The sequence below is a fragment of the Podarcis melisellensis genome, assembly GCF_964234715.1.
Source record: "Podarcis melisellensis genome assembly, chromosome: 3".
NCBI lineage: Eukaryota > Metazoa > Chordata > Lepidosauria > Squamata > Lacertidae > Podarcis > Podarcis melisellensis.
This window is the reverse complement of record NC_138530.1, coordinates 28,620,399-28,681,346: the sequence shown is the minus strand read 5'-3', so window position 1 is coordinate 28,681,346 and position 60,948 is coordinate 28,620,399. Positions and strand designations below refer to the sequence as shown.

General features: G+C 43.9%; 1 protein-coding gene and 1 long non-coding RNA gene across 2 annotated transcripts in view; both read right to left on the bottom strand.

Annotated features, from left to right (window-relative positions):
• Positions 1-1,884: 1,884 nt before the first annotated feature.
• Positions 1,885-34,272, bottom strand: RRP15 (ribosomal RNA processing 15 homolog). Its single transcript, XM_081904406.1, has 5 exons — positions 34,122-34,272; positions 28,008-28,282; positions 24,475-24,572; positions 22,325-22,526; positions 1,885-2,418 (listed from the first exon to the last, which is right to left on the bottom strand). The coding sequence occupies exons 1-5, from the start codon at positions 34,192-34,194 to the stop codon at positions 2,257-2,259; spliced, it is 810 nt and encodes a 269-aa protein (XP_081760532.1). The 5' UTR covers positions 34,195-34,272; the 3' UTR covers positions 1,885-2,256.
• An 8,568-nt stretch (positions 34,273-42,840) lies between these two features.
• Positions 42,841-60,948, bottom strand: part of LOC309366091 — a 42,508-nt gene continuing 24,400 nt past the window's right edge. The window contains exons 3-4 of the long non-coding RNA XR_014166493.1: positions 51,724-51,919; positions 42,841-43,010 (exon numbers count right to left, since the gene is read on the bottom strand). This is a non-coding gene — a long non-coding RNA (uncharacterized lncRNA). The remainder of the gene's footprint in view (positions 43,011-51,723; positions 51,920-60,948) is intronic.

Sequence of the window (60,948 nt, the reverse complement as noted above, 5' to 3'; positions counted from 1 at the left end):
TGAAGCCTGTGCACATGGGGGTCACAGGCTCTAGATTTAAATCCAAAATAACTGTTGCTTTTAATCCTTAACTGGTATAATAGATGTGCCCTGGTACATCTGCAGCAGCACAACTGGACACCTTCACCTGCCCCAATAGCAACAAAGCAGTCTCTACAGCAGGAGCTGCCACCGCCCAATGGCTTGACCTCACCCCCAAAGGCACACTCCTTCATTGTATCCAGAGACAGACGGGTGCCAAGAAAGAACCTATTGCAATCTTTAACTGTATTGGTCTATCATAAAGCTGCGTTGACGCAGGTAGCCAAACTCAGGAGACACACGAGTCTTATTTTACATTTTAACAACTGGTAACTGCTCTCTGGTTGTAGAGTTGTTTTGAGTGGCTGTTGCAGCTTACCTCTGAGGTGAACCGCTATCGTCACTCAGAATAACTCCCTGTACAAGCACCTTGAGGTAAAGTGTCACCAGTGCTTTTCTTCTAGAAAAATAGGTACTGGCGCTCACCATGAAGCTGTTACAGTAAGCGCCACACATTTTAACAATGACGAAAAAGAGTACCCCCAGAAAAGAAAAAAGCCCTGAGTGTCATCACATCTGGCACCAGTGGAGGGGGGGAGGGGGGAATCACTGAATCGTTTGGGATGGACACCTGAAGGGCTGAAAGTGGCCAGCTGCTTCCTCTACTAAAGGAATGTCGAAAACACTGGCAGTGATCTACCCATTGTATGGAACAGAATTGTTGAGCTTCTTTTTGGGGGGTCCAAAGATCGACCAGGGGCACCCCTCGATCAACCAGTAGATCACGACTGACCTGTTGCGACAGCCCTGCTCTACTTGAACCAAGACACAAGACTCTGCAGTGAAGGGAGGTTAATCTTGCTCATCCTACTGCCCTTCAACTCTTAGAGAGATCCTTGAATTAGAGGGATCTTTCCACTCAGCGGATAGACCCATCAAGCAGTGGTCAGGCACCAAGACCAAGACACACCCAGTCAATTTCTGGCCAGAAAAGGGAGCGGGAGCAATTCACTCCAATTCCATGGCCCTGCAGAAGAGGACTGGGGAAGCCTCAGCGAAGAGTGTGTTCTCCAGGCGTCATGTTGCTATTGGGTTAGGATCTCAGACGGGAGATGGGACAGGCACAAGAATGCCAAGTTCTGTCACCTTCCTCCCTTCAGTTTTTCTGTTGTTATCATTGCCCCAATCCATTGGGATCATTTTCATTCCAGAAATGAGAAAAATCTGAGGACTCAAAAGATTTAGCTAGGCCCAACAGCCTAGATGGCTTTTATTTGTATTTTAAAAAACCCAACCACTACAGATTATGGCGGCTTTTATTTCTTGCTGTATCTGCTGAAGGATCTGCCTAATTTTATTTGCAGTTTAACACACTGTTGTTGCTCTTGTTTTATTTTGTTTGCTATTTACCCAACAAAGCTTTTGAAAAGAAACACAAAAACAGTCGTTTCGCAACAAATTGTTTTTGAAACTCCGCTCGGCTTCTAAAGGGATGCATCACGTAGCATAGAAATCCCAAAGTCTCCCTGGGTGTGTGGAATTAGTTACACAGTCCTTTGGATCCCAGCCCTGGTATCTCAAATTTCAATTAACTTTCAGAGTGCAAACTTAATATATTAAAGAGGATTCAAAGCCATTGCCCCCTCCACACACAAACACACATATGGAAAAAGGAGGACACAGTATGGCTACATTTCCTGGCTTTTCCTCCTCCTTTTAAAATTAAGTTTTCATGGTCGTCTCCAGTTATATCAACGCTCAGAGACCAAAATCACACATTAATGGTTGCTTTATTACCTACAAAGCCTTTCGAAGCCAAGAAAAGTTAAGTCTCTATAGAAGCAAATAATTTTACATGGTAAGGATATTTCACTGTTTTATTTTATGAACTGATAAACACCTAGCCAAGTTACAAACAGAGAGGTGGAAATGCAAGCATCATGTTAATATTTAAACTCATAGAGACCTTGGCAAAAAACCCTCCCTTTTTCCGACTGGGCAGGTGCTGCTGTTTTGACTGTACAGCTTTGTTTTGGAAATATGTATAAATTAGACATCTTTAGAGAGGAAATACTGCAGATTTCAGGATTGTTGGACGATGCTTTGTTAAAACGAGTTTCCCCTCAACCTTCAAAGAGACTGTCTGTAAGAAAAAGGCATCCTTGCTTGAACCAAGAATCTTTATATTAACCACCCCCCAAAAAACCCCCACTAGTTTTTGAATCACTTTGGATTTCATCGGTCTGAGTCACTTTCACTCTCCTCCTTGATTCCACTGTCTTCTCCAGCAGCGTTTTCCCCATCACTCTGTTTATCCCAGTCTTTCATGGAAGCTCCCATCATGAAGTCGTCTCGCAATATACTCCAGGCCGGTCCATCTTCCGATCTAGATTCATCCTGAGGGTTGGGAAAGGAGACGAGTGTGAATGGTAATATCAAGCAGAAGCAAATTAAGTTTCCTTAACTGGAAGCATCCAAGACAAGACTATATTTAGAATTATAGATATGCTACCTGATCCCTACAGGGATCTTGCTTTAAAAAGTAATGGAAACCTTTAAAAAGTAATGAAAGTACCCCCACGCAGAGGGCCTTCTTAGTATCACAGTAGTCTCTCACCTACGGCTGTGGAACGCCCTCCTCTCAGATGTCATGGAACTAAACAACTATCTGACTTTAGAAGACATCTGAAGCCAGCCCTGTATAGGGAAGTTTTTAATGTTTGATGTTTTACTGTGGTTTTCTAATCTGTTGCAAGCTGTCCAGTGGCTGGGACAACTCAATCAGATGGGTGGCAAATAAATTGCTATTATTAATATCTTCACTCAAACCCCACCTTGCATAGCTCACATCTGACACCTACTCACACGGCTAGAGCTTACAAAAGAAAGGCCCAAGATCCAATTTAAAAAAGAAATAAATGTACGTAAGACAAGGCATCATAAAAGCAAGAAAATCAGTAAGTCAAAGAAGCATCAAAAGGGTTTTTTTCCAGTAGCTACCCATGACACCCCATAGAGTGGAGGTACTCAAGAGAAGACTTGCCTCTACTGAAGATCTTAGCAGGGAGTCCTTCACAGTCCTGAAGTCAACTAAACCCAGCTTGCAGAGCTGACAAAGCACTGCTACAAACCGATCATGTTGCCTGGCCAGGCAGCCCCGTGTATGGTATTACAGTAGCCCAACCATCAGGTCACTGAAACATAGGTTATCAGAAGAACATAGAACACTGACGTTGGGCTATATCTACCCAAAGCAGACCTATACCTGGCATGCCTGCCAACCTAAGCTGGTGAAAAGCAACCTGGCCTACAGAGGCAACATGTGGCCTCACTGACAATGCTGGAACATCCCCCAGGCAGCCTGCCCCTTTTGGGGGGAGCACAACCCTGTTAAGAACAGGGTGAACCACCACCAGGAAGACACCAAAACATGAATGCAACCGAGTAGAAGAACAGTCTGCCAGCACATCTTTTGGAAGAGGCCACCGAACAAAAGCACTTGAAAATGGTGCCTCAAATTCCGAGCCATGGGATACCATGGTCAATTGCATTTAAAGCGACCGAGGAGAATTGCACGCAAACTCCTGGTGGTTTTGGTCCCGCGAGGTGACCAAAAGCAGGCCTAAAGTCTACATGAAATACCTCTAGAAACTCAGCCCTCATCCACGAGTGCTTGGCACTGTATGGCAATCACATAAGCTCCATGAATCCCCAAAGAAGGGTGATTCCCACCTCTAAACTGAAGATGTTTAACCGGAGACTTCTTCAGTAAATAGTTTACAGCATACTCCATTATCAAACATGTTAGAGAGCTTATTTTGACATCTGTAAGAAATGCAGCATTTTAGTAGTAATCCGAGGGCTGGCTCATGCATGACATACATCACTTAATCTCTCAGCACTCAAGGACTAGCAGATGAACGCAAAAACTACATCTGGGATCTACAGGAAAGCAGAGAGCACTGCAGAGTGTACAGGAATGCACAACGACATCTCCCCCATACTCCCAAATCTCTCTTGGTGGATCAAGTTAAAAAGCTTTTGGATCATGCGTGCAACTCCCAACTCCGTGTCATTCCAAGAGATTTCAAAATACATGTGAACTGAGGACCGGCTTCATTTTATTTCTGCAAACAAGGTGCATGCAAGGACACAGCGTTGGGTGCTTAAGTAGCAAGAGTGCTGGCTATTTTCAGACAGGCTACAAGCATGGCATGGTGCCCTTTGACCTCCCCCGTCCCCATATGGATTAATCTATAGTTAACCCAGGAAACAGTGTCTTTTAAAAAAAGCTTCTATGTGGCAATCTAAGCTCCCTCTCTTTAATTACTCTCAAGATACAACTTCATTAAGACATTACCTGGCACATTGCACCAACACAAAACATGGGTTTCATAAAGCCCTCCAACAAACAACTCACCCCAAAGTTAACATTTAGCGTATCTGGTTAGTTACCCAAAAGCCTCCTTGGTGTCAGTCAGTCATATGGTGCAATATCTGATGATAGTCACACTAAAAGGAGACCCACTGATTTCAGTGGGTCTATTCAGAGTATGACTTAATTGTCTATCATCATAGCAGAAAGCTGCCATGTTGTTGTTGTTCAACAAGTTCATATCTGGATAGCAATACACTGGTAATTTTACTCTGAATTTGTTTTTTTGCTTGGAAGCAGGTGGTATAAGGCTACTTTGAGAAGGTATAAAAAAGACAGAAGTTTGGTTTTTACTAAGGATTTAGCACTTCACTAGTTGTCCGTTATTTGAGAATGAAGAAGCAAAAAAGACATTTTCTACAGTGCAACAGCACCACTTTGTGGTGGCTACAATTCAAGCAGTAGCATACCAAAACATAGCCTTTGCAGCAAAAGCTAAACATGTCCTGTGGCTTAACAAATTTAGTTTGCATTCCTATATACAATTATGTGGGGGGATAAATCCCACTGAACTCAATGGAGCTTACTTCTAGATAGAAACATATAGGACTGCAGTGCTATTGCATCAACAAGGCATTTAGCGCTTTCTTTTTAATAAACATTTACCAAAGAAAATTTACAGAGAGATCCACGGTTATGATTCGTTTTCAGTCCCATTAAATACAGCTCAGCCGTGTTCAACATCAAACTAGCAGCATAATTCTAACCACATCTAATCAGAAATTCCCAGGTCCTGTTGAGTTCCCTGGTATGCAGGTATAGTGGGACTGCAGCCTAAATATTTTTTTTAACTTAAAGGTAAGTATTAATGAAATACCTCATATACATAACTGCTCCAGAAGGATGTAATCTTGCAAAAAACCAGACCCATCTGCATTCTTCCTTCCCCCTGCCCCTCACATCCCACTATTAAATAGCATTGGAAGGGGACGACCAAGGGGGGGCCTAGTAACTCTGGTTTCCACTCAATTGACGTCACAAGTTATTGAGTGCTCAGTTTTCGAGCAGCTGGCACTGGGGATCACCTTGCATATGGAATCCAAGAGTATTATTTTTGTTTCAGTGTATATTCCACCATATACAGTGCAAACACAGATAGAGAGCACGTGGCGTAAAATCCATAGTTTCCTTTATTCCCTACAAATTAGGTACCCTGGCTCGCCATTTTACCTAATGGGAGATATGAATGCCAGAATAGGCTCAAATGATGATAGCCTGGAAATAAAATTCCCAATATTAAGAGATCTAAAGGAAAATAGCGCCCTCTTGCTAAACCCACCCCCACGTAGACATTCGAAAGATTGCCAAATCAACTATGCTGGATTCTGCCTGGCTTTTTTACAAATAAGTCTGGATCTGATCATTGCTAATGGGGCATTCCCCGGGGACAGAGAAGGCGAGTACACATTCATAAATTCAAATGGGGCCAGCACAGTAGACTACTGTCTCACTAACAGACAGGCCTTCGAATCAATTAAAAAATTCACAATAGATAATAGGACTGAAAGTGACCACTTACCTCTTATCATCTCCATTACCGGCCAAAATTCAATTCAGCACTCTCACATAGAACATGAGGACATAGACAAAGCAAATGATCCAGCATTGCGTAGGAAAAAATGGACACCTGAGATAGCAATTGCAGTTGAGAATAGATTGAATTCACAAACTGCAATTAAGTTAAGATCAATTATAATAAACAATTTATCAATAGACTCCTCCCTGACAGCTTATGAAAATCTCATTGAGTCCTTGCAGGATGTGGTCTCGGTTAACATAAACTCAGCCGGCAAGCCACGCACTGCGAAAGGGCGCAGTTGGTTTGACCAAGAGTGCCACACAAAGAAGGAAGCCCTAAGGAACGCCTATTTGGCCTATAGAAACGCTGGATTAAGCTACTTACCTCAATCTTATTTCAAAATCAAAAAAGAGTACAAAGCCCTTTTGGCCTCAAAAAAAAGGCAGTCCGAACAAAATTCCTGGTCCCTACTATTGAATGCCTCACTAAACAATGAAACTAAACTCTTTTGGCAACTGGTCTCCGACTCAATGAGAAATAGCTCCTCAGCCCCCAGCTGTGTCATTCCAGCTCAGGTTTGGGAGAACCACTTCAGAAATATATTTATGGAAAATCCAAACCTCCCTTCCAGTTTACAGGAGGATGACAGGGTACAATTGTCACTGCTCCCTAATTGGAGGCCAGTAACTGTGGAGGAAGTCCATACATTAATTGGGAAGCTGAAGAGCGGAAAGGCTCCGGGGAAAGACTTTATCCCAGCTGAGGTGATTACATCAAACCAGCACTGGTGGGCCCCGCTTCTGGCAGCACTCTTTACGGTAGTAAATAACTCTGGTAAGGTACCATATAGCTGGAAACATGCTATAGTAGTCCCAATCTTTAAGAGAGGCCACCCAAATGTACCTTCCAATTATAGGCCTATTAGCCTGCTCTCAATAATTGGGAAACTATATGCCCATTTCCTCAGTAGCAAATTGACAACTTTTCTAAATGAACATAATATACTATCTGAAGCCCAGGCAGCTTTCCGTGAGAATCATTCAACAACAGACCACTGTCTAATGCTGTCCTTCCTAGCTGAGAAGTATACCAGACACCTACAGGGTAAACTCTTCGTGGCCTTTATGGACCTGAAATCAGCATTTGACTCCATCCCCAGATCCCAGCTATGGTCCAAATTGAGTCTGATCTTGCAGGACAAACGACTTCTCTTTCTTATAAAAGCCCTGTACAATGGAACCAAACTGCAGGTCCGATGCGGTCGACAGGGACAGCTATCGAACAGCATCGAGATGACTAGGGGGGTGAGACAGGGTTGTATTTTGGCCCCCACATTGTTCTGCCTATTCCTAAATGACCTAGAAGAGAACTTAATGGACCCAGATGGACACATTCCAAAAATAGGAATGAGAAGGACCCCTTTGTTGTTGTATGCTGATGACGCAGCCATCATCTCGCGTTCCAGGCCGGGCTTGAATTATCTGCTGAGGAAATTTTCTGATTACTGTTCTGGAAATGGTTTATCCATTAATTATGAAAAATCTAAAATCTTAGTCTTCGAAAGAAGATTCTCCCAGTCTAAATGGGTGCTGGATGGCCATAACCTCGAACAGGTAAAATACTTCAGTTACCTAGGGCTCACATTCCATCATACAAGATCTTGGAAGCACCATTGGCAAACCTCCCTTCAAAAGGCGGAGATTACAAAGCTAGCCATACATAAATTCTTCTTCACAAAGGGCGGCAAATATGTTCCAGCAGCCTTAAGGGTTTTCAACGCAAAGCCCGTTTCCCAACTCCTGTATGCAGCAAATGTCTGGCATAATGGGGACCTGCCAAAGCTAGATGGCTTTCAGGCAAAATTTATACGATCTCTGCTGCAGGTACCTAACTGCGTCCCCAACTCCGTACTTCTGTTGGAAGCTGGTGAATGCCCAATTTCAGCTAGAGCATGGTGGGCTGCCCTAAGACATTGGCTCAGGATTTCAGTGTTTAATCTAGGGAAGGGTCTGTACCAACATATCACCAATGAGGAATTTGTCAGCAAATGGCAGAAAACCATGGCTAAAAAAGCCACCTCTATTGGTCTGTCTCCCCCCCAACTGTATTACCTGGGCTATGAAGGCGCCCAAAAGGCTTTAAAGCAAAGATTATGGGACAATGCACACAGTGACTTGCGATCTCGGTCACACGCAGTCTGTAGTCCACTGGCAGCAGGAGTTCAATATGGGTATGTCTTTGAGTTAACACCTTACATCAAAAACCTGACAGTACCTAACTATCGAAGCCTTTTCACCAAGGCCAGACTGAATGTCTTCCCCTCTGCAGTGCTGGATGGTAGGTTGAGAGGAGTTCCCTACCAGGACAGACTTTGCTCGTGTGCTCAAGACATCGAGTCCATAAATCATATTTTGTTACATTGTGCGAAGTATGAGCAGGCCAGGGCTGAACTGATACTACCCTTGCTGGTGCCTTTCCCGGGAAAGTCAGAGGCTCACTATGTCAGGTTCCTACTGGAAGACCGGACAAAAGCTAGAACTTTGGCAGTGGCAAAGTTTTTATCGGTGGTTGAAAGAACAAATGAGCCCTATATTCCAAACAAAGTGCTTGATTAACCTGGAGGTAGGCTGTATGAACTCTGTATTGATTTGTAATGTTTTGTTGGTCTCTGGACCGTAATAAAGATTGTTGTTGTTGTAAATAGCATTTTTTTACAATTATTGTTAGGTTCCATTGTAATTAATTCTATGGATTGGTTTGGTAAGCTTTGAGGCTTACACAAACCCACCAAGAGAGTTCTTGCTATTACCAAGAACCATTGTCAAGCTGTAACGCTCCCTCCTAACCAAGCCCCATCACCATTAAGATCACTTCCTTTCTTTCCTGCAGGGTAGAAACCAGCACAGATCTCATGTGTCTAGTGTTTGATGGGTGCACACATGAATTCATGAAATCAGCCAGGCACTAGGTGCAATTCTTCACCTGGCTCTTGGCCACTTGCAACCAAGTCAAGATGCCTGGGCATCTCCACCATCGGGAGGTGCCTGCCTGGGGATCAATGGATCTGGACTGTTTTCACACACTAATACCACATCCTGTAGAATTCTACTAGTTACAGTGGTACCTCGGGTTACATACACTTCAGGTTACATACGCTTCAAGTTACAGACTCTGCTAACCCAGAAATAGTGCTTCAGATTAAGAACTTTGCTTCAGGATAAGAACAGAAATCATGCTCCGACGGCGCGGTGGCAGCAGGAGGTCCCATTAGCTAAAGTGGTACCTCAGGTTAAGAACAGTTTCAGGTTAAGAACAGACCTCCGCAACGAATTAAGTACGTAACCCAAGGTACCACTGTATATTTTTATCTGAACAATCAGAATGAATTTCAGAAACCAAAATGCTTTTTTCTGTGCAGCCTGAGCAGGAGCAGTGAACAACATTATAGTTAATTGTTGTATCTTGTCTTTACTTACCCCAGCCCCTGCTCACAGTTGTGAAGAATATCCTTATACTATGAATTGTCTGTGTCACCATTAAGAAGAAGGGGGTAGGAATAGGCCAATAGGTATGTGGACTGTCCCTGGATAAAGTGACTTTTCTTCTTTTAGTTCTCAAGGGTTGTCATCTGAAGTAGCCAGATGTTTAACTGATAATCAATCACAGTCAGTAAAACATTTGAAAAACAAGGCTTTAGAGCTGTCTTGCCCCCAAATGGCAACATTCTATTTTGGTGACTGTAACCTTGGTTTAAGGAGCTATTTGGCATCTAGCTGATATATCTGAATTTCTAACACCGATCTGCTATATGTACAGTGAAAAGTCCTGAGTTTCTGCACCAAATCTACATAGCAAAATAGACATATACACTTTTCATACATCACTGTGTATATGAAGAGTATATGTGATTTTCTACATGGAAGTGACAGCCATATGGAAAACTTGTCTTGTGGGAGGACACCCACTGACAGAGAAGCACCTTGGGCCACCTAACATATTTTTAAAACTCAAAGCCCACAAACACAAATCAGCACGTCTGATGTGCTCATTGACTTCACCCCATGGGCCAACATGTGAATCGATTCTGACCCATTCTCCTAAAAGAGAAGAGAAAGAGTCCAAAGAACACAATAAGGTCCTTGTCTACATGATTAGCAATTAGCTCACATCGACTCTCCCTCTGCAAAAACGTATTATCTAATGCCAGAATCCAACTTCCTCTAACAAACTTATTCCTGGCACCTGCAACATGACGCAACTTTAATTCTACCTTATTAAGCCAAGGCCTACATTCCTTGCCTTCCAAAATGGCACATTCCTGAGAAGCCAAAACAATCTGTATCTTGGCACAGGAGTGCAGAGAGGTGTATATTCACAAAACCCCACACCTACATAGGCACTTCTTTTTGCATTTTTGTAATAAGAATGATACCATCATACGGCTGAAGGAATAGTGTGCAAAATTCCTTACCCAACCACCCAGAAAAGAAGATGACTGGTCTTCTACGTTTGCTTCATTGGTGCAAAGCGAAAAAATTGTAAATTTCATTTGGTGCTTAGGTGCAGTGTCTCATCTCTGTTCATGTTTTCAACAAGTTGTCATTTACTAGGCATCAAAGCATGCAAAATTTCAATGGGGACTGGATAGTCTTGTCTTATTTCCTAACATTATCCTTGCAGCAAAGGTCTGCTTCTGGTGGAACAAACTGCAGTTTCTTCTACACCAGAAGCAGAAGCTCTCCCTCTCCTCTCCTCTTACACACAGAGCACAATGGAGGGCTGAAATCCCAAGACTGGCGCTCATAACAAACCATTGTTTATTGTTGCTTCCCAACCAGTCCAACGTGTATGTGAGAAATACTTCTTAGAAACGGCAAACTTAAGCTCTTGTACTGAAATCAAAAGGACTTACAAGTAAACATGTTTTGCAGCAGCTTTTTGCTCATTACTCTGAGGACTCATTTACCAGGGCAAACCAATTTCCATTTAGTAGAAACATATTGGCAGTCCAAGCTCAATTAGTAAAATAAAAATAGAGACAAGACAACCCTTTGGAGGCAATAAAACCAGCCCCAGTTGGGGCACTGCAATTTTTACAGGGGGGCTGAATGCCAATCATTGGAAAGCATTCAAACCTTCATCCAAAAAAAATTCTTTGGGGGGTGGGCTTGTGACTTTTCTAGTTAAGTATGTACCGTAGTTTTTACTCTATAAGACTCACTTTTTCTCTCCTAAAAAGTAAGGGGAAATGTGTGTGCGTCTTATGGAGCGAATGCAGGCTGCGCAGCTCTCCCAGAAGCCAGAACAGCAAGAGGGATTGCTGCTTTCGCTGTGCAATGATCCCTCTTGCTGTTCTGGCTTCTGAGATTCAGAATATTTTTTTTTCTTGTTTTCCTCCTCCAAAAACTAGGTGCGTCTTATGGTCTGGTGCGTCTTATAGAGCGAAAAATACAGTAAAATCTTCATTTGGCCTTGCACAGCATTGTGGCCAAACTTTGAAGATGGGAATTTACCTAGGAATTCTCTTGTCACTGAGTTTGCCAAACCACAGCACAAGTGAGCTTCTACCCATTTCCCCCGCTTTAATTCTTGATTGCATGAGCAGTCTTTGGATGTAAAAACAAATCAAGTTTTTGATAGGCAAAGACATCAGCTGGGACATTGAGAGAATGCTATATACTAAGAATGGCTAAATACAACCGCTGCAAGCTTGAACATTTAAGCTCCCTGTGAATCAGTGGGACTGAGACTGAAAAGGGCATTGCTTTCCCAGCTGTATCGACTTAGCAGCTCTCCATAGCAAAAAGAGATTTAAAGGAAATCTTACGATGGCTTTTCCTTCCCATCTGCATTTGTAGCTACCATGTACATTGCACATCAGGAACAAACTTGACCTCCCTCACCCACCCCCTCCTCAGTAAAAATAGGTAACTGAAGCAAACAGCAGGCAGTGGGAATCAATGGCAATACAGCATTTAAGTGTTCCCTAATGCTGGCTGAAAGGCCTTGAACTTGCTTCATTCTTAAGCCATTTTGGCTTTGGTGCATTACTATAATAATTACTGTATATCCCAGGTCCCCAAAATGAGGAGGAATATTAAAGACAACTATTTCTTTCATGTGGCAACTTTGGTTTATCAGGTCATTTAGAATTTCTACGAGGAAGAAACAAAAATCCCTCTAGGGCCTCAAAGGGGCATTACAGCTTTAGAAATAGGCAAAATGCATTTAGATTTAAGCAAAGGCAAGTGATAAATCATTTTTTAAAAAGGCTTCAGTCAGTTGGGAGCCATACTGAAAATAAACTCCAGTCCTCTCTGCAGAATGCAATTTCAATTGGTGGGTGGGTGATGGAATTGGCCACTGCTGTCTTGGAACAAAACCAAGCAGCAAGTTATACTGGCTTCAAGACACAAATGTGAAAAATGATGTACACAATTGAACACCCACAGTCCCATCAGCAGCTCTTAATCAGGAGGCTCTGCTACAGCTGCTGGAAAGCATTCCCAGTAAGCAAACATTGCAGAGAATTGTTTACAGCACCTGGTCTCCATTCTATTCTGGATAACTTCATCTCCAGAACACAGAAGTGTTGTGTTTGTCCTGCTTTAATTAGCCACAGAGCTGTGGAATTACAGGTTCGCCTTCTGAGTCTTTGCTGGGGGACCACCCAAGGAAGGCAACCTGTCTCCATGTACACCCAATATTTAACAGCCTCACTTGGGTTCTGTTTCAAACCAGGCGAATAAACGCATGCTTCAGGTTGACACTGACCAAGGATGAAGCTCCTGCAAGCTTAAGCCCAGCACTTAATCAGAAACATGCACGGAGGGCATCAATGGGCCATACAGCACTTCTAGGATCAGAGGAAGCCTGCCTCTGAATGCCAGTCGCTAGGGGATTGTAGCAAGTCAGGGATATCACGCTCATCGCCCGCCTGGGGTGCTTTCCCAAAATATCTAGTCTCCCACTGTAGGAAACAGGATGCTTTGATGGACAGGTCTTTTGTCTGATCTGGCAGGGCAAGCTAAAGCATGATACAGGTGGTGGACGCCAAAATTAACATCAGGCCTTTGGATGCAACCTTACTTACTCCCAGTTTCATCCCACCTACCTTGCTTATGACAGAGTTCTTCCCTGGCCACATTCACTCCTTATCAGCTGGAATGTGCACAGTTTCTATAGCAGTTCTTTGACTTGGAGGCAATGGCCACTTTCACACCATGCTGCTTTAAATGTATGTGGACAGAAACTGCACAATCCAACTGACAGATGAGTATTCCCAATTAAGATTCAGTTGCTTCCAATACTATTCCTCTCCAGCTGCTGAATCTTCCATTTTTGGTGTTCAGGATTCAGCAGCAACCCAAGACCATCACCCTTGGTTTATGCACTGGTACATGTCAGTGGTGGCTCATTTAATCAGGTCAGATATTCAGCACATACATAAAAAATGGGCAAATAACTCATGTTTTCCAACCTCCAGTCCACTAGTGTTTCATGCCCTGGTTTTCCCTGCTTCCTCCTCTACAAAATTAATACTAAGCCCAAGGAGCAGGATGCTGATGGGCAGTGCCAACCCCTTGACCTGGTTGCAAGGAGGCAGGCAGGTAGAAATTGAGGGCAGAATGTGTTTGGTGGGGCAGTGCCCCACTGGCCCTACAGAATCAGCCTCCACTGCCCCAGTACAAACTGCTGAATTCCAGGGCACTAACAGATTGACGGGATTTGCTTCTGAGTAAACAGGGACAAAAGTAGACTGCTTTCCAGCCTACAGAACTTTACTTTGAACAACAAAATGCCAGTAGAATTATAGAAATGAGCATGCATAAAGTCACGTCAAAGAAAATACAGTTAAGCAGCAGCAGCAGCAGCTACAATGGCTTTCAAACTACAACTCAATGAGCAGACAAGTGGCAAACTGCATCTGCAAATTAACCTGGCCCCATGGCTCTATGAGATTTGCAACATTGCCAGATAATTTCCATGTGACCCACCCGTGTTCAGCGCTGTTCCACCCCTGGGATTCCATGTTCGAAAATATATACAATTAGTACTGGGGCAGAAAAGCTTCATTGTTCCATAAAGGAAAAAAAATACTTATTAACTTAAATCTGCATCACTAAACTTGAGATGTTTTCAATAGACCAAGATTCTCTGTAGATTTCCCCCTACTTTTAAGAATGCACTCCTTATTAGGGGAATATGTGCAGAGCCAGTTGAGAGACTGGCAGTACTAGGGTCTAAATTCTCTGTTCATGAGCCAGGTAGGGTTAACGAAGGCGTAATGCTTTGTTGAACATCTTAATCCCGACCTGGAAAGATCAGACCGTCTATCGGAAAGAATCCATTTTTATGCTAGCTTAGCCCTTGGCCTCCCTGGAGAAGAGCCTGCCAATCCTGGCCATTCTGTACCAATTCCTAAAGTGTGGTATGGACCATATAAAAGGGCTTGGACTGCGCTTGGCCAGTTAATTCCAAAGCCTCTATGATCCTTCCAGGTTGTTACTAAGATGCAAGCTCAATAAGGCACACACACACACACACACACACACACACACAATAAAATCAAAACTGCTTCCCAAGGTGCATTGCTTACTGATGGCTAAACGTGAGGCTCTGATAGCAGCAGGCTGGCTACTGAAAAGCAAGAGGATGGTGGGTGCAAAGTCTCATAAATGAGGACACACACAGCTCGATGCACTACAAGCTAAGGAGCAGGGGAAGAGAAAGACATCTTCCTTCCTTCCCATCTTCTTCTGACTGGTTTGCCAGAAAAGGCCTTTTCTTGACCACCTTCTTAAGAAGTAGGGGGGTAAAGTCACACCTTCACTACCAAGGCCTTTCACTCCACATTGCTGAACACATTTCCATGACCCTGAAGAAATTTGGAGGCAACTTTCTGCAAGAAAAAGGCATGTTGTCTATCTATACAACGGAGCCCAAAGCTAGAAGTCAATTTGGAATTAAAATGATACCTAACAAAAGCTTGGGAAGTTTATATTTCAGAATTTACTATTGTTACAGATGTCCACAACAACATGACTCAACAAAGATCTGAATGGTGCCATTTTCAGCTTCAATGTAAAAGACAGCTTATGGTTAAAGGTAAAGGTAAAGGGACCCCTGACCATTAGGTCCAGTCGTGGCCGACTCTGGGGTTGCGGCGCTCATCTCGCTTTACTGGCTGAGGAAGCCGGCGTACAGCTTCCGGGTCATGTGGCCAGCATGACTAAGCCGCTTCCGGCAAACCAGAACAGCGCACGGAAACGTTGTTTACCTTTCCGCTGGAGCGGTATCTATTTATCTACTTGCACTTTGATGTGCTTTTGAACTGCTAGGTTGGCAGGAGCAGGGACCGAGCAGCAGGAGCTCACCCCGTCGCAGGGATTCGAACCGCCGACCTTCTGATTGGCAAGTCCTAGGCTCTGTGGTTTAACCCACAGTGCCACCCGTGTCCCAGCTTAGGGTTAGGGGAGCCTAAATGAGAGATAGCGCAGGTGAAATAGCATTCAAGACAATCATGACCACAGGAATAACGGAAGCTGTTAGTATAATACTGTCCTGTTAAAACTCAAATAAAATATATGTGACTATCATGCTTCTAAAGTTCAATAAAGCAGTCCTAATTGAATTAGAGATTTTGGATGTCTGTGCATAATGCATGTACTAGATCAAAAGGTGTGTATCGCAGGTTGTTCCACGTTGTTTTATATACCATTGCTATATTTAAACAAAAAAAACCATTCTGGCAGTAATACCGGGGGAAATAAGGTAACAACCTGAGTTCCCCTTGCAAGATATTTCGACACAATGGATAGTACTGGTTGTTAATTTAAGGTCATGCATTACATATGAACACATGCACAAAACAGATCATGTAATTGTTGATTTATCACCACTATGATTTAATACGCTTTTTTCTCTTGCAAGTTTCTACAATGCAGTCCTGTTCTTCAGGCTACTTAACAAGTTCCAAACATCTCCCTAGCTCATATATTATAATAGCAGAGGGAGATTCTGGTATGCAGACAAGCAGCTACAGTGCTTCTAGCAGAGACACCCAGCAGAGGCACCTCCACTTTTGCACAATTGTTAGGATATATGAGGTTCAGCTACACTTCGCAAAACAAACTTTTAAAAGCACAGAGGAGCTTTGTAACTGCTCCTCTCCCCAATTGTCTCCTTAGCGCGGACTTGGACGCAGCCTGACTACAGAGTGCAGATATGCAGATACTGACGTACAACACAACTGCAGGAGCAAAGGGAGCAAAAACACAAACTTTTCCAAATTGCAGAGGGGATGAATTATGATGAACAAGGGAGGAAGATCCTGACGAGTAGGGAGGGAGACGCTCTCTGAATCTTGCATCTAGCCTCAGTAGAAGAGGGGAAATGTAGAAATCAATGCTACGGCACAGCCTGCCCCTCTTCTTTCTCCACTGCCAAGTTCTTGCATTATCTCCCTCCAAAACCACGCTGTGCTCATCCTCTATCTCCCAGAAGATTGTATCTTAGTACTCCCTGTGCAAAGGGGTCTAAGGCAGGGTTGGTATTCCTGGCTGGCCCTACAGTGGGCACTGGAGTGGTGGAGATAAAACTCTTCAAGTACTGGGGGATATCCAATAAAGATAGAGTAGACTCAATGGACTTAAGTCCCCATTATGTCTCCGTGAGAGGCCATGCTCAGAATAACTCAACTCAACGCTGGGAATACAAATGTTCCAAGCCTGCCACCCCTCACTGCTACCACACTCTAAATAGCACGGCACAAACAAACCCCGCTGCCTTCCCCAAGCAGGCTTTCCAGATAAGGAAGATGGGAAGGGGGCAGAGACCACAAGATCCTGCCCAGAAACAAGCATTATGTACCTTGGAGAGAGAAAAAAATATATTACAAAAGTCAGCAGGTTCAGCGAGGATTAAGAAATACTTTGATAAACCGTTAATGATATGAAAGGCAAAGTCCTTGGATCCCGTTCAAAAAAATAATTACTCCCATCTGAGCACAGAAAATCTGCAGAGAGGGCTACAGTTTTTAAAGAAGCATGAACAAGTTTTCAAACACCAGACCGTGAAACCTCACTGGAGCTGTAGAGGAGACAGGCGATAGGAAAACCCTTCTCTGCTGGTGAACGTGAACGAGCATGCACAGGATCTGCACAGGCAGCAAAATTAGGTGGCACGATAAAGATGGTATCAGATTGTAAGCAGGGATGGGGAAGGAAATCAAACTGTGGTCTCTCCGCCCCCCCCCAACACAAAACGCTGGCTTTCTAGCTGCATACAATTTTAGGCAGGGAAACTTCCCACACTTCCCAAACTTTGGGACTTTACCACCTTATTCCGCTTCATGTAACAATCTGCCTTCCATCTTTCCTTTTTCCTTTCTCCTTCTGTGATGGAACTCCTATTTGGGGACTTCCCTGGCTTTTTTCTGGCCCACATAGAACCAGTCTGGATAGTTGGCCTTGCTGAAGATTTGACATTTTCATCCCCAAAAAGTTTTGGATTTGAGTTTCTACTGAAATGAGGCTGCATTTTAATGTTGCATTTTAATCTTGTTTTTAAGTTATATTTTAATCAATTGTTTGTATACCTGGTGTTAGCCGCCCTGAGCTCGGTCTTGGCTGGGAAGGGCAGGGTATAAATAAAATTTATTATTTTAAAAAATTGTTGTTGTTGTTTTACAGTTGTAGAACTCCAAAAGCTTCAAAAAGATCAAAAAAATCCAGCTCACAATGTAGTGAGGAAGATGTACCACAAACCCTTCCTAGGAATGTACCCTCCATGGCATTAAATTCCTCTATTAAAGAAAAAACAAGGCACTTAGGTGGCAAGGCTGGTGTTCAACTAATTCAGACCCTGCTTGTGCCGCTCTCTTCAACCTCGGGTCCCCAGATGGTGTGGGACAACTCCCATCATCCTTGAAAGCTGGGCAAAGCTAGTTGTGGATCATAGGAGTTCGAAGCCAACAACGTCTAGGGCCCAAGGTTGAAGAATTCTGTGTTACAGCATGCTCTATTCACTAAGGATCACATGTGCTACTTTGAGAACATGGTGAGATATGGTGTATGCTTGAGCACAAGCAAAGCAGTTCTAACCTGCAGCATGCAGTTACTTAGGAGAGCTATATGGAATCGCAGGCACTGGAGAGGTCTTGCTCTCTGTTTCAAGGTTTGTTCAGCAGCACATCTGCTGCCCACACGACTGTTCAGGCTACGGTGTGTGCTGCTGAGTAGGCAGTGTCATAGCGGAGAGGCAAAATAAATACTTTCTTCATGACGAGGGCTTCTGAATGATCTGTGGCTGACCTTAAGCTACCATAGTGTAGGAACTGATAAGATTCCTTCCCTGTGGCCTTGAATATCGACACAATTTGGCCTACCAGAGCATTCATTCTTCAAGTTCAATCAAAACATTTCAAGTTCAATTAAGACTTGTTTTCCAAAGCTGGACTTGTCAGGTTAAAAGAGAGAGAGAGAGAGAGAGAGAGAGAGAGAGATGCTCAAAGCAGTTTAGAAACCTAATAACCATGCATTTGCAGGCATTCCCACACCAACAAAAGGACACAAAGTGGTGGTGCACACTTTTGGCAATGCACGGCACAAAAATGTGCACAGTTCTGACATCTACTCATTGCACGGAGCTGGAGGAAACTTGGTGTTCCCCACCTCTCTCTGATCTATGGCCACAATCGAGCTTCATAACCCACCTCCCCCCCCCCAAAAAAAATTAATACATTGAAACAGTACTTCTCCATTGCAGACTGATTACCCTGGAGATATTCATGCAAATTCCATCTTTCGCAGTTCCACTCAAGAGTTCAGATGCATTAACAACCTACCTGTCACATAAAGGCTGCAGAAATCCGTAAGGAAGGAACGCTTAATATGCATGTCCCCAAAATACCTCCATCCACAAATATTTGTGTTCTGAGGTCAAGTTCCTACCTGATGCTGAACATGTCAATTCCCATTTATTTCTTTAAAAGGTGAAGGGGGGGGGGGGGAACAAAAGCAAAACCAAAGCCAGCCTTGACTTAGAGCCACATGGCAACCCCTCCCCCCCCAAGAGTTGGTTTAGTTGAATAGTAGGAAGAGATTTAGAGTTCAAAAAGTTGCAGGAAGTGAAAATGGGGGGGGGGGGGGAGAAGAGGAGAGAATAGCCACAAATACCAAGGCATTACTATAAAGACAGATTTTGCTGCAAATGCATATGATCTAAAAATCCAGGATTTTGCACACCTCCCCACCAGCTTTATAACATTATTTCAACTAAGGGGTTGAGGGGAAGGTATCAGATGTTAGGTTTGGAAAGCTGACAAAAGCTTCTCCCATCCAAAATTGATTTTCTGAAATACCTACCAGGCGGGGGGTGGGGGTGGGGAGAGAACCAAACACCCCACATTGTACTTTTTACCATGCAAAAAGACAACCAGGACATTTCAGCCGTACTGAAGCAAGATGTCCTCCAGCACATATTTCGTTCATCAGTTCCACAGGTAAAATATGTACGGGGCCTAGTCAAACCACAGGGGTCTCTGCCTGGCAACTGTGCATATTGGCAAGATACCATGCATAGCACACCTGAATGTGCTGCCGAGTTGTGCACAGTCTCCATTTAACCCACAGTAAAACTGAACACACACATACACACAGAGACACACACACAAGACTTCACAAGGGAAGAGGAGCTTGTTCTCTTCTCATTCTGCAAGTACTCCAGGCAAAAGGAGAGTGTAGACCCTCCCAAATGGGAGCCTGCCCAGTCCCCATCCCCCCCCCAATATACCATAATGGCATGGGTTTCGTTCTCCTTGGCTAGGCCACGCTTGCATATTACCCCCTCCTTACTTCCACGTAGCTCCTGGTCTGCCTTCCCACCCAACCTCAATGATGTTTAGTGACAAGACCTGCTCTGTCAGCAACCAAAGCAACAGCTCTGACCACAGTGCTAGCTATGCAACACGCCCTGTAAGTCAGTTTTAAGTTTCTGTGTACCAACAGATTACGAACAGCAGCGCTGGAGAGCTTCTATTACAACATCAAGCTTATTATTCTAATTTTTCCAGCCTTTGAAATCAAGCAAGCCGGACAGATTTAAGGAGAAATGGAACACTTGGCGACAGTCTAAGTTACTCTTATTACCCAATGAATTTTTAAAATACTTTAATCGTACACTTGCGTGAAACTCAGAGGGTTCTTCATGCCACGGAGTGTTTCGGCATGCTTCCCGAAAGCACACTAAACAAAGAACGCATGACAAACTGTTGTCTCCCAACTGATTAAAGTATTTCTTGCTGGCACAGGAAAGCGCTTAGTTAACTCCAATGGAATGGGGCCAAGAGAAGTATTCCACCCACTAGCGAGCACAAAGTTCAAGCATGAACGCAAATATGCATTATAAACATGCAGCTTCTGAAATTCTAGATTCCGAAACCCCAAGTCCTGCTCCCTTTCGAATCTGACTGATCCAACATCTTTGCCCTTGAACGACTTTTTAAAAGCAGATTCCTCTCGGAAGGAATTATTGTATCGGCAGTAACCTTGCAGCTAGGCTGGAACGCAGGTATCTCGGCAGAACTTTTAATGAAAACTAAAACACTGCAGATAAAGTCTGTCTCCGATTCAAACCAGTGTGAACAAATGTCATTCTGAGGTCTGAGGTTAGCCCCAGAACAAGTCATCCACAAGCCCACCACAGATACAGTCATACCTCGGGTTGAAGTTGCTTCGGGTTGAGCGTTTTCGGGTTGCGCTCCGTGGCGACCCGGAAGTAATGGAACGCGTCACTTCCGGGTTTTGCCGCTTGCGCATGCACAGGCGCTCAAAATGACATCACGCGCATGCGCAGAAGCGGCAAATCGCAACCCGTGCAGATGCAGGTTGTGTTCGCTTCAAGATGCGAACGGGGCTCCGGAACGGATCCGGTTCGCATCCAGAGGTACCACCATAATGGTAAGTACCAGATGAAACGTAAGAAAGACAGAATTTCTAACCTCCAACCTGTCATTTCAAGTTTTCAACAGTCTTAATATACAGAATGTAAACAGTCCTTCTGGTTCAGATCAACGGCCCATCAGTCAAGTATCCATAGCCAGAGTGGTTGACATAGGCTGGGTTGATACACAACACAAACCCATGATTTGCTTATTTGAAACTGTAGATCCATAATGTCTGAATGTGAGCCTACTCCCATTTGGAGCTATCGAACTCAAAGCATGGCTTGAAGCTAGGATAAGCTGTGGTATACTTTTATGTTTGAATTGACAGATCACTGATAAGCTGCTCCAGCTCATGAGGCTACTGCAGATAGAGATGGGAGTGAACTTTTGAAGCTGGGTGATGAGCAAATAGGAAACAATTCAGATAAGAACCATCATTTGGCTTCTTAACTATAGCTTGGCAGTATGCCTGAACTCAGCCAATGCAAGTTGCAAAGATGTGCGGAGAAGGACAACAGGGGATAGGCAGCACCATAAAGTGGACCACTTGAAAGCAGAGATGGTAGCTTGGAGCAAGAACAACGCTGCCTAAGATCTCATTTTCCCTTTTCAACCAAGATGAGAGAGCCAAGGTTTCCTACAAGTGCTGACATAGTTTCTAACTCAAATTTCAATACCATTTCCCAGAAAAAAATAATCTGTCCAAGACTGAACACCGAAGGACCAAAAAGGGGAAATCTGTCTTAGAAAGTTAGCAGTACTGAATATGTTCATCTCTCCTTAAGATGCTCCAAAAGAAGATACCCAGGACTCTATTAAAAATGTGAAGTGGGGACTTCCAGTGGGGCATTTGGTGTCAATGGCTGTGTTCTTCTAAGCTCCATTGCCCCACCAAGCCCATTCAATGCTATCCAGACCCCAAGGAGAGCAAAACAAAAATGTGAACGAGGTAAGGACTTTGCTTAGGAACTGAAACTGTAAGAGCACTTTGAGAGTGGACTAGACCGCCTTGGGAAGTGGCAGGCTTTACTGTCCTGGAGGTATCCAAGCTAGACTGCCATCTGTCGGGGGTACTGCAGCTGCAGAATCCAGCACTCTCTAAAAGGCAGCAGCAAGGGTCATGAAACACAGCATGTCTAGGGAACCTTGGGCCCTCCAGGTGTTGCTGAACCCTCATCTTTGCTGGCTAAGTTTGCTGTGGCTGACGGGAGTTTTAGTTCAACAATATCTGGAAGGCCAAAGGTTCCCCAGACATGTTATATAGCTTCCAAAACTGTGAATAACATTCAAGCAGTAACGTTCCATAATCATTTGAAGCCAGGAGAGCAAAATTACACAAACATGCAAGTTGAATGGCTCACTCTGCCACATTAGAACCACTCCTCCAAGAAGTGGTGCCTACCTGTTTGCTTTTCAAGGTCTTCCTGGCAGCATTTTGCTCTGTTTCCATCCCTTCCATTCCTCTCAATACATTGATAAAGTCTCTCTTGGAAACAGACGAGATCAATTTTGCCCGTTTTCTTTCGGAACTCCCTGCTTCTTTCACCTTCTCACTGACGTTCTGTTGATGCTTCCGGACAGCATTAAATAGCTGAACGACGCCCCTGGCAGATGAAAGGAGGAGTGGTTAGGCACCTGTTGTTTCACTGCCACACCTGCTAGGTAGCATGGCTTTGATAAAGCGTCTCCTCAGCCCCACTGCGCCAGACACATGAGATAACGACAAGAGGAGTCAGGGTAATAAGTCAGAACGCAAGTGGGTTTAAGACACCATTCAAAAGCCAAAAGGGATCCAAATCATGCACTTTTCGTAAAATCAAAGAACAGTGAAATGTAAGGACACCGCACACAGTCACTGACCCAAAGAGACCTTGGCCCACAATTTGTGACGGCAACAATGTGTATTCCTTCAAGCACCCAGGAAACATTCTAAGCCCAGTTTCACACCACACTACAGTTTGCGCTTGGAGAGTAGCATCATGATAAGGAAAATCTAATTTAGAGACACCGCAATCCCATGCTAATTGAGTTTCACGAGCATCAGTTATCTTCAGGCTTGCTTGTAGCCTTAAGCAAACACACAGACCAGCGTCGCCACAAAAAATGATGAAAAAGCAAGGATTATTCCTACCATTGGCAAAGTGTCCTATGAACTAGGCTGTTGATGCCCATTTTGTGTTAGTGATTTTGGTTTGAGTGCCGTTTGCTGTGACAGAACTAAGCCTCATTTCCAACACTTTTGTCCAGTAGGTTGTGTGGAATTATTCTCAGTAATTTACAGTACCTTTCAGATGGCCTATAAAAATGTCTTATTCCTGAAACTATTTATATGGATGCGCAGGATTCCTCCCCTTCTTTTATAGTGCCCCTGGGTAACCGTTCTCGAAGAACACTGGGCTTAATTCATAAGCAGCATATTTTCAGTGCACTGTAGGGGTCACCTCCCCTATTGTTTTAGTGCCTCTTCACTTTCCCCCCGTTTCTGGGAACCAGGTGGCCTTCTGTGGCACCCAGTTTGAGAAAAGACTTAGTAAAAGTTACTGGTCCCACATTTTAGCAATTACTGGAAGAAGTAATTGCTCACATTCCAGAGGAATCTCAAGCAGAGTTTTTTACCATCTCCCTTGGTCTGAGAGAAGTAGCTATTATTAGCTGCATCCTCCTGTCCTTAAGTCAAGATGCAAGTCGCATCTTCCTCAAGGACAGAAAAACCAAAGAACACGAATGTGCTCACGTACCTTGGCTCTGTAAGCAGAGTCAGCACAGAAAAAGCATTTGCTTCATGCAAAACCTCTCTTCTTGGCATGGAGTGCACTCACTGGGAGAGTATCTGTGTGAATGTCTATGCAACCCTTCAGGTGTGTGTATGCACACTGGAAAAATTATCAAAATGCTTTTATTCCTGCTAAGGGTCAGTGCATGCAAAAATGACAGAAGGGAATAGGAACTCTGAAGCAGTTCGGCCAGACACCAACAAGTAGTAAACAAAGTGAAAACTGTGACACTAGGTTTTGGGACATGCCAGAGGAGTCAGCCAATGACTTAGCACACCCACCTACGCAAAGTTCAGAGGCAAGCTTTTAAAGCAGTCTCTGTGGAGGTAAGGATGTCAAAAACAAGCCCACTGATATGATCAAGAAAATGCACTGGTTATGTGCTAGACCAGAGCCATGTGGTGCAACGCTAGGTTAATGCAAGACAGTAATCTGACCGCAAGAACAGCGAGTTTTGGTGAATGCACTTTAGAGAAATACAAAGAGTGGGAGAAGTGATTGATCTGTGTATTTTCTAAGTATGGAATTAACAAAAACGATGAGCTCAGGCCCAGAACTCCTGCTGGGCGAACACTTAACACGTTATAGTCTTGTCCAAATTTTAAGCTTTCATAAGACTTCTGAAATCTTTTGTTGAACTTGATACTGTACGAGACAGAACTAGGTATAAATCATTTGACTCCCACGAGTCACTTCTTAAGAGTTCAATTTGATTAGAAGCAGATTACTCAGGCATGCCTTTAGATCTGTTTTCAAAAGCCCAAACACACACTCTTACCTCGTGGCAATTCTCTGAAGGCTTCTCTCCATTTCTCTGTCTTTCGCAACATCTGGCTTCACTCTGCACATCATTTCCCACTCCCGCTTTTTATCAAGCTGCATCATAAATATTGTTATGCGAAAGAGCATTAGGCATTTTAAAAATGCAGCATGCACATATAGATATTTCTTAAGAAAACCAAGTTGATAAATCATGTAGGACGTTAGGTGAGGATGGGGAGAATACAACTACGCTTAACAGCATCGCTCCTCTAGTGCCAAGCGATAGGCCCAACAGGTCAGTGGTGTGGATTTTCACATAACAGGCTCTCCAGCGAACCTTTCCAACTACATTAGAGCCAATGGATCAAGCAGATTCCTGAGCAGGGATGTTCTGGGCGTTGAGTTCTCCTGCCAGTCAAAGTCAACAATTGCAGTGTGACCTGGACATTTGGGTGCTCACCCAGGCAGGCGATTATTTGTTCTCACCAAGAACAAAGAAACTCAGTCAAACTACTTTGAACTATTTATCCTGGGCAAGCAAATTGTTTAAAGCTGATCGGCAAGGTTGAAATAGTTAACCTAGAGCATAGCCTCTCATGAAATGAATTCTAAACTAGAGTTGAAGGGTATGCAGGTCCCAACTTATTTGTGGGGCATTACCCCCTTCTCAAGATGGTTTGCAGTACTATCTGACCACCACAGATGAACAGCGCAGCTCTTCAAGAATGACTTGAGTGAGTTTGCCCGCAAATAAGCAGTGGTGCCCAGTGATAGTGACCTTGTATTCAGACTCTAAATATTTTGGGAGCAAATGAGCAACCTCAGTACTCTGACAATACATGCGACTATTGCATTTTATGGGGAACCTTGAACAATCTCCGAGACTGGGAATCATTCCAATGGTACAACCATCCAAGCCTGAGACACTGGAAGCAAAGGAGCTTCTAGATACACTAATAAACACAACTTTAAATTGGAGTATAATACATACTATAGCTATGCTTAGCTATTGTCCAGACCTTTCATCAACTTTTAAGGAGGTATGACAGATAAGATACTTCCTTCCAAGACTCAACTCCCAGTGTCTGTTTTGAAATCTACCTGTCTTAATGAAGCCGAAACGTTTTTCAGTTCATCCGCTATTTTGTCAGACACTTTTAAAGTTGTTTGACATAGCTCAGAACAAATGCAGTTAGTTTTTCAAAAACAAAAGGATTGCCACAATTTTAAAGTAGGGTAGAGCCATCAAACTTCTTCATACAGCCAGACTTCAACTTTAACACAATTATAGCCGCTTGCTAAAAGTTTATATTAAATGTGTAACACTTAGAGAAAGTTATACAGTGGTACCTCGGGTTAAGTACTTAATTTGTTCCAGAGGTCCGTTCTTAATCTGAAACTGTTCTTAACCTGAAGCACCATTTTAGCTAATGGGGCCTCCTGCTGCTGCCATGCCACCAGAGCACGATTTCTGTTCTCATCCTGGGGCAGAGTTCTTAACCTGAAGCACTATTTCTGGGTTAGCAGAGTCTGTAACCCGAAGCGTATGTAACCTGAAGCGTATGTAACCCAAGGTACCACTGTATATTTAATACAGCATGAACCAATTGTTTTCCAGTAATTATATACGGTTTATGCTTTACATGGGGGATCAGGCAGCTTCAATGCCAATATGCAGATGTCTGAGCTGCAGTTCCAAAGCAAATATGCAGAAGTTTGTTCATTAGAGATAAAGAGAGCTATCATGATTTTTGGAATACTGGAGACATTTCCCACTTTATTTTAACAACGTAGCACTTTTCTTATGAAGATTAAGACTGGGATTTATTATATTTTGAGATAGCCCAATGTTTTGTGAGAAAAAGAAACCAACTTCAGCGGGTAAAGATTTCTTGATTTAGACACGAAAACCAAACCCAATCACGGTTCCTGTCTTTATCGACAGCAATTTCATACACACACAAACACATTTGTGTACACATCTATGTATATTATCCTGCCTTTCCCTGCACTCTGCTTTAGCAAAACTGATGGTCATGCTTCTTAAAACAATTGAACAGCAAGTTAACATTGTTTGAACCCTCTTAACACTAAGTCTCCATTACCCACAGCCTCTTTTTATGAAGTTATAGAAAACTCTTATCTTTATAATTCCAGGCAGACCGCTATGAATTCATGTCTTGATGACTATGCTCTGGCCTCTGATCAAACAGCTAACCCTATTTTAGTTTTCCATCAGCATGGAATCAATAAAAGGCAGGCTGTTTCAAGTTTATCTCATGATGAACAAATCAGTTTATAGACTAACAGCACACCACCAATTTGTGGTACCCCACATATTTATCTGATAAAACCAGATTCAGAGAGCAAACAGTGACTGAATAGATCCTATATTATAGCCTTACATTTTCATCCGAAAATATCGGGAGTAAGAAAAGCAGCCACCGTGGTCTGGTAACACAGTGCTATTGAAATGAAGCCATTTCAATACACATTAGAGCTTCATTAGATTCATACCAAGTAAGAGCAGCTGGCTTACTTGGTACCCTGACTTACTTGGGTAGTGAATCACACCATATAAATCAGTTCAGTTTATACAGCACCACTGTGCAGTCATTAAAAGATGTGAAACACCAGACCCTAAAACTTTAGCCCACCCTATCCCAGATACACTGTCAATAACAGAGTGGAAAACCAAAGTGCCTTTCTAAAGAGACTAGAACTTTGTTCACCAGGTGTATCAGCAGTGACCTAAGGATGTCTTATTAACTCCCTGAAAAGCAATGCTTCCCAAAACTTTACACTTTAACACAGGGAGCACTGACAGCTGTACGGACCAGGAACCATGCAGGCCATAGTCCTAAAATACAGGCTACCCCATACTACACAAATTATTGGCTCATTTACAGGACCAGGAAACCAGCATCCTTCAAACAATAAATAACTTTGATTCACCAAGTGGCAATCAGTAGGCCAGCTTTGAATTCTGATTTAAGAGTTGGCTTACTGAGGGGAGGGGGCTGCTCCTTCCTGGACTCTGAGACACAACATTGCAAAGGTGAGTATGCATCATCTGTTTTGAGCGACATGTTCATTCTGCATAGATAACTTGCCAGAACTTGTCCCAGTTTCGGTTTTCCCAGTGCTAATATGCTAACTGAGATGGAAACAACAGACCGAGGTTGAATTCAGATGGTACTTTTAGTAAATTACGGGCACAGTCCCAGGTTAGCAGCTAGGGAGCAAGCTTGCTCCTCCAACAAGCTTTGAACTTCTGCACAACCATAACTTTGCTTATGTTTTGGCTGCTAGTTTTTACCCCTGGAGCACACTAGCAATCCTACCATGACAAGCCAAAGCATATGCACAGAGCGCAAGCTTCATAGTAACCCAGAGGCGTCTCTCAAACTGACCTTTCATAAATCACTGCCTGCAAAAGTTTAGCAATCTGGCTACTGAGAGTAAGTGTGAATAAATACTAAAGGGGGGGGGACTGTTTTTATGGAGGACATAATGTATGGTATCACGATGTTGCATCTAATTGCTTACCTTTCTCCTCTTCTCCAGCCTCTCCTGCTTTTCCTTCTCTCGTTCCTTATCCCGCTCTTTGTTTTTAACCAGTATGGTGGGCTTACTCTTGGGAACTTTCTTACTGAGCACTTTTGCCATGGCATCAGCCCAGCCAGCATTTCCTGCATCTTTCGACTCTCCTGCATCTTTGGCTTTCGTGTCTGGGGTCTGAGGCTCATCCTCATCGTCGCCATCAGGTTCTTCACCCCCCGAAGAGAAGCTGTCCTCTGGAATGCCAGAGCTCCACTCAGAACCTAGAAGAAGAGCAGAGTGGAGAAAAATCAAACTCAGTGAACATGTATGCAATGGTCTTGCTCTGCTAGCAAAAGAGACCTCTATTTGCGGGACGGGACATTCCTCCGCAGCCCCTGGGGAGGGGAACTCAGAAGCAGATTTTAGGAGCACAAAGCAGGAGAGGAAGGCGAAGTCCCACTACACTTGCAGAGTTGCAATTGTAGAGCTTTGGATGCAACCCTTCATATTTCAAATGGATTTTTTCCCCTCCAAGTAAATTACAAGTTTCCCTTAAAGGATACCAATACAGTGTGATAGCTTGGTTGGTATGAGCATGAGGCTCTTAATAATCTCAGTCATGGGTTCGAGCCCCACATTGGGCAAAAATAATCCTGCATTGCAGGGGTTTGGACTAGATGCCCCTCATGGTCCCTTCCCTTAACTCTATGATTCATGTTAAAACAATCAAAGATAAGTGTGTTAGTCCTAAAGTTCACCTCTAAACAGAACCAGTGCCTCTATTACATACACTGAGATAAGGAAGGGTTTTCTCCACAAATGACGAACCAATCAGATCACTTCTTAATACATAGACTTCCACCTACCACCCAAACACAGCCAGGTATTTCACGTTCACCTAAGAATAAATAAAGTGTTCAAGTTTGTCCAGCAACTACTCAGAAAGTGCTTCAATCTGTCACTCACAGGGTTTTGTAATGTTATATTTGCTTTCTGTTTTTGTGAGGGTGTGATTGCGCCAGCAGAATGGAGCAACTCTGGGAAGAGGAAGTAAAGTTTTCCAGTGCTCACGGTTCCTATATTCCTAGACTTTGCCGCACAAACTGCCTTGGCTGCAATATCCTATATGGCAGGAGTCTCTATCCCAAGGCTACTTCCATTCTGGACAAGCTTCCTGGGGGCACATGCCAGGCAAAAGTGGGCGGAGCGATGAATGTGAGTTTTGCCTTTGTACAATAGGCTGGCTTCTATCCACACCCCTCTCTACCCTCCATCCAAACAAGCAAGAGGCAGAACTCAAGGGCACATTCCAGCCAGGCAAAAATACTTAGGGTGCAAAGCAGAGGAGAGCATTCCTAAGGGCAGAAAAAGAGGCTGTGTATTTGGCCCCCAGGTCTGATGTTCTCTAGCCCTACCACAGTCATACCTTGGTTTTTGGAACAGCTTAGTTCCCAAACATTTTAGCTCCCGAACACCGCAAACAGTAACTGTTTGCAAAATATTTTTGGAAGCCAAACGTCCGGCAGGGCTTCCAACTGGCTGCAGGAGCTTTCTGCAGCCAATCAGAAGCCGCACTTTGGTTTCCAAATGTTTTGGAAGTTGAAAGGACTTTTGGAACGGATTCTGTTTGATTTCCAAGGTATGACCCTATTTGGAAACATTTAAAATATATTCTCTCTAGAGGTAGAAAAGCAAAGCACGCAAAATTAACACATACCATACAACAAAGCAATGTAGTGGCTAATTGTAAAAATGAAACAATAGTGCAAGTAATTCTCCAGTAAGCTTTTTTGTTTAGTGGTCAAATCTGCACCATTAAAAACTATCTACAGGAACCTTTATTTAATTAGACAATAAAAATTGGCCTGTCTCCTTGCTGTTAAATCATGATTTAAACTGCAATTCACCCTGAGAGGAGGTATGCCCAGTTCCTTGCTACTTGGACAACATCTTTAACCAAGGATAATTTGTCCCAAGTTACTGGAATTCAAAGGACCAGTCACCACTTCCTGCTGTAACTAATCTACAACAAACTATTTGCAGCAAATTGAGAAAATATGAAGATCCACATCACGCAAAATAAAAACAAAAACAAAATCCTCTTCAGAACAAAGATTTCAGATGAATCAACAAAACCCCAATATTTTATTATGGAATTAATAATGTTTTGGGTAAGAGCAGAACATTTGCGGGGGAAATGTGCTTCTGGTTTATTTTAAAGAGATTACAATCACAACACTGACATCTAGTGTTGAAATGCCAAAATCAAGATAGATTAAAATAAGCATGTGATACAAGCCAATTCAGCATATACATGCCAAGTGCACCACTGATTTCACTTGGTGCAAGTTTGATTAAAACGGTCACTGGTATTTTCTCCATACAGAGAAGATAATCTGAGGCTTCGCTCTGCTGCAATTGTCCATCCCTTCTATTCTGATACCTCTTAAAGGAATAAAGCTAAGGCTACTACATTTATGTTCCAGTTACCGTGTTGGTCTGCCATAGTCAAAAAAATTTTTTTTAAAAAAAAATTCCTTCCAGTAGCACCTTAAAGACCAACTAAGTCAGTTCTTGGTATGAGCTTTCGTGTGCATGCACACTTCTTCTGAAGAAGTGTGCATGCACACGAAAGCTCATACATTTATGTTGTAAGGATTTAGTTGATCAGGCTACAGTGGTGCCCCGCAAGACGAACGCCTCGCAAGATGAAAAACCCGCTAGACGAAAGGGTTTTCCGTTTTGGAGGCGCTTCGTAAAACGAATTCCCCTATGGGGTTGCTTCGCAAGACGAAAAAAATCTTGCGTCCCCCCGCGGGTTTCTTTCGCTTTTTTTGCCCTTTTCCTAAGCCGCTAAGCCGCTTATCAGCTGTTCCGCTGATAAGCCGCTTAACAGCTGATCGCTGGAAGCCGCTTGACAGCTGATCGCTGGAAGCCGCTTGACAGCTGTAGCGCTAATCCGCTAAGCTGTCAATGGGCTTGCTTCGCTAGACGAAAAAACCGCTAGACGAAGAGAATCGCGGAACGGATTCTTTTCGTCTTGCGAGGCACCACTGTATAAGAATTTATAGTTAGTTAGTGGTTGATAAGGGGAAGAACACATCCAGCAGTCCACTGGGAAAGGATAAAAGATTACTAGGACACATCTTGTTACTGCTCTTCCCACCCAATAGTTTCAGAAAACCCCACAGGGAAGCAGGTTGAAAAGATAGCCAAAACACCTTTCAACACACTTTGGTACAGCTTTCTTGTTTTTTGACAGATTGAGTACATGGCAACATCAGCCACAGCCTACCACCAATCAAAATCCTCACAACCCTTAGCTAACAACATTTCAGAAAAGACTAAACACAGCTCATGTTTAATCAACTCTAATTCTCATACAAACCTCAGTCATTCTACAACACAAATGATGGGCAGAAGAATGTACTTTGGCACACAGCACAGAATTTGCTCCCACAATATACAGCGGATAGCACTTTCAGTCTGTGAACTGGCTGACAGACATCTGCCACAAGAGATGTTAAAGTGACAATGCAGTAATAAAAATTAATAATAATAATAATTGTATTATTTATACCCTGCCCATATGGCTATGTTTCCCCAGCCACTCCCATCAATAACATTTTCTCATCAATTTCTGGCTACAAACAAAATATGCAAGTCTGAGTAACACAGCACTCTACATGATGTGCCTGACCTATTATGTATGCTGTTTTCAGAGAACAAAGTATCAATTGTCCATATTATCCTGTCATGATATTTACTTGCCAATCATCTGAGAACAAAGTCCCTCCAATACCCAAGGTGCAAGCTTGCTTACAAGGTACCTACTAAAATTCAAATAGTGTAGACCACTGTCAATCTGTCCAAAAGTAGACATGAAAAACACTGCTTAGCATCTGGTAACACTGAATGACCCCATCCATCTCTATGAAGGCCAGAGTATGCAGACTAACACTAGCCAGCTACTAGAACCAAACCAAATTAACCACGAATCCACCTTTGACATCCAAGGGGGTTGCGGGAGAGAGCATTTTGCCAGTTCAAAAATATTAAATGGTTTCATTCTAGTGAAAGAGCATCAGATTAATTCTGCATCTGCACACATATCTACAAAGATTAGCATAAAAACAATATGTGTTGGGTCATAAGAAAAAACCTGCTAAGTCCTCATGTTTGTAATACTTTTATTTGGGCCAATCAAAAAATCACAAAAATGTGGAATGTGACAACCCAAAAGTGGACTGTAAGAATTAGCCTATTTTCCTCACTGCAGCTGAGCAGCACAAATATATTCATAAGCACAATAAAATCATTTCCTCAGCAGCTGAAGTTCAATATTGGCAAGTACAAGCAGTTCCTGGCTCAGTTAATAAATTCACAACAGGATGCCGATTTATCAGCAGCCAAAAAACATCCCCTGACCTAGGAGAAAGTTAACTCATGAGTTTCACCATTATTTCTAGATTGCAGTACATGCTTTCAAGCACTTAATCCCAATTATCCTTAGCGTCGAGGTATTTCTTATCACCATTTGACAGACTGTAATTTGCCAAGCATCAGGTGATATCACTTAAGTAGATGCCAGCCTCAGCTATAAAGTAAGAAAGAACTTGTATAGAAAGCATGCTCAAGATCACAAGTATATAAAAACATGAGAAGAGGCCAGCTGGATCAGAGCTGTGTAGGTAACTGTCTGTACAACACAAGTGCATGTCTGATGGCATGAGCCTATACAAACCTATCAAGGAGTAATTTCCATTGTGTTCCATGGAGTTTAACTCCCAAATGGGTACAAGACTGCAGAATTAAAATTAGGGGTTTTAACAGATAGCCCTCGGGGTCTTCACTTGTTGCACTCTATATCACCTTTCATACCAAAATTTTGTAAGGTGTAAAACAATCCTGAACTAGGTAGTAAGTTTTTAATAAGGGCTAAATCTCTTTGACACTGGTTACTGCAGTAGTATTGGGCCAATAACACACTGGGTGATCTTCTATTTGCAACTACCTTTACTTTTCCTAGTCGACACCTGACTGCTGCTCCATTTTTGTCCAGTAAAAAATGCATGAAATCTAAAGGCTTTCAACTTCATCAGTAATAAAAAATAAAATAAAAAATAGTACAAATAATTTGAAGGACTAAAAAATGAACCAAGTCATCAGATTCTGTCTCCCAAAGCGATTTCTATTTCTACAGAATGACGATATGAACCAGAGCAATAATACGGCTGCATCATTAGGGAAAGCAAAGTTCATTATTGTTCCCTGCTATTCAGAGGAGAAAGCCATCCTACTATTCTTTCTCCTTCCACTACCCACAGCGCGGCTGGTGCTGTCTCTCTGAGTGTGCTGAGAGAGATAGAAAAGGGGTATATGAAGAGCGGAGAGGGTAAATACATAGCAACCTTATCTTCCGAGAGGGAGAGACAGAAATCATAGAATTGAACGGCCCCCCAAGGCTCATCTAGTCCAACTCCCTGCAATCCAGGAATCTCAACACGTGGTCCCTGATCCAATTTGAAATCATACCCGGCCCTGTTTAGCTTTGCAAATAGGCTAGCAGGTTTTTCTTCTTGTTTGCTGCACCACATAACCCAGGAAGCTTAGAAAAGGCAACGGCGATCAAGATTCAGGCATCCTGGATAACAAGTTCGCGTTAGGCACAGAAATGAAACCAGCAGTGCTTTTTTTCCTGGGGGGACGAATACCCCTAAACATTTTGTGACTCTTTGTACTTCTGTCCATTTACTGTATTTATTTTCCCCGATGTGAACTATATAATGGTGATTTTCTTGAGTCAAAATGAGAGTGCCCCTAACCATTTTTTTTAGGAAGAAAAGAAAAAGCACTGGAAAGCAACAAACAGTGGGCAGAGAGAAGAACACGGAACTGTGCAGAAGGCAAGAATGAGGCGTAGAAACAAAGAGAACGGGGAACTGGGGCGAAGACCGTACTCGATCCCAGGCACTTTCGCCCCATTCCACCCTTCGGCGGTGCAGAGGAGCGAGTTTCTCCATCGCTGCCACCCACGCGCCCCGTAACTTCTCTCTTTACAACCCCTGGCCGCCACCCCCTTCCCCCACCCAGCGCAAACAGGATCCTCGCGCCCGTTACCGCTATCGCTCGCTTCGACTTCGGCTCCGGCAACCTCGGCCTCCCCACGTGAACCCGCCATGGCAGCGGCCATCTTGCCTAAGGTATGTCCCTCTTCCTAAGCGGTCCGGGTGACCCGCGCGGCTGTCACGGACGTTCCGGGAAGAAACGAGATGCCTGGAAAGGGTCGGCGGAAAGGAAGCTCTCGCGGGCAGCAAAGGCATGCCTCGTTTTATTTTAAAGCAGCTACCAACGCAGACGCGCCTCCGCTTCTCAGTGAGACGTACTCGGGGTGACGGGTACGAAAACATGTTCCTTATTACGTCGATGGGAACATAGAATGGATTACCATAGAGGCATGGGGCTAGACCGGCTCCCTCGCGTACGGCGGTACATATTGGAATATGACACAGGAAGCGAGGGCTGTGCTTCACTTCTCCTTCCCCCATCTCTGTGGTGGTTGGAGGTTTCCGCTTCATGCAGAGATGGGGCGAAGCTGAACCCCTCCAGATGTTGCTGGACTCCCAACTCCAACCAGGAGTGCCAGTAGTCAAGGATGGTGGGAGCTGTAGCCCTGCTGCAACATCTAGAGCAAGGATGTGGCCCCCTCTCCGATCCCTGATCATTGTACTAATTGGAGCTGGTGGGAGTCGATGCCCTGGCCATATCAAATACTATATCATATATCATATTTATACCCCGCCTTTCCCCCCAACAGGAACTCAAGGCGGCTTACAGATAAAATAAGAACAGCTGTAAACATGAGTTTGCGCATATATATATATATATATATATATATATGCTTTCGTAGATTTTCACGGGTACAGGAATGCAGGTTTTGGTGTCCTCGGGTGTCTTCCCGTGTAAAAGTTGGGGTGTCTAGGCGACGTTTCGACGAGGTCTCACTCGTCATCTTCAGGCTGGTGCTTTCGGCTTCTTGTTACTGGAACAGAGCAGGATCTCAGTGTTTGAGTTCCTATAAATACTGTTGAGGGGGTGTGGTGTATAGCCATATATATATGCTTTCGTAGATTTTCACGGGTACAGGAATGCAGGTTTTGGTGTCCTCGGGTGTCTTCCCGTGTAAAAGTTGGGGTGTCGAAACGTCGCCTAGACACCCCAACTTTTACACGGGAAGACACCCGAGGACACCAAAACCTGCATATATATATATATATATATATAGTAAACAACAGAAATTTGTCTACCTTGCCATAGGCTCCCTACCTCTGATCTGAAGGATCACAGGTTCCCCATCCCCGGATTAATCCGTGCAAAAATCATAAGTGTTGCCTCAAGCCTGGGTGGACACTAAATTGTCCATCTATTCTAGCATCCTTGTTACCCATCTACTATGGCCGTGCAGATGCATGGGCTGTTTTGGGGGCTCAAGGATACAAGCAGGGCCAGCCAGGGGTATGACCTGGGAAATGTTCTGGCCACCAGAGACAGGCCCAGGATTGAGGTCTCCCACACTGCACAATAGATCTCCACATTGATATTGTTCAGGCCAGATAACTCTTGGTGCCTGAGTTGTAAAATTCAAATAGTGTCCCCAGTTTACAGTGAAAATAAATAAATACCACTTTATACTGAGACGGCTACCTCACAAAGAGGTTTGCCTGGCATCTATTTCAATCACTCACTCATTGTTAAAAGTACTTGCAATCTGCTCTTCACCCAAAGGTCCCGAGGGTAGAAAATTACAGAGTCCAAATCAAAAGTTAAGCAATAAAATTTAAACACAACAAAGCAAAATACAGTACATAGTTCAGCTCTATACGCAGCAGCAGCAGAAGTTCAAATTCCCAATATACCTCTACCCTTCTTCAAAAGGCAAAGAGGTGTCTCTTCACCTGCCGACAAAAAGGCATCAGTGTCTTAGTTAGATGCAGGCGTCATGAAAAAGAAAGCTTGCCAGTGGGCCCTCGCACCACGAATCTCATAAGGCTGTTGGGACCACTAGCAAAGCTTCCCTTGCAAATCTTAAAATGTACGTAGGTCGATGGAGGACAAAGTTCTCCTTCCAACTACTTGTGGCTTAGGTCATTTGGGGTCTCAAACATTAACACATTAAATTGGGACTGGCAATCACTACAATTGTTTTCAGAATTTATTTATTTATTTATTTATTGTGTTTACATTTCAAATATCCTCCAAGGAGTTCAAGGTAGTGTACATAGTTCTTCGCCCCATCCCCCATTTTATCTTCACAACAAACCTGTGAGGTAGGTATGGCTGAGAAATGAGTTAGATTAGAGGTAGGCAACCTAAGAGCTGAGGGCCGGATGCGGCCCAATCACCTTCTAAATCCGGCCAGCGGATGGTCCGGGAATCAGCGTGTTTTTACATGAGTAGTATCTGTCCTTTTATTTAAAATGCATCTGGGTTATTTGTGGGGCCTGCCTGGTGTTTTTACATGAGTAGAATGTGTGCTTTTATTTAAAATGCATCTCTGGGTTATTTATGGGGCCTAGGAATTCGTTCATCCCTCCTCCCCCAAAAATATATATATATAGTCCGGCCCACCACATGGTCTGAGGGATGGTGGACCGGCCCACGGCTGAAAAAGGTTGCTGACCCCTGAGTTAGATGACTGACCCAAAGTTACCAAATCAACTTTATGGCTGAGTGGGGATTTGAACCCAGGTCGCCCAGGTGCAAGTCTGACACTCTATAACCATTACCCCACACTGTTTATTCCAGGACACCCGCTAGCAACCTGGCTGCAACAGTTGCAACTTCCAGACCATTTTCAAGGACAGCCCCATATACAGTGCATTTTCATAGTTCCATCTGGAAGTTCCCAGAGCATGAATATCCCACCTGCCTCTTGTCCAGAAATGGCTAAAACTGGTGTACCAGCCACTGGAGCCAAATGGTGAGCCAGTGTAGTGTAGTGGTTGAAGTGTTGGACTAGGATGGGAGACCAAAGTTTCCTACTCAGCTCACTGGGTGACTTTGGGCCAGTCACCATCTCTCAGCCTAACTTACCTCACAGGGTTGTTGTGAAGATAAAATGGGGAGGAGGAGAATTCCTTGGAGGAAAGGTGGGATACAAATGCAATAAATAAAAAGTGACAAAAATGACTCAAAGAGCCACATGCCTGTACCTTCAAGGGGAAGGCAGCCCTGTATAGAACAGGCTGCCCCACCTATGCCTGTACCCACCCACTCACAGAATCTCCATAAATTTCCACCCTTGACCTATGCGCATCCATTTGAAGATTGAAGAGGGCCCGCATGGGTACAGCTTTAAGGAGAAATATTGCAACTCAGTGGGAGAGCATTGCTTTGTAAGCAAAAGGTACCAGGCTGAATCCCTGGCCTCTCCAGGCAGGGCTTGGCATGCCCGGCTGCCTGAACTCTGGAGAGGTGCTGCTAGTCAGTGTAAACAGATACAAAACATGATACAGTGGTACCTCAGGTTACATACACTTTAGGTTACAGACTCTGCCAACCCAGAAATAGTGCTTCAGGTTAAGAACTTTGCTTCAGGATAAGAACAGAAATAGTGCTCCGGCGGCATGGCGGCAGCAGGAGGCCCCATTAGCTAAAGTGGTGCTTCAGGTTAAGAACAGTTTAAGGTTAAGAACGTACCTCCGAAACGAATTAAGTACTTAACCTGAGGTAACACTGTACAGTCCCGATCTTGTGTTCTCCCGTTGTTTTGGTTGTGGTGGGAGTTGGGGGTGGTGGGAGTCATGGCCCCAGACAACTGGACGGCTGGGCACCAGATTGGAAAAAGGTTTCTGAACATTGAGAGGGAGCAGGCTTCTGACTAACAGCTGCAGCAGAACAACAGCAGAAGGGAGCAATTGCCTTTGTGTCCTGCTTGTGGGCTTTCCAAAGGCATCTGCCTGATTACTTTGGGGCAAAAGGAAGCTGGGTAGATGGACCACTTAGTGTGAGCTGGGAGAGCTGCTCTGAGGAACAAAGGAAGCTGCCTTTAGCAACTCAGGCCATTGGTCCATCTAGTTCAGTATTGTCTCCAGGGTTTCTGAAATGAGTCTCTCCCAGCCTTACCTGGAGATGCTGGGAACTGAATGTGGGACCTTCTGCAAAGTGAATCCTCTACCACTTAGCTACATCCCTTCTCTATTCTCCCCACTCCATCATCTTATATTTTCAGCAAAATAACTGCTCCTATCTTATATGCAGGGCAACTTGAGTGCATAAAATTTCACTGCGGGACCAGGCCAGTAGATATTACAGCAAAGGACTGTGTGACATCATTCCCAGATCAAGCCTGAAAATTAGGCTCTGTGCTTCCAGGGCTGTGACAAAGATAAGAAAATATTATCCAGACCCTTTTAAAACTAATTATGAGAGGTGTGCGTGAGAAGCCCTGATGGAACCTTGCAAAAGGCTGCCTCCTTTTTGTCTTCAGAACAGGGTATCCCTTTATATTCTCTGTACAAGTCCATGGCATGTAGCTACGTAATGGATTCTCGCCTATCTCTCTCTTTTTATTTGCATGTGTTAGCCTTTTTTATTGCAAATAGGGTTCTAAATCTTACTTTCGAAAAGAAAATTGCACTGTATAGGAGTGTGTGTTCAAAGGAAGCTATCAATAATGTTAGTTATGAAAACCTGATCATAAGTGTTTTTAGTCCATTAGCCATTCCGGTTTATTTATGTCCCCTTTCCGGCAGAGTTTGGAGCCAGTAATTCAAGAGATGAAATTTGGAAGAGGCACACAGTGCACAAGGATATAAAACACTGACATATCCTTTATGCTAGAAGATCCTTTTTATTTTCTTTTAACTAAACTCTGCAGACACCTACTTTGGAAAGACCACGGGATATTAACCTTCATCTAATCTTTGTTTTTCCTGGCGCTGTTAAAGCATAATACCTCTCAAGGATCAACTGGAAGAATTAAATCCAAACTAAAGTAATTTCCTGTGCAAAATTAAAGCAAAGAAGCAATATTAACCAAGTAAGCCTCTCTCCATCAGACCTGGTGCCTAGGACAGAATTGCTCCTTACTGCCCCTCTCTGGTGCTAGCGGAAAATACATTACAATGACATAGCAATACTGTATCCTTATTTGTATTTATTTAGTTTAAGGTAAAGGGACCCCTGACCATTAGGTCCAGTCGTGGCCGACTCTGGGGTTGCGGTGCTCATCTCGCTTTATTGGCCGAGGGAGCTAGCGTACAGCTTCCGGGTCATATGGCCAGCATGACTAAGCCACTTCTGGCGAACCAGAGCAGTGCACGGAAATGCCGTTTAGCTTCCCGCCGGAGCGGTACCTATTTATCTACTTGCACTTTGACATGCTTTCGAACTGCTAGGTTGGCAGGAGCAGGGACCGAGCAACAGGAGCTCACCCCGTCATGGGGATTCAAACTGCCGACCTAGGTAAGTCCTAGTCTCACAGCACCATCCACGTCTCTTAGTCACTTAATTATGCTGTTGGTGTTTTACTGTTGCTATTGTAGCATTGTGTTTTTATGTTGTATACTGCTTCGCCGTATTTGCAGTGCGTTTTACAAATAATTAAATATTTATTTATTTAGTTACTTAATTATTTGTAAAACACACTGCAAATACGACGAAGCAGTATACAACATAAAAACACAATGCTACAATAGCAACAGTAAAAACACCAACAGCATATCAACAAAATCCGGTTGGTTAAAAAACACACAAAAGAAATAAATCACATTCTAAATGTGAATTACAGTTTTTAATCATCATCTGAGAGAAAACCGAACTTCTGTTAGGAAGAAGTTCCACAAGGCAGGAACTCAGTAGCTCTGACGGATAAACTACATTCCTCTGTATGTATGAGTATGTGTGTGTTTGTGTGCGCTTTCAATGTATGGTGTGTATGCAGTTAGAGAGAAGGGGCGACAAAATTCCAACACCCTAAACCAGGACCATGCAACAGAAGACAGATTGGGTTGATTTCTCCCAACTCCACATTTTCCCAGGCTGTTGTTATGTTTTACGAAGGATAGTAAAAGAGAGGCTGACAGCAATTAACGAAGAAATGTTGCTGTGAATCAGATTTTCTTTGAAATGTTACCTTTATTCCCCAATTCAAGGATGGTCTTCTTTTTTTGCTGTTGTTGGCCTGAGGGCATTTTCAGGGTTGGTTTGTTTTTTGTTTTTTAATGCTTTAGTTAAATACTATACAATAACACAATTTGCCATTTACAGTGGTACCTCTGGTTACATACTTAATTCGTTCCGGAGGTCCGTCCTTAACCTGAAACTGTTCTTAACCTGAAGCACCACTTTAGCTAATGGGGCCTCCCGCTGCTGCCACGCCGCCACCACGCAATTTCTGTTCTCATCCTGAAGCCAAGTTCTTAACCTGAGGTACTATTTCTGGGTTAGCGGAGTCTGTAACCTGAAGCGTATGTAACCCAAGGTACCACTGTATTCCACTGGGCCATGTTCAAAGGCACAGTAACCTCTTGAGACCAGTTTGCTGAAAGGATCACCTTATTTCTTATATGCCCACTCAAGTGACTTCGATCTGTGGAGCTGCCATTTTAACATGTAATGTTTATTCCACACTTATAAAGAACCAATCTTTTTGCACCCATGCTCTGAAACTCCCTGCTCATTGACATCATGCAGATGCCTTCACTGTACTGTTTATGGCGGCTGCTAAACACCATATTTAAAGGCAAGTCTACCCAGATATGTAATGCTAATATGTACTTTACTATGCATTTTTATTTTATTTTTTAAACTGCTGTCTGTATTTCTGTTTTGAAAAATCTTTTACGCTTACTTGTTTTCAACTTCTGACTTTTATCGATAATGTTAATGTATCTTTTACATAACCGACTTAGAAGTTTTTACAATTAAACAGGAAGCAAATTCTGTTAAATAAAAGACACAAATAAATCCTGATTTATCTTTTTTTCTTTTTAGATGATGTATGTTGCATCTGGGTTCTATTAAGTCTGGTTTTGGGGTGTATTTAACTGCCATTGCTTCTGTTGGTTTATTTATTTTTATTAAAAAAATCAGTCACTTCAATTTGTTTCTGACCTATGATTTTCAGTTAACCTATCATGTTAAAACATGGTATTGTTGTTGTGAGCCACTGTGGGGGTCTGTTTGAGTCAAAACGCAGAGAGATATACCCTAAAGGAATAGTAATAAAGACAGACAGACAGCATTTCAGGGATGCTAGTGTTCTTATAGGGATGCGGGTGGCGCTGTGGGTTAAAGCCTCAGCGCCTAGGGCTTGCCGATCGAAAGGTCGGCGGTTCGAATCCCTGCTGCGGGGTGCGCTCCCGCTGCTTGGTCCCAGCGCCTGCCAACCTAGCAGTTCGAAAGCACCTCCGGGTGCAAGTAGATAAATAGGGACCGCTTACCAGCGGGAAGGTAAACGGCGTTTCCGTGTGCAGCTCTGGCTCGCCAGAGCAGCGATGTCACGCTGGCCACGTGACCCAGAAGTGTCTTCAGACAGCGCTGGCCCCTGGCCTCTTGAGTGAGATGGGCGCACAACCCCAGAGTCTGGCAAGACTGGCCCGTACGGGCAGGGGTACCTTTACCTTTAGTGTTCTTATTGAGGAATCCTTAATAAGCTTCCCAAAGTCCTCGGGCACTGCTGGAAAACAATCTGAAGACCCTTCGTACACAAGGAGATCAGCTGCCCATTGGACCTGGGAGCACGTCTGATTAATACCTACTTAAAAATCCACATTTTAAATCTCCAGTTAAATCAATTGATTAATTACACCAATTAATCAGATAGTGCTGCCAGCCACAATAAAAATTGTATTTGGGTGACATAAATGGCACAGCCAGCATTTTTGTGATGTGTCCAGCTCCCAGGCGGAAGTGCAGAGCACTTTTCTCTGCACAGGGATAACTTCCCCTATAACTTCCAAACTCGTTTCATTGATGCCACACTTCTGGAGGCATAATTTAGACGAAAACGAACGCAAAGGCAAGATCCTTGAGTCACCTAGTCCTTCTCACCGGAATTGTTTCTAATTGAATGTTAAGATCAAAGTTTAAGTTTATAAGAGTGAAAAACAAGCACAGATAAATAGTTATTATCTGACATCCTTATGAAAATTCATGACCTGCAGCTTTATCGGGGACCTTTTAAGAATTCTAATTGTGAAGTATGCAGAACTGTTAAATGGCTAGTGCTCCAGTCTCTTGATAAGAAGCGAGTTAAATAATTGTCCTGTTTAACTTGTGCTTGTTAACCTTTAAGGTCAACTAGTTTGAACATACGTTTAATGAAATCCTGGAGCCAGAATTTATGATACTGCTGCTGAATGTTAAATTGGACAATTTACATAAGCAGGACATTAACCTTCTGAGTACTAAATAGCATTTTAGCACTTAGCCGCTGGGGACAATAAGGGACATGTTCTATATATTTGTGATTAGCTTGCCTGGAAACTCTCATGATGACCAATTGGCCTACCAAGTTTAGCAGCATAATTAAATGAATGGACTCAGCCTAAGTAAATTATCATTGCTGTGTACAGTATATCATTATAGTCCTAAGGAGGAGGGGGAGGGGGGAGAAAGGATATGAATAATTTAATATTACATTACTAATTTATCAATGCTAAGTGACTGTGAGGAGACTCTCTGTAATTCATTGGTTTAAATTTGATATTTGATTTACTGGTGGTGTGATTAAACTTGAGCCTACTTAATTTCTTTATCAGAAATTTATGGTAACTCAGAATTTATGATAGCGCTCCCAACTGCCCCCTCCCCTCACACTCACACACATACACACCTTCCCATTCCGGCAACGGATGCATTTTTCGTTTTCTTCTTCTTTGTTAATAACAGCAAATGCAAAATATTACGCATAATCAAGCTTGTCATTAAGCCATTTTTCACAGCTCACGGCAGCTACTTCCCCTCCCTGGCTGAATCTCTCGTAAGAGCCACCTTCAGCTTCACCTGCGGGGAAAGCGGGATACAAATTTAACATGTTAGCCACCTGATAATAATTAAATAAATGAAGTGCCAGCCTTGGAAATCCTCTGGGCTCTAAGCTTTCCCTATACAAAAGTCATGTCTCCAGGGAAAATGTCCCAATCGGATCTAAAAGATAAAGCCAGCCTGATAACCTGCTCCCTCTCCCTGCCTCACACTTACCTATTTGGCTGCTCCTCAAAGAGAAAGCTCATTGTAGGTGCCAGGTTTGATGAGTAATCAAATTTGTCATTTTTCACAGCTGGCTGCATCTTGCTCCCCCTGGCTACACCTGACTTGAATCATAGAGGTTGGAAGGGACCCCAAGAGCCATCCAATCCAACCCCTGCAATGCAGGAATCTCATGTAAAGAATCCCTGGAAGATGGCCATCCAAGCTCTGTGGGAAAACCTCCAATGAGGGAGGTCATTCCAAGGGAGTCCATTCCACAGTCATACATCTCTTACTAGGGCCGTCTTTACCCGGGGGTGCAAGGGGTGCAGGGCACCCAGGCGCCGAATTCTGGGGGGCGCCAGGCACCCGCCGCTGAAGCCGCCTAAGCATATTGTATTGGGCTGCTATGTGGCAGCAGGGTCACTGGTGCCTTTGACATGACTGCTCTCGTGCACAGGCTCTGGAACCTTCCCAAGAAGGTTGTGCACTCGCAAGGGCCCTCCCAGCTCCTCTAGAAATAAGGTTGCTCCAACAATGAAAGGCTACCCAAGATGGCTCTCCCATGCATGTGCACAATGCCCGCCTGTCTCATCTTTCAGACACCTCCCTACGACCGTAAGCGCAGGTGTGGAGTTTTTACACTGACTCCCAATGTGTTCTTTGTCTTCTTTGGAAAAGCTGGTTTAAAACACACAAAAACCCCTCCTTTTGGAGCCGCACAGGCGTGAGCACTATTTATCAAATGATAATAGTGACATAAGCATAATAAAAGTTAATTTGGGGGCTAAACTAAATTTGGGGGCGCTGGGCGGATCTTTGCACCCCAGTGGCGCATATCCTAAAGTTCTGCCCAGATGCTGAGGTCCAGCTCCGAGGGCTTTCTCATTGCGAGAAGCAAAGCTACAGGGAGCCAGGTGGAGGGCCTTCTCGGTAGTGGCGCCCGCCCTGTGGAACGCCCTCCCATCAGATTTCAAAGAGATAAACAACTACCTGACATTTAGAAGACATCTGAAGGCGGCCCTGTTCAGGGAAGTTTTTTATGTGTGACATTTTAATGTATTTTTAATCTTTGTTGGAAGCCGCCCAGAGTGGCCGGGGAAACCTAGCCAGATGGGTGGGGTACAAATAATAAATTATTACTACTACTACTACTACTACTACTATGGGACGCGGGTGGCGCTGTGGGTAAAACCTCAGCGCCTAGGACTTGCCGATCGCATGGTTGGCGGTTCGAATCCCCGCGGCGGGGTGAGCTCCCGTCATTCGGTCCCAGCTCCTGCCCACCTAGCAGTTCGAAAGCACCCTTAAGTGCAAGTAGATAAATAGGTACTGCTTTATATAGCGGGAAGGTAAACGGCGTTTCCGTGTGCTGCTCTGGTGCCGATTCGCCAGAGCAGCTTTGTCACGCTGGCCACGTGACCCGGAAGTGTCTGTGGACAGCGCTGGCTCCTGGCCTCTAGAGTGAGATGAGCGCACAACCCTAGAGTCTGTCAAGACTGGCCCGTACAGGCAGGGGTACCTTTACCTTTACCTTACTACTACTACTATGACGGCCTTGGCTCTTAACATTGGAAATATATTCCTAATGCTGCAGACATGACTCCTTTGCACACCCAACTAATCATTGTGCTGTGTGGGAGAGGACATCCTACAGATACTATCATATCAAGAGGTCCAATCCACATTGGGGCTTTAGTGTGACAGCACCTGCCCCACATTGCCTGTCAGACAAGCACCTTCTCTATTGACTTTCCATTGCCTGCTAAAATATCCCACTTGGTTTCTGTCCTGGATCTAAATTAATCTTGTATATGTACTGCTGTTGTTTTTTATCTTTTATATTTAGAGTTGTTTTCTTAGATTGTTTCAATATGCAATACGTTGTGTTTTTTTTACTTTCCTATTCAACAGCAACCCCAGCTGCTTTTCACCACCTAGAGAGGAAAACCCCTATGTATTCCCCCTCCCCACATGAAGAAAAGCAGCCCAGAAGGATTTTGAGTGGGGGAAGAGCCCAAAGTGGAAAGGGCTGAGCAGCCCTTCTCCATACAGTGTTCAGCTCAAAACCGGAGGTGGGGGGAGAGAGAGAGAGAGAGAGAGAGAGAGAGAGAGAGAGAGAGAGAGAGAGAGAGAGAGAGAGAGAGAGAAGACTCAGGTAAATTTACTTGCAATTGCATGCTATGTATAGTTTGGCCCTCAGCCATTAAGGTGACTCAGGAGTCCAAACGGAAGAACTGAGCAAGGCATGATGGATGGCAGTTCAAGAAACCGTGCAGGCTTCCCGGCTGTTGCTGCTGTTCCTTATATAGGCAGAGCAGGGCAGTTATTAGGCCCTGTGTTCAGGTTAAGCCTTTGTGGCTCTGATGAAAGGAGAGACGGTGGGAAGGCCATGACTTGCTCCCTAGAGTCTCCATTTACGGCGGACATGGCGGCGATGGGAAAGGAGCGCCGAGGCTCCATAGCCTAAATGCTCTTCCCAGTGCCTGCTGCTGTTCCTTAGTCATAGGGGAAGGGGGAAGCCAATGGGGTTGCAGGACCCCGATGAAACCGAATCTGTCACTGTCGAAGCACGAGAGCAGAAACCTCACGAGATGATTTATACGCTTCAGCCTGGATGTGATGGATCATGCAGATGCCGAGCCCAACTGCATTAGCCCAGCAGCCAGGGTGGGCGAGAACCAACCAGAGACCAACAATGGCACTTGACAGGGAGCGGGGGTGGGGAGGAAGGAGATGTCAACATAAAAAATGGCAGTGTTGACATTTATAGTCTGAATCTGATGCAGTTTTGCAAAAGCTCAACAAATTGCTCCAGGATGGATGCATGATGTTAATAATGCTTCTCTCAAAAAACCCCGCTCATTTATAGTGGGGTTTGAAGTTATGCAAAACGATTCTATTTCAGAATCAGAATACTACATGCATTGTTTATAAATGCATTGTCTCAGCGGCTGTATCAATACTGGAGGAACAGCTTGTCTGTGATGTTCAAATAGCTCCCTCTCTGACTGCCTTCCTCTGGCTTCTGAATGCTTTGCAATTATCATTTCTGCGGGCTTTTAACTTGACACACTGGAATAGATGTTTTATGTCCTGGCCTTTGCTTGGTTGATTTTGCGCTTCTGATTTCATATTGTGATTTTAACCACTGCAAACCTCCTTAAGTAATGCATACGTAAATATCAGAGTATACATTTTTATAAGAAAAAACAAACACACTCAATCAAGGCTGGATTAAAGGGGCAAGGGCTTTAGGCTGAAGCATTTTCTTTGGTCTCTCCCATCGCCAATCCAAACGCTATACATTGTTTTCATTAATTTTCCTGAGACAAATGCCACAACGAGCACCTGTGTGTGTATAAGTGCACACACACATTTTCAATTTCACAACTTCTCCTCTCGCCTATCCTGCTCTCTCTTCTAGAATGTTCTTTGGCGGGTTCTCGGATTCACACCATTTGGGAAGGAGGCCAACACTGATTTTTAGCATCTTTATGCCACAATTATCTGCTACAAACGGTACTAAGAACTGTGTGCACATTTTAAAAGCATATAGTAAAACAACCCAATAAAAACCAGCAGAGCTAAAACATTCTGCAGTCAAAGTTAACAACAGGACAGGAGGACAGCAAAGGAAAAAGAATGTTCAGTGGGCACCTTCTTAGGCAGCATGCAAAAAAACCCCCACAATAACCGCTCCCAGACTAGTGGAGTTTTTGCAGGCATATTCTGCTGTGTGTCACTGAGCTGCGCATTTCCGGGGGGGGGGGCAGGGCGGAGGGCTGGGTCCCTTCACACTCTATGATACTATGGTTGTTTTGATAATAGTGCTTTAGTGCTGTATTCATACTGGATCATCCAAACGTCGGCTACATTCATACCATACATTTAAAGTACTGTGATACCACTTCAAGCAGTCATGGCCTCCCCCAAAGAGTTCTGGGGACTGTATTCTGTTAAGAGTACTGAGCGTTTATCAGGAGACTCTCTAGTCTCCTCACAGAACTACAAATCCCAGAGTTCCCTGGGAAGAGGAATTGATTGTCAAGCCGTTCTGGAATTATAGGTAGCTCTGTGAGAGGAATTGGGAGGCAGACTCTCCAATAAGCAACCCATGGATTATTCGGGATACAGTGATTTCTTAATTGCCTTGGATAGGGAAGGGATGGTGAATAAATAGCATAAATCCTCAGCGATGACCCACTGACCCCACGTGAGAGTAGAGATCTCTCCACTCATTTGCACAGGGGAAGGCACAGACCCATGTAAAAAGTGCAGTTTTTAATTCCTCCCCCAATTGGGGGCCTTCATGGTGATGAAAAGCTTGAGCTGTTCCTCAAAATGAAAGATCTCCCACTTCTCCACCCCTCCCTTCTTGGGGTCAGGATGTTTTTTCAGCCTGCTTGGTCTCATATCTCAGGAGGTGGGGTGTCCATGCACTTTCTGGACAACCAAGTCATACAGCCTCCCAGAAGCTTAGGGAGTCCATGATCTGCATCAAGACACTTAGTTAACAGTGTGATTCAACTCAGAAATGAGAAAATCACCCCCAATTCAGCCCAGTTCACCTGGTATGGGTTTTTTAAAAACCTTTTCATTTCACCAGCTGTTGGCATCTGTCTGTCTCAGGAGACAGTGTTATGTACTGAGCTGAATCCTAGAACAATAGGATCCAGAATGCAGCAGTCTGATTGGTCCACAGGAACCACCCAATCCAGCTCCAGGTGGAAGTGAATCAGCGACCTGATTGGCTTGCAGGAGCAGCCAATCAGGCTTCTGGAGGAGGTGAATCCGCAACCTGATTGGCCTACTGGAGCAGCCCAGAAATAGCCAATCACACAGGGCCCATTGTGTAAATAATGTATATATAGCTAGACGTTTTGGGGAAAGTTTCATTCATTGGTACCATGAGCTGAATAAAGAGCATGAAATTCACACTCGACTCAGAGTATATTTCAGTAACATCAACTAAGCCTGTGCAGCGTTGCAATGGAGATAACAAAGAACAAACCAGGGAAAGACAGGAGTGCCATGACTTCCATATTGCAAACTTTGTTTGGGTGAATGGATCCTTTATCTGTTTGAACAGTGGGTTCCTCATTAGCATAAAGGGTAATGCCCTTTTACTTTTCTTTTACTACTCTTTTACTTTTACTGTGACAGCTTCCCAGGTGAAGTGCAGCCACATTTTCAACTAACCATTCTAGGTGCTAATTCCTGTTTAAGCCCAACAACAACCTTGGACCACATTCTAAATATTTTTCAGGGCTCAGTCCTGAGTAGCAATCCGGAGTAAGTCTTAGAAACTGGGAGCCTGAAGCTAAGAGACAGGGTTGGAAAACAGGCCTGAGCTGCCCCATCCTCTTAGGCACTCTCTGGCTGGGAGGGATGTGGCAGCTCGGGCACCCTGCAGGACCAGCGCTGCCAGAAAAAGCAGCATGGGGCTGGCACATGCCAGCCATGTCCCTGCTAGGTGCTGCAGTCACTCCAGCATGCCCCCTGCCCCCTAGGTGTGCCACGCCCTAGACACCAGTAGGGCTTGCCCTGCTCCTGATGAGACACAGGTAGACCATGTTGTCATTTTATACTCCTTCCTGCAACTTGGCTCCCAGTATGTTCAAAGTGTTAGTGCTGCCCTTTAAAGTCCTGAACGGCCTCGGTCCAGTATGCCTGAAGGAGCCTCTCCACCCCCATCGTTCAGCCCGGACACTGAGCTCCAGTGCCGAGGGTCTTCTGGTGGTTCCCTCACTGCGAGAAGTGAGGTGACAGGGAACTAGGCAGAGGGCCTTCTCGGTAGTGGCACCCTCCCATCAGATGTCAAGGAAATAAACAACTATCTGACTTTTAGAAGATATCTGAAGGCAGTCCTGTTTAGGGAGATTTTTAATGTTTGATGTTTTATTGTGCTTTTAATTCTGTTGGGAGCCGCCCAGAGTGGCTGGGGAAACCCAGCCAGATGGGCAGGGTATAAATAAATAACTTCTTCTTCTTCTTCTTCTTCTTCTTCTTCTTCTTCTTCTTCTTCTTATCATCATCATCATCATCATCATCATCAACAGGATAAACCAGTAGCCAACCTGGATGGGTAGGGACCAGCCATCTTTCCAGACAGGCTGCAGTTATGCTAAAGGTAAAGGTAAAGGTACCCCTGCCCGTACGGGCCAGTCTTGACAGACTCTGGGGTTGTGCGCCCATCTCACTTAAGAGGCCAGGGGCCAGCGCTGTCCGGAGACACTTCCGGGTCACGTGGCCAGCGTGACATCGCTGCTCTGGCGAGCCAGAGCTGCACACGGAAACGCCGTTTACCTTCCCGCTGGTAAGCGGTCCCTATTTATCTACTTGCACCCGGAGGTGCTTTCGAACTGCTAGGTTGGCAGGCGCTGGGACCGAGCAGCGGGAGCGCACCCTGCCACAGGGATTCGAACCGCCGACCTTTCGATCGGCAAATCCTAGGCGCTGAGGCTTTAACCCACAGCGCCACCTGCGTCCTGTAGCAGTTATGCTACAGTTGTGCAAATTGGTGGTGCTTTTTTCAACCCAAAGGGAGAAGGCAAGCAAATAGGGAGTACTATCAGGGGCAAGGAGAAGGTGGCCCAGTCAAACAGGGGTTGAAGGAGCTAATGAGGATACCATGTAACTGGGCCTCCAAAACAGGTGTGCAACATTTTTGCTACTAGATTGTTTCCCTCCTGTTATGAGACTGAAGCTGATGAGGGGCAGGGTGACATATTTTAACTAATTGATTTTAACTGGAATTCAGTGACCCAGCATTGGCTTAAAAGCAGTGTTTGAATCTCCCGTTGTTCTAGGTGCATTTTGCGACAGGGAATTTCATTAGCCGTGAGCAGCTTCTGAGCTCTGCGCCTAAGATTTCAGATTAAAACTTGCAGAGTGGAAGGAGAGGAGGACCTTTTTCTGCCTCCCCACTGCCAGCTACTCTCTGAAGACCGGAGAAGAGAATATTAGGGGGGTGGGTGGGCAGAGGAAGGACTAGACCATGTGAAAAATGAAGATAATATTTTAGCTGCGGTTCATTCATTTTGAGCTTTGTATTCTTGTTATCAAAAAAGCGCACCTAGATATTCTTCTACTTAAAAAACAAATGCAAAGGAAAACCCACCACCTTCTGAAGTGTCAGTAGCTTGCACCACCAGGAAGTGCTCCCTCATTCACTTTCTTGTAATTCAAAGTCTCACTCTCTGGAGCCACAGAAAAGCCACTTTCACCTCTGTTCCTGCCCCATGGAGATTGTGCAGAAGGGAATGTGCACCTCCCAGCTGAAAAATGCCCCCCCCCGCTGCCCTAGACCAAAGAGATGTCCACTGGCGGTTGCAATAGAGAGAATACATCTAGGTCAGCAAACTTTTTCAGCCATGGGCAGGTCCACTGTCCCTCAGACCTTGTGGGGGGCCGGACTATATTTTTTTTTGGGGGGGTAATGAACAAATTCCTATGCCCCACAAAGAACCTAGAGATGCATTTTAAATAAAAGGGCACATTCTACTCATGTAAAAACACGCTGATTCCTGGACCGTCCGTGGGCCAGATTTAGAAGGCGATTGGGCTGGATCCGACCCTTGGGTCTTAGTTTGCCTACCCATGATCTAGGTGGTCAGCTGGTCTGACATGTTTGAGTTTGAAAGCAACTCAGTGAAGGAAACACATTTTTCTTATAATGACACCTCAAAGGAATCAGGGCCGAGTATATTTTGTGCTAAAAGAAATCCAGAATACTGCAGCAACACCGTCCAAATTATTTGCTCGAAAAGACCAAATTCTCAGAACAGTACAAAACCAGAAATTCTGTTACTGTATTTTTTTAAAGAAAAACGAAAAACATGTATACACTTTAAAATGTCAAATATAGGAAGCACATCTGAAAGCACATGTGTCGTCCACATTATCAATACTTCCAGTAATCAGTCACCGTTTCACAGAGTATAAAAGGTAAAGATCAAAGGATTTATTACCATCTTCTCATTAGTCCCATTTCATTGTCAAGCAGAATTGAGATAAGCTATATGTTTGGCCTAGTCATAACCACTAAGGGAAAGGGTTGTGATTGTTTGCTCCTGTACCATTGGCTATATGGGACAAATTGTCCTGGATACTATTTCTAATTACCGTATAAGCTGTATATAAATTTATTGACACCAACTGGGAGCTTGCTTCCAATGCTAACTGCAGTATGTGTGGGGTGGGAGCAAATTCCTGCAAGATCATAGCTAGAGATGGAAGTCTTAAACCTCCCCTCCCTCTGCCCATGCTATTAGTGTCTAGATTGATGTTCTTATATATGTTTAAAACTGCTGTGTAAATGATGTTTTTATCAATCATACTCTCCTTTGCACTCATCTGTTTGTTGCACATATTCATGGCACTGTTTGCAAAATGTATGGTTTTGCACTGACGTTTGAAATGAAACTGGACTGGACGGAACCCCCAAGTCATACATCAGCCTTCTTTAGCTCAAGAAAGTGGTGTGTATGTGTGAGAGAGTTTTAAGATACATTGCCTGTGTTACCTGGCTCTATTTTTCTCCTTTGTTGTTGATGTCACTGCAGTGCATTGGTGCTTTCAATCAGCTGTCACCAGGAGTACAAGGAGCAGGGGTCCTCAGAAACAATTTGAAAAGAGCTGTTCCATGTCAGACGTTCGCCTTTCATTTCCCTTGCTCCGCCTTCCGGGTTATTCTTCACTTGAGACACTTCTTCGTACGTCTGGAAAACGTTCTCAATGAATGAACAAACAAACAAACATCACAATTCGATACATCAAAACTTTGCACTTTTCCACAGAGGTGAAGAAATCCCCAAAGCAATGCATGGAATGAATGTGTTCAGCAGTTATCCCAATATGATGTGCTATGGGAGGATATTAGTGTGTTGTGGGAAAATATGTTGAAAAATTAAGAGCATTGAGGGCCCATCAAAGGCCCCCGTCTGGCCCAGCACCCTGGCAGAGTATTTAAAGGCAGATGCTCTTGCTTGGAGGGCTCCTCAGTGTGCTGCCTCACACACAATTACCAGCCAGATGCCTCTGGGAAGCCCCAAAGCAGGGCAGTGAGGCTGTAGCTCTCTCCCACCATTGCTCTCCAGGGACTGGTTTTCCGGTTCCTTACCACCAGCCCATGCATAAATCACAACTCTCTGTGAGACATTGCTCTGGCATTGCCCCTTTCTAATTGGCATCAGTTGGAGAAGAGCAGCTCTAAGGGAGATTGAATGGCTTGGCCAAGCCTGTCCAGTTTACAGAGATGAAGCAAAATTGCATGTCCTTGGAGGAGTTTGCCAGTTGCATCTCTGCATGATTTACTGCTCTGGACTTGTCCCCTTCCAATCAGCTTTTGCTGTGGGCAGGTCATTCTGCAACACACCTCTGAACTGGTAAATCTGGCTCACACAGTCGCTCCCAGTGCAGAAACACAGTAAACAGGTTTGCCCTCAGCAGAGGTTGCCCATCTTCTCTCTGCCTGAGTTACTGCACTGAATTTGCCTTTTTCCAGTCAGAAGGCACATGCATAACCGTGACTCATGCAGGACCAAATGTGGTGTGTTGTGGCAGTTCTGTGTATTGAAACATAGAACCGCACTCGTCACTTAGAAAGGGAGGTGGGGTCGAAATCTGACATTTCCTAGTGAAAGGAACATGACTGCAATACTTTTGAGGGACCCAGGAAAATTCAAAAGAATATTTAGCTCCACATTAACTTGTTTAGAATCAGCATGCCAGTTTTATTAGAGGACATTAAGTTTGTCTCCCACTTCCTCCCCCTTTCCCTTCATTTCGAAGAAATTATTCATCTGAGCAAAAGGTTATGTTTTCCTTCTGAATCTCTCTCTCCGCTGTGGTATATCGAAGTATTTTCCAATGACGCTCCTCAAGAATTATTTTAGATAAAAGCACCCATGCAGCAGATTGATGGAAGGTAATGTATTTTTTTTAATAAAAAAAATATCTCTCTAATTCTCTTCTCTGCAAAACACCCTCCCACAAAACAGGCTCCCCCTCCCAAAAGAAGAAAGAATCTCCCTCACACCCAGCCTCCCCCCCCCCCCCCGCTTTACCATGTAGTGTTTAAAATGCATAATCTCTTCTGTTGCTTTGGTAAGTCAATCACACTAACAGGTACAACGGCCTCAGGCTAAGTACAGCAAGTGACAAAAATGCTTTCAGGTTGTCATGTCTTAAAGCTGAAAGGTTGCCCCCCCCCTTCAATCCCCACTGCTTATTCATCTTCATCGGCTTGAATAATGCTTTTCCCATGTTGTTACGTGTTGGTAAATTAAAGAAGCCTTCCAGACAGTTCTGTCAACAATTTACTGAAATGTACCTCATTAGTGAGGTTGAGCTGTCACATGAACATAATTTAATCCTACCAAATTATCACTCAAAAATACTAGAATATCCAGACGAAGGAGGCGAGGTTTCGGGGAATGCTGCCACATTTTCCCCATGGATGAAGTTTCACATGGATTCCTCCCCATCCCCCCCCTTTAAAAAGGTTCTTGCAGTTTAGTTTACAATACAACACACACCAGCTCCATATTTCACAGTTTATCAGTGCAGATTTATGTGTTTTTACTCAGAAATATTCCCCACTGTAATCGATGGGGTTTACTCTCAGGTAAGTGTCACATAGATATGCAACCTGATGGGTGTTTTGGTTCTGTGCTCTCTGTGCTATTTTATCACACTGGTTTTGTATTTGATTTTAACGTGCGCTTGTCTCTCAAGCTACTTGCGAATTTTTATTGCAGTGTGGTTTTATTGTTGTTCGTTTATTGTGGTGTTTTATTCTCATTTCTTATTTTGTATGATGCCTACAGCATTTACTTTATGAGGTGTCTCATAAATAATAATAATAATTAATACATGGCTGGTTCAAATACAATAGATTTTCTGCTTAGTTCTAGTGGTAGTGGGGAACAATGTGTGAAGATCTAACACGTGTTTAATTTGCCTCATGGACATGCTTTGGGAAATAGTGGCTTCTCAAAATATGCACAGTCTTTACACATGACCATCTGTATGGCCACACACATATTTTCCCCTACGTGTTGTCTGTTGTACTTTGTCTCCAAACAGGCACTAATAACTGGCTCATTAAGTAGGGGCTTTACAGAGCACTCAGGCAGGCCTCTAAATACAGGCCTGCAGCAGGGTTTGTCTTAGACTAGGGATGACAAACTTGTGGCCCTCCAAATGTCACTGGACTCCAACTCCCATCAACCCCAGCCAGCATGACCAATGGTCAAGTATGCCTGCATAAGAATATCACATGTGTGAAGTGAGCCAAATAGCACCAAGGCTATGTGTGAAATATATGAACCGCTGATGCCCACTTGGCACAACTTGGCACCTAACAAACTAAACACAGTTCACCAAGCATTGCTGCTCGTCCTACATTTATTTATTTTCTCACAGAACCGGGGGGGGGGGGTGTACATGAGACTTTCCAGATGGTTCTCTATGCAGGCACTGACTGGATATAGGCCCACTTAGCTTCAGCAAGGTGGTAGTCCCATGTGCAATGCCCTGAAGGGTATGTAGCTATGGGCTGCTTCTGAAGACTTCTCAGAAACTAGAGAGAGAGAGAGAGAGAGAGAGAGAGAGAGAGAGAGAGAGAGAGAACATTCAAAACAGTAACACACATGTAGGCAATCTGCAGTCTGTATGTGGCTCCCTTGGGTCTCTCCTGCAGGTCCTTGAATGTATTCGCACCACAGCAAATATGGCCGACATGGAAAACCAGGTGCAGGGTGAAGAATCGAGAAGAGCCTGGTAAACAATGCTCTTCCTGCTTTCTCCATCACCTCTGTGGAAATTTTCATTGTTGTGGATTGACTGCTGCTTTGCATATCAGGAAGGGCAAATAATAAATGATTCCCTCTACTTTATGCCATAATTCATTTGAAGAGGCATTCGGCCTCTTTTGTGGAAATGGCCGCTCATCCCTTCTCAGGAGGGTGGTGGTTATGGACCCTGACTCTGTCCATCCTCCCCAGCAGCTAGGACTCACATGTCTTGCTGTACTTTAAGAAATTCCCTGGCCGGCAGAATCAAGGAGTGGGGATTTATTGCCAAAATGCGGGCTTCAAATGGGCCAATTGGAAGCCCCAGATGGGCAGTACCTTGCTGGCTGGCTGGCTAAGCATTGTTGGAGCTCATTCTATCACACCTCATAGTACTCACTGCATAGGGGAAGGTGGTACTGCGACAGGTACTGCAACCAGGAAGATAGGAACATGGGAAGATGCCTTATATCAAGTCAGAGCTTTAGTCCATCTAGCTCAGCATTGTCCATACTGCCTGGCAGTGGCTCTTCAAGGTTTCAGAAAGGGAAAATTCCCAGCCCTACCTGTAGATGCTGTGTAATGAATAATAATAATAATAATAATAATAATAATAATAATAATAATAATAATTTATTTGTACCCTGCCCTTCCCAGTTCAGTGCCCTTCCCAGGCTCAGGGTGGCTAACAACAAATTTAAAACACTTAATTGATGCTGCAAAAAACCCCCAGCATAAAATACGATATAAAGTGTAAATAACAATAAAATCAAAAATCAATTTAGGGGGAAAATCCATCCAATAAACATTAGATGATCACCAAGGCTAACTGGCTAAATTAGTCCCACTTGGGACAGCAAGGAGACCAGGGGAGAACCAGATGTGGGATCCCAGAGTGGGGAATCTTCACAAAAAGGGGAGGGGGAGAGAAGGAAGGGGAACAAAAGATCAGGCCAGGTTCAAATTGAAAGCCAGGCGGAATAGTTCTGTCTTACAGGCTCTGCGGAAGGAAGTTAAATCCTGCAGGGCTCTGGTCTCATGGGACAGAGTATTCCACCAGGTCAGAGCCATCACTGAGAAGGCCCTGGCCCTGGTGGAGGATAATCTAACTTCCTTAGGGCCCGGGACCTCTAAACTATGATTATTCATGGACCTTAAGGTCCTCTGCGGGGCATACCAGGAGAGGCAGTCCCGTAAGTACGAGGGACCTAAGCCACAAAGGGCTTTAAAGGTCAAAACCAGCACCTTAAACCTGACCCGAAACTCCACTGGGAGCCAGAGTAACTGGTAAAGATGTGGTCTTCTGAATGCAACGCAGATTCTTTACCACTGAGGTGTGGCCTTCCCCACAAAGGGCTGATTTAAATCAGGACATAGGAAGCCGCCTTATACTATCAGTCCAGGGAGCTCAGTACTATCTGCAATGACTGATGATGGCTGTCCCTGGTCTCAGGCAAGAGACATTTCCAACCCTACCGGGAGCTGCCAGTGATGGAACGAGGGACCGTTTGCATCCAAAGGTCTACCATTAAGCTACAGCCCTTCTCTTAAGTCCTCAACTGCACAGAGTATCCCTGCTTAACTTTCGTTGCTGTTAGCTCTGCTGGCATTTTTACAGTTTAGGTTTTTTTTTAGGCATTGTAAATTAGCAGCCTTCCAAGCCCTTTCAGACCTCCTTCCACCTCCTCACGTTGTACCTGCCAGGCTCCACAGGCTGCCCTCTAAATTGCAGAAGGGAGAATTGCTGGCTTTGCATAACATAAATTTACAAAGTTAACAGAAACATTGCGTTTCCATAAAGATTGCACAAGGAAAGCCTCAGATGCTTCTCCTAACTGGAGGTGAAAGAGCAAAGGTCTGTCTTTGTGTGACTCTCAGGCAATGAAATACATGCTACTTTAAAAAGGCTGCTGGAGCCTAGTACCACATACTTTCCAGGGGGAATGAACTTTCAAAGCTTTTATTCAGGAAAACTGAACTAGCATGCTGTGTTTTTTAAACCACCGCTTGGAAAAATTCTGAGGTTTTTCTAGCAAGCTTATCAAGGGTTTCTCAACGGACTACATGTCCTTGGTAACAAAGGAAAGCCCTCTTTTTTACATGTCTTTATTGGGTTGTTTGCAACTAACCTTTACTTAGAGTAGACCCATTGCAATTAAAGGACCTGTTAGTCTACTCTGAGTAAATATTAGTTGAATACAACCTAATAAAGACAGACCAATTTAAAGGGTGTTTCCTGTTTTTGTTATTAATTTTAACTGATTTATGCAATGGACGATTATAACTTTTTTGGACACATAATTATATATATAAATAAAAATGAGTAATATAAGGTGGTATATAAACACCTTAAATTATATATATAAATATCAGTCACAGACTGAAACCACACCACCTCTTTAGGTTGTAAACTAGTTTGTTTACTGTTCAACCAATATGGAAATTTCATATCACAGTTATTCTTCAAGGATTTTTTTCCTTGTGCAGATTTTGTTTGTTTTGTTAACTAAGGACCAAAAATGATCAGCTACCTCATGATTCTTCATTGCCGGTAGAATGATATGGTTTTACAGGCACACCAAAAAACAGACCTTTCCACAATAAACTTTTGTGTGCATAGCATCCAGGACACAAATTTTGCCAAAGGTCCACATACTATTAGTGCTGAACTGAACCAATTTTTTGCTTTTTTAAAAGAAAATCAAAAAGGTTCTGTGTACTTTTTCAATGACATTTAACAGTTCAACTTAAAAACACAGAAGATAGCATTATAAGTTTTGCCCAAAATGATTATGGCAGCCATTTGAATAAAACACAGATTTTGCAAGCTGTAAAGCATATCATTAGAACACATCCTGGCCTAAGGTTTGGTTCACAAACTACAGTGCTCAAACCAAGTCATTAAATCTATCTAAAAGGGCCTCATTTGAGAAGCAATAAAATTTTTAATCATTTTATTATTAAAAGAGTGTTTAATATGTAGCTAATTAAATGCCAAAGGCAGGTTATCTGAGTTTAACCTTCAAAAAGAAAATGATGTATCAAAGTGTGCCTCTGGCATCATGGGATAGAAATGTCATCCTCATAATCAATGCGTGACAACTAGCTAGTGGCCTTTTCTGGAGGTATAGTTAAATTACCTGATTAAATTAATAGCCATTTAGATGTTTTAGGAACTGCACAGACCTACACTAAATGAAAATTAGGTCCATTACATTTTCTGAGTGGGCTAGATAGACCCTAAAATAAAACACGTATGCCATTGTCCACATTTCTGAGATTAAGCAATTAAAAGCCCTTTCTAAAAAGCGACTCATTTTCTGTAATGTGCAGACAACTAGATTTGTCCTAATGATCACAGATATGTTTCTGTCTCCTCAGCTTTCCCTTTTATGCTGCTGGTGTGAAACCGCAACAGAGCTTGTGTTCGCTGGAAGGGTTAAATTTCACACCAATATTTCTATGGACCTCCTGTTCAAGCAGCAGCCTACAGGGACCAGGAGCTAAACACAGTGGCGTAGCGTGGGTTGTCAGCACCCGGGGCAAGGCAAGTAATTTGCGCCCCCTAACCCGTGGATTTTAGTAGGGGCAGAGAACCCAGATGTTGCGCCTGGTGCGGCCGGCCCCCCCTGCACCCCCCATGCTACGCCACTGGCTAAACACAGGGGCTAAACACAGGAGCATTGTGCTAAACACCATATTAATTGGGGGGGGGGGAGAGACCCACCTTGTGGTGGTGTAAGTTAGGCATGGGCAAAAGGTAGACTAATCTACAGCTTGATTAGTCAAATGGGTGTGGTATAAATAATAAATATTTATTTATTTATCACCCTCAACAGATTGGGAAAGGTTTCTGATTGCAAATAGTTTAAATCCAGAGCAAGTTTTTGTGTGTGTTTTTTTAAACCATTATAGCTGCCTTGTGCTAATCACTTCTGCCTGAACCTCAGCGATCCTCACCTGTAAAATATGAGCATTAATTGGCCGCTTCTCAGTAAATCTTTGCATAGCTCTGCTGGCTAGATCTCAAATTTTGCACAGGAATCCCTAATATGAAGTAACTCAGATGCAGAATTGCATCTCAATATATGGTTCATGGGGTCAGGGCCAGTGCTATCATTAGACCAACCAGGCAGATGCCTTGGGCGCAGACCTCAGAGGGGAGCCGTGCTCCCCTTTGAGGGACATGGTTTCATATAGATTACACCTGGATAGTGTTGTGCTGATAATGCCAAGGTTGCAGGTTCGAATCCTGAATGGAACAGCTGCATTGCAGGCAGTTGGACAAGATGATCCTTAGGGTCCTTTCCAGCTCTACGATTCTATGATTAGTTTTTGTTCTACCCCATAAATTCGTGATAATATTTTATATTTTGAATAATTTTATCATTTCTACAAGTTTTTGAAAACCGAGGTTAGCCATTTTTTTAAGGGGGGTGCACCTGTGCCTTACCTATGGCGCAAAATAGACTAGCACTGGGGTACAGAAGATGCCTTTATGTGGGCGAACTCAGCAACACACAGTACGGTGGTACCTCAGCTTACAGATGCTTCAGGTTACAGACTCCGCTAACCCAGAAATAGTACCTCAGGTTAAGAACAGTTTCGGGTTAAGAAGGGGCCTCCAGAACGAATTAAGTTCTTAACCCGAGGTACCACTGTAATGCTGTTTTTTGAGGGGTAGCTCCAATGTCTTGCATAATATGCAGTGCTGCCTCTGTGAGATCTACTAGTCACCCACTGGGAGCATCCAGGAGAAGGGGCTGTGCCACCACAAGGCCCCTTGAATTCCTTGGAACTTATACTGGATAGCTAAATTTAGGGAAACGTTAGCTGGCATTAGGGAGCTACAGAAAGCAATACATCTCATCAGAAGAAAGCTACCTCCTTGTTACAGTGTGGTTGTGGCTGTAGCAGAATGATTTACACCATGGCCTTGGGAGAGGAAGGAGTAAAAGACTGCAAGCCGTGAGGACTCAGGCACCACCCAGGTAAGGGAAAAGATAAAAGATAAATCCTCCTCAAATAATTTTTAGTAGCCCTTGGGATAAAAGTCATCCCTGACAGTGATGATTTAACAGTATCTCGAGGTGGGAGGGAAGCGCCTTAAGACTCAGTGAAAGCTTTTCTCTCTCTTTTTACTTCCTTCAAGAACTCTCTGCCTCTCGCTCACTTTTACTTTTGACACTCAGACATTATCCTTATGTTTGGGGTCAAATAGGGAATTGGACAAGTGCAGGACTCCCGGAATATGTCCCTCCTGCGAAATAACCGTTCTCTGTACTGCCGTTCCTAGAAAGAGAAGCATTGGCGCACTGAAGGATATTTGAAATCACATAATAGCCGATATTCGGAGGGAGGGGAGGCAGGGGAAAGTCTTTCATCTCTCCAGATCTCAAAGCACTCCGTGGCTTTGGAGAGCCACCATGGGCAGAGGAATCACGTCAGCCCCGCCAGAACGGCAGCATCTATTTATCAGAGCACAGCAAGGCGACACAGAACAATCTGTGACAACATCTGAAGAACGACAGTGTGAAGGCATGCAATTACCACAGCGGGCAGCGCATAAGGACACACCAACTCAAATCTGTCCTCCTTTTTGTGTGTGGATATTTCTTCCCATTATGCAGGAGGGACTAGCCTTTAGGTCATAAACCATTAGCTTGTGGTGGTTTTGTTTTGCTGGGAAATAAAATGTGCACATGACAAATCCTGACTGCGTTCTATGGGGAGATTTGCACAGGCGCAACCGTGGTGGTATCAGGCGGAGCTTATCCCCTTTCTAATCTCTGCAAGCAGAGGTTAGGCTGCTGGAAGTAAAGCCCTCAGCTTGGGGCAGGATAGTCATTCTAAGCCTCCAGAAAACAATAACACACACACCCCTTTAAAATACTAATAGGAAGGAACAAACAAGCCTTATGAGCCAGCTGGGGAGAAAACTGTCAGACAGCGTT

Excerpts from the sequence above, each read along its gene's own strand:
- RRP15 (XM_081904406.1), bottom strand. The coding sequence starts at position 34,194 with ATGGCCGCTGCCATGGCGGGTTCACGTGGGGAGGCCGAGGTTGCCGGA. Across the intron at positions 22,527-24,474 it reads CTTCAGAGAATTGCCACGAG|GGGCGTCGTTCAGCTATTTA; the intron begins GTAAGAGTGTGT and ends TTCATCTGCCAG. Across the intron at positions 2,419-22,324 it reads AGACCTTGAAAAGCAAACAG|GATGAATCTAGATCGGAAGA; the intron begins GTAGGCACCACT and ends CCCAACCCTCAG.